Raw genomic sequence first — 72,089 nt, 5'->3', positions numbered from 1 at the left:
GTGTATAAGACTTAAAGAGGTTTAGCTCATATATACCCCATCCCTCTCCCTGTGATATATCTTTTTATAGAGAACATAGAATAGCTTGGTATGAATGTACTTTACACCTTCCTAATACAGTCCAACCTCTGTAAGTGACACATTTGATATGTCTTTTTATTCAATGTACAAAAAATGTATGTTGATATTCCACATAGCCAATAGGACCCTCTAACTGACTGATGAAGAGTTCCTGGTAGTTAATGGAATACCATATCAATTAAATTGATATAACTAGCATGTGTTAACATGACAAAAATATAGTTAAAAAGTTTGAATAAAATTTAAATACTATTAAACTTAATAAAAACATAAAAGTGTTAACTGTAACTGCCATCTAGTGCACCTTACAATAATTAAATCTTTTCAAGTTTTAATGAAATCATTCGATGTAAACATGCTGTGAATTACAAATAAACAATCATTATTGGAAAATAATTGCTTCATTTGCATTATCATCACATCTCCTCAATTTCATATTGTGAAAAATATAGATTTCACGCCACCTTTTATGCAAATATGGATTTAATAATTACGAAATGTCAATATTTCTCCTATGATTCAATAACGACACCTTATTTAACTTGCCCAAAAACTGTGATGATTTTGATCTTATCCCAATATGTCTGGTGCTGATTACTCAAAGAAAAATATTTATTTAAGAAGCGAATAAAGGGTTCATGTCTACACTGTTTTTTCTATACATGCAATGTTGGCAATTGTCCATAAATGCTAAGTTTAGATTAAATTGAATTGTGTATATTTTATTTACACGGGTGGATTAATATCTTGATTTTCAGGTAGATTGAATATGACAGTCTGAAGCTACTATGCTTCCGTCCATTGATTTTTCATGTTAACAAACAGTCTGGTAATTCACCAAAGTTACCATACCTTTCCGCACACTTCTGATTTTCAGACTTAATATTTTAATCTATAGTAAGATCAGTATATAAAATAGGTTCTACATGAACAGCCGTAATATAATGAATTGAAATATGCCTTAAATGAGTTTCCACATTTTGAAAGCTTTTAAAGAGATTGTGGACGTAATTTAAATACTGAACAAATATACCTATCTGGAATACTAAGGTGACTTGAACTAGTGTAAATGTCTTAAAAGTTTCAAACCAAGGTTTCGGAGAATAGTTTTTAAGATCCCATTATGTGTGGTTAAATGTACATAAAAGAAAACATTTACACTTTCACTCTGACAACCAAGTATAATTTATGTTTATTATTTACAATGTATAATGTTAAACATGTTGAAAATAAAAAAAATTCAGAAAACATTGTGTGATGAGCCTTAACAAAACTTTACAGTGACCTAATGCTGGAACATTTGTTCATCCTACTTTACAAAACTAGAGGATATAAGAAGCCAGAATTTGTCATAAATCAATCTGAATCACTCAGCCTCAATTTTACATATAACATGCAAATATTGTTAGGATAAGTTAAGTTTGGTTTCTAATGATAAATTATTTTAAAGAAGAAATTTCCTTGCAATTTTTCATGTGGATAATGCTATATTTGCAACCAATGATAACAGACTAAAAAATGCAACACTACAAATAGTATATGAAAAGATCTAAATATACTCATACAAGCTATTCAAGGCAATTCCAAGCACTCAAAGTCAAAATATGACTAAACTCATTTTGCGATCAAAATCAGTGATTTCCTTTATACCTATCAGTCTTCACGCTTAACCACAAGTCCTACGGCATTGGCTTGTAAAATTGCTTTTGGACTTGTAAAATTCTTCTCCACAAGCCAACAGAATCCAACTAAAATTTTCAAAAAATTGAGCTGTGGGCTTGTGGACTCAAAAGTTGATCGTGAAGGCTGCCTATAGCTGCTTAACATATAATTAATCTTGAAAAATATTGGAACTTATACTAGTTATATAAACTTAAAGAATTACAAATGTATATGTTTATAAAAAGGCCAAATATCCACTTAATATATCTAGACTGAAAGACAAGTGCCATAATTATGTAAACAAATGTCTACTGGGACAAATCATTTAGAGATGTTTAAAAAAAGTGGGGAGAAGGTATCAGTGCAGGCAATAAAAAACATTTTTTGTCAAAGAAAAACAAACAACACCTTTGAAAATAGCAAAATAACGAAAAAGACAAACAACAGTTTAAAGATTGACTAAAACAGGCACAGCCACATACTCTAATTGAAACTGAAATTCATGGATGACATTGTACAAGCATACCAAGCATCAATGGTTTACAGAATACAAGAGGAAGTGTTGAGAAGACACTGAATCTTAGCGCTCAACAGCAATGCTGTATTCTTTGTTACTGACCTAAATATAAGCCTGTAAGAGCTCCTATATTATGTTCCCCAATATTTTTTGATTGCTGCATCTTTATATCAACACTTAAATTCTCTAGAACTCACAAATACAAAAAACACTTAAAGAGAAAAAAAATTGCAGACTTCACTGTATCCAGCCTAACCAAGGGCCCTTTGTGGCCTATATAATTTTTACTAAACCAAGTAGGACTCGGAGACGGATTTAGAGGGTTTTCCAGGCCCCCCCCCCCCTTTTTGGGGAAAAATTTGGTTGATTATTTAGGGAATCACTGAAGCATGACTGGAGCGGGCCCCCTCATAGGCAGTCAGTGGGCCCCCCTTATGAAAATTTCTGGATCCGCCACTGGGACTATAGGAGGCAGCAAATCCAGGCTATTATCTATTTTATATATTTTTTAAAAATCAAAATCATTAATGAAGGATATAAACATTTTTGTATGTAACCTAATGTCTGTTTGAACGTTTATCACAAACCATGAATCAGCTGATAAAAAACTCATTGCTCTATGAATTATTGTTGCTTAGATCTGGACCTATCAAACTAAATGGACAATAAACAAAGCCATTCGTTTGTACAATAAAGGTCATGGTTATCTTATTTTACTGTGGACATTCCTCACTAAACATGATACATGTACAAAAATGTATCAACTAAAAAAAGTTTTTTCTCTATGACTTTTGCTTGCTTAGATCTGTTAACAAGGAAATATTTGAATCTGGAATAATTTTGAATTGATAAGAAGTGTATGAGGAAAACTAAGCCAACTAAAGAGGGTTACTTTCACTGATATTTCAGTATGAACTAACTAATCCCCTTATAACCCTCCTAAATTGGGTTAGTTTCCATCATATATTTCTTATCAATTTTCCAGAATTCAAAATTATTCCAGATTTAAATAAATTTGCTGAATAAACATTGTCTAATGAAATGAAAGTATTGCCTCGTTAATGGTTTAGGTATACTGCAGGAAAACAAATGTTATATATATTATGATAATATGCTACATGTTTGGCACCATTTAATCTCTAAAAATGCAATCAAACCCAGTTTAAAGTTTAAATCCATTCTGAAAAAAATTTGCATTCCTTAACCATGTTAAACGTCATTTTGTTACATGGTGTGTGATCTTTACTTTATTTATATATGTGTATCCATTTGTTTTATACAATCAAAATATACATGTACATTTGTATTATATAAAAGTATTGCCTTTAAATTCCTAAACCAGTAGTCAATTTTGATACATTTGAATTAGTGCAATAAAATGTAGTTTCCTATAAAAGCAATGATTTTTTTTACATTTTGTCCCATTAATGGGTGCACTGTTAGCAACTAGTCCCATACCCCAGATTAATAAAATTTAACAGGACAAGTAAGTATTTGCAAAAAACTTTGTTTAGCCACCTCAGACTAGCAGCTGGAGAAGATTTTGGTACAGACTGCCATTAATGCCTGCATAGACATTGGTTTGATATACTGACAGACATTAAAAACGCAACACTAGATTATTCTTCTTAATTCTCATTTTCATGTATAAACATAAATTTCGTTCATTACTTTATTGTCTAAAAAAGTTTGCAGTTTGAAAGTTGAACTGATGACGTCATGTTTAATGTTCAAATCATGTGGTATGCACTCAGAAACCCTGGTTTTCCCCTTATCAATGGATGTGTCACCATCGTAGGCAATGCCTGCCTGTAACCATCGCCTAAATGATTGACAGAAAGGTCAACCAGTTTTGTTGGGCATGTTTTGAGTTCTGTTTTGTACCTTCTGATTTGGCGTCTGTCCCACCCATTACAATGTGTTTTGGCAATTATGCCGTTCAAACTTTAGGGCTTTAAATGTTTTTCTGCAGTCGATTCTTTGGCATTTCAGTATATGGGAAACATTTATGGCGTAAATCTGTCTGCCATGGCATTCTACGACTTGATTAGCAGTTGATGTTGTGGCCGTTAACATGTCATGCATGTCTCGCAAATGACATTACATAATGAAATATTATTGAGGTGGCGTTGTCACAGGGCTGCCAACGTGTTTTTAGCGTGAGACTCACGCATTTTCATGCTTATTTGGCGGCATTTTCCTTTGAGCTATTGTTTTTTCTCTTTGATCTTTACAATTTTGTCCAAATCTCACGCATTTGCATTATTAAAAGTTGGCAGAACTGTTGTCACTACATATTGATTTGGTCATGGGTGGTTATCAACAAATCCTGTCTACCTGTAGCGTTGTTGTAAGGACAGTAAGAGGAGTTTATGACGTGAAATTGTCTTGTTAACAGCACGTTCAGGTATCCCTGCCTGCAATATTCTTCAGGTTATCAACAAATCCTGTCTACCTGTAGCTTTGTTGTAAGGACAGTAAGAGGAGTTTATGACATGAAATTGTCTGGTAACAGCACGTTCACGTATCCCTGTCTGCAATATTCTTCAGGCCTGATTCGGATTTTCATTGCTCAGTCTCGGCAATATTGAAAAGCAACATTTTTTACTGATTTAAGTGTGGGTATGGATTGAAAGAATTGTTTCAGGAAGAAAAAAATCTTAAAAAAATCATTTATGGGTTTCAAATTTCGCTTTAAGAAATTTGTGCGCCCTGAATAATCCAGTATGTTCAAATTCAATAACCTCAGGTAAGTCAGGTATTGGATTTTTCTAAACAGAAAGAAGTATGGTAGGCAAGCATAGTAGTTATATGAGGATCAATCATGATTTGGTAAAAATAAATCACCAGAATGTGTGTGGCGTTTTTAAAGTCCGTCAGTATATATAATTCTCAATTTTATCAATACTTCCAGGAATGTACATGTCTTGCTTTCTTTAGAATATATTAATAAATAATACTGTAATACTAACTTACTTTTGAAGCTATCACAAAGGTACATGTTATATACATTAATTTTGTAGGTTTAAATAGAGAATGAAATGATTTAGGAAGCTATATTTTAAAACGTGATTACTATGACTTATTTGCCAATAATCTAACCTTAAGGAATTTTTTACACCTGTACGGCTGTAGTATAAATATTGTTTGACACCTTTATGCTAGATCCAAGCTTTTTCATAAATCCTGATCATAAGACATTTCACAATTTAGTTCATAATATTGAATAATAAATATTTTAGAACAACTTATTTTTCTAATAAGGTGTTTGTCTTTTAATCTGAAACAGCAATATTTACATCATACATGTAAAATTGAGAATGGAAATGGGGAATGTGTCAAAGAGACAACAACCCAACCAAAGAGCAGAAAACAGCCCAAGGCCACCAATGGGTCTTCAACACAGCGAAAAAATCACGCACCCAGAGGCAGGCTTCAGCTGGCCCCTAAACAAAAATGTACCTTTTGGCCAGGTAACAAATGGACTAGTTTATCCATTTTTTTTTTAAATTTAACTTTCTTGTAAAATTTATCTTAATTTAGCTCTATACCAATGGATGATTTCAAGTAAAGTGATTCAATGTATGCATTTATTCAAAAAGAATTATGATTTTCAAGATATAAGACAATTTTTGTCCTTTAACCTTATCATCTCAACACTCTCCACCTAAATATTTTTGTGGTACTTGCATGAGCTCAATATTATCCACTTACAAAATATATGTATAATTTGTAAAAATATGTAAATTTTGTCATTTTTTGTTTTTTGCTACGTTGTATCATTCAACTGTAAAATCTCTGTAAATATTTATAGTATTTCAAAGATATAACCGTTTAAACTTAGCACATTCTACATGTTCAATTCTAAACAATTACATTTGTGAATTGAGCTAAAATCACCTGGATTTTATTTTTCAGTAATTATAAATTTATCACACTCAAATATATACATGTACATGATGTATAAATTACATTAGTACTAATTAGTTACTTTAATTTGAATATCATTGAAAGTGTGATAAATATGAAATCAATACATGCAGAACTGTGACATGATATATTAACATCTGTCTGTCAGATACATGTAAATCAATATTTTTTCTATCTACATTTTCTCACCATTATCATTAAGCTTCATTTACTAACATGACTAATGTTAGATGTATGTCAGGTATAAGCTCACTGCCTACTTGATAAGGCCAAGCATAAAATTCAATTATAGATGGCCATTGGGCACTTGAAAATATTTGATTTCATGCCTTTTTTCAAGGCTCACTACAATCATAAACGACTCTTACACATGTTACAAGAGGGTGCCTGATACAAAATGTATTTCTTGGTCTTGTACAATGTACATGTAATGATGTATGCTTGCAGTTTTATTTTCTTCCCCAACAGTTCAACATTTAAATGTAAAAAAAATGTTAAAAAAGTAGCTTAGGGAAAGTAGACATACATGTACATGATGTAACTAACATGTAAAATGTCCACTCTGTAAACCAGGAGGATGGTTAGGATAGTGGCTGGAATATTCCATGCTCATGAAGTTAAATCTGTATAGTGAAAAAATCCATTCAAATAATAAGTCTTAGATCTTCAGTCACAAAACTTTCAGACTTTAGAGTGTGTAAAGGTTTTAAATCAAGCAACAAGTATGTGTACGTAACAAATGTAAAATGTAGTTACTAATAGATACAATATACATGTATGTTATGTATACAAGTACACCTACACAAAAAGTCACCAGTGTCTATGCAAATGAGAAATTCAGTTATACATGAATGTATAATCGACTGACTGAATGAATTGAATTTTCATGGATAATGAAAAACATTGTTTTCATGTATAATACATTTTTGTAACCTTTAAAATAAATATGTAATTGTATATTTCTACAAACATTTATTTTTCTCCACTTCTTTCAAGTCTACTTTTGATATACAGATATAATTAATACAAAAATGACATACAATGAAAACATTTTTATTCCAACTATTTGTACTCTTGTAAATGTACATGATGTATGCACTGAAAAATGTTTGGTACAAACTGTAGGCGGTGTTGGTACACTTTTTGGCATAACTTGAGATATAGCATGATATGTCACTAATAACTTATTCTTTTGAATTATATCATAATGTCATGTCAGGGTTGTTTATAATAGCTAATTATCATTATGGGCTTTTCTCATTGTTAAAGGCATACATGTATTGCAGTGAAATTGAGTTGTTTTTAAAATTCCATGTTATTTGATCCCTGTTAGATAGTTGTCTCTTTGACAATCATTCCACATCTCCTTGTTTTATATTAACAAATGTTTTAACATGTTTAGCATGTGTATGAAATATTTAATAATTGTCTGTTTATACTGTTTCAACACTAACACTAAAATTTACCATATTTTCTTCTTCTATTTTTGTTTGTTGTTTTCTCCTGTTAACTGCTGAGGATGTCAGTCTATCAACTCTCGGAACTTGATGTTGAATTTTGGGTTGCTGTCGCTTTTGTTTTGGTCCTATTTGTTGCATTATTTGTCGTAAAAGTCTTTGGTTCTCCTTTTCAATGTCTGATATACGACTTTTATCAAATGAATAATGATTTTTCTGTCCTCCTTTAGAATTAGGAGGTTCAAACATTACTCTTCTGGTATTTGATTTCAGTCTCTCTTGTTTGTCTATTTCTGATACAGCATCCATTAACAATCTAAGATCAATTTTATCACTCTGTAGTTTTATTTCGCCATCCCCTGACTGTGTTTGTGATGAGGTATATTGCACATTGTTGAGTCCTTGTTTTTGTGACCTACTAGGTGTTGAACGTGGAGAATTTAATGGTGAAACATCTGTTATTTCACTGTCTGAATCAGATTTTGAATGTCTAGTCGACTCTTCTTTTGATCTATTCCTGAATTTTGCAGATTTCGGTCTTGTTTCATTATTGTTATTTGATGAACCATTAATTTCCCAAGCCTGCGTTTTTTGACTCTTACTTGATGAAACACTTTTCGTATTTTTCTTACGGGGACTGTCATCATCTTCAAAATCTTCATCTGATGAACCATACGAATATGCACTAGAACTTCCAGATTCTGAATATTTCTTTGACACAACTACTGGTTTATTTTTACTGTAACTTTTTTTCCCCTTGCTCCTTGCAGTCTCATCATCACTGCCACTTGAATCGGTCAAGCTGTCACTGGTGTAGGAGTCAGAGCCAGAGGAAGAAATGTGTCCATTTTTTGTTCCCCCTTTTTGAGGGGGACGATTCTTAACAATCACATGTGGAACATGATGAACCTGAACCTGTTCGTCGTCCCTAGGTGTGTCGAAGAAATTATAATCGACATCTGCATTACTTTTTGACATGATTTACAAACCTTTTTTCCCCTTCACTTCATGTCAACCATACTGTTGTTTGATAGCAACTACTTACGTCACGTTTATGTCTCGTCTGATCACGCACTTGTCCTTGACCTGAAAGAAAACTTTCAATGGCGGCAAATATGATCACAGTTAGGTCTTTGAAAACACCTAAACAGTACACATGATCCAAAATAATGGAAATGATTAAATAATTTTTTGTAAGTTATTCGAATACAAATGTTGCCCTTTTATTTTTCTACACTGGGAATACTATACTTTCTTCATATATAATAGGTTTCACTTGGTATGATTTTTTTCAACAAATGACAGCAAAAAATAAAAATAGCCTTTCAAGACGTCATAATTATTTGGACTAGTTGAAACTGAAAGGTGTTTTTGCTTTATATATTTAATATCCCTGCTAAAAGATGTAATTGTATAAAGACTTGTATGCAAATTCATCTGCCATTACTGAAAACCACACAAGCAAAATTTTGCTTCATAATTTAAAAAATTTGACGTCCTAATTAAAAAGTGATTGTTGTATGACATCAGAGGTTATTCAGAGACAAATCAGCTAAATACCCAAAAAGGTTAAATACGTCTATATGATAATGTAAAGAGCCTACTTTACTGAAAGTGGTCAGTATGCAGTGCTATGCACACCAAATCCAAGGCAAAATCGACAATATCAATGAAATATTAAATAATGTGAGGCGATAAAAGAAATTGTTTGACCTAGATCAGTGCACCAAGGATTAATAACAATTATAAATATATGTCCTTGGTTGCACAGATTCCAACTGCAAGAAAATAGAAGTACATACAACAACACAGCCTGATTTAAAATACAGATATTTTTATTGTCCCTGCAAAGAATAGATTATAATTCCTACCCATATCCAATACTCTGGAGCAGCCCAGGAATCTATTTGCCAATTCCCTAATTGATCCTGTAATTAGAGATTCATTTTTTTACTTGCTTCCCTTAGGGCAGACATAAAATTTCATTGGAAACGCAAAGCTTGTTGAATCCATTTAATCTTTTGTGAAGCTGATTACTTTTTTATCAAAAATTGGTTAGAACGCCTTTATTTTCAACTTATCAGGCTTTGCTTGGGCAACAGCCCATTTTGTCTGGTATAGTCTACAATTGACAAAGGGAAACAACCTGTGTCCAAAGTGGCAAATAGGCTATTACTCCTGATAGAAATAATGCATTTAAATGGTCAGAAATGAATACTTTCAAGTTTACAATAATAAGTTTGATGATTTCAATCCATTATGGTGGAAACATTAGAATTTTTTGTCAGTTTTTAGAGGAATCCAACAATTTACTTAGATGAACTGATGAAGTTCAAGATTGAAATTTGAAAGTATTAAAAATGAGGAACAATTCTTTTATCATACAAAAAAGGTAGAAATTTACCTTGTTTTATAGAATATTGAATCCGTAAATGGTTCTTTTTAAAACATATGACATCAATTAATCAACTGATTATACTATTTGCATTACTTTAATATGATTTCGAAACTTGTCTAGTGAAATACCATGTAAGTAGTAAATAATCAAGTACAAATGGACATTATCCTCTGAAAAGAGAATAGGTGTACTGAGTTAGTTTTTCACTGATTGCACAGGCATTCACCAGTCTAAACCATGTTCTAGTTTTATCAAAATATGTATGAATAAGTAATTAAGGCCCATACAACTATATGTTCAGAAGAAAGAAAAAAAATCACAGATTCACAAAGACTGAAAGTCCTGTCTTTTTTTTTATTTTTTATTAATCTTGTATTCTTAATTTCTAAATTTTTTTGTGGATTTAGCTTTTGAGATGTTGAATATTCGTATATCTGTTGATTATTAAGTCAGCATATTTTGCTATTAAAGGATGATAAGTATTGAAGACAATATCCTTTTTCAGCATGACAGATGGGAGCACACAACTGCAAAATATACTTAAAATTTTTTACATTTTTGTTAGAATCAAATATGAAATAGGATCATAAACATAACGCCAAAAATTATATGTCTGTTTAGTGTTACATTGGTTACAAAATATAATACCTTTTGATCACAGTGCCATTATGATTATAAATCTCTAAATGCTGCCAACACTCATGTTGTAAATTTGTTGAAATTTGAATCAAGTGTGATTCTATACTTACTTACTTAAATACTTTTTCATATTTCCAGATTTAAATAACATACTATTCAAAACCATGGCAATGAAGAGGCGATTGTCAGACTACCTCCAAGGTAACAACCTCCCTGTGTCAACAGATTCAGCTGCAGTTCCTTTGTACAGAACACAGAAAATTAGCTTTAAAATGTTTCAACAAAAAGAAACTGTTCATATGAAATCTTTGTATCCATTTTTAACAAAAGCTCAAATAAACTCAAAAGTTCGAGAACTGTGGAAAAATATGTCAAGAGATGAGAAACAGAATTTTAGTAAGACCATTTTGACTAAAACACCAACAAAGTCTTCCCCAGTCGCCAAACAGATCAGAAGAAGAGGAAGCAACTCTTCCAAAGACAGACGAACCAAATGTAACATTTGGAAGGACCTGAAAACAAAAGAGACATCTCCAGTATACAAGAGTGATTTTGATAGTCAGAACAGCACATCCTCTCCAAATTGGTTGACAGAAACTTCTGCAATCCCAGTAGCAAAGGATTACTCCAAAACAAGAAATCAACCAGATAATGTTATTCCTGAGATTATAGATGAAACTCCAAATAAACAGCTAGGAATATTGAAACAAACAGAAAATATAGGGTATTAATTTCATAATGTATATTATTAACAAAGGCTTACAAATGCTTATAGTTTGTTCTTATGTTGTACTGTTACACCACTGTCCCAGGTTAGGGGGAGGGTTGGGATCCCGCTAACATGTTTAACCCCGCCACATTCTGTATGTATGTGCCTGTCCCAAGTCAGGAGCCTGTAATTCAGTGGTTGTCGTTTGTTTATGTGTTACATATTTGTTTTTCATTCATTTTTATGTACATACATTAGGCTGTTAGTTTTCTCGTTTGAATTGTTTTACATTGTCATTTCGGGGCCTTTTATAGCTGACTGTGCGATATGGGCTTTGCTCATTGTTGAAGGCCGTCTGGTGACCTATAGTTTTTAATTTCTGTGTCATTTGGTCTCTTGTGGAGAGTTGTCTCATTTGCAATCATACCACATCTTCTTTTTTATATTTACATGTAGTTTTCTACTTTACTTTGTTACAACTACATGCATAATAGTTTTCTTTTTGTTTGTAATATTAAAGATAAGAGTGACAAGTATTAAGACTTTCTTATCCTAAAAATTATTAATTAACTTGTTTAAATTTTATAATTGATTTTACACTGTGTAAATATATATGTGTTTAGATAAGTTATTCTAATGGAGGTAGTCAGAGACATATATCTCTGAGGTAGTTAGTCAATATTGACACTGTAACCAGTTTTTGTTAAATTGTACATACATTTTGAATTATCTCCCTTTAATAAGATAAGTTTTGATAATAACAGTGCACTACAAACATATAAAATATGCAATAGAGAATGAGAAAATGAACACGCTTACTTCTTATTTTTCCTTAATTGTCACCTAGTACAAATTTTGTATAGCATTTAAAAAAAGTGTATAATAAAAGTACTAACTTTCAAATATAGACTCAACAGATTTTAAAAAACAGTTGAATTCATGACAGAAAAACATAAATTAATGTTGATTCAGCATGATAAAGGTATTATAAGTGACTGATAACAATTTATCTGTATATTTTTTTTTGTATTCACTGTTCTGCTTTCTATTTCTAGATATGAAGAGATCACACCACCATCAAAAAAGAAGACTAAAGTGAGTTTTTCTCCATCAAAACCCACAACAACAATGGTGTCTGAAGCAAATAGTTCTCCATTAAGCTCACAAGGATTCTCCTCTGAAGACGACAGCACACTTATAAGAAGAAGCAGATGTAACTTTGATGATATTGATAATTTTTCTATTTGCATTGAAAGTGACGATCAAATGTCACTTGCAACACAGTTGATTATTAAAGAAGAAGTGCAAGATACTGTAAAAGACAATGATCAAATCAAAGATGTTCTGGTCAAAAATGATTCAAAAGGCGATAGCAAAAAAGCTGATATTATAAATGAAATCAAATTTTCAAAAAAATTACCAAAAGACAAAAAGAGTATAAATCTTTCTGCGAAGAAATTAACACCTGAGATCATGACATCAAGAATAACAAGGTCAGCTCAATCAATATCAAAACCTGAAAACAATCAGTTCGCAACACCTATGACATTCAGATCAAACAAAAAATTAAATAGCACTAAATCAGACATGGGCAACTTCACAACACCTTTGATTTTGAAACCTAATTCTAACAGCCTTACTTCCAAATCTGATCTCCAGCAATATACAACACCAATGATGGATGATGCCACCATGAAACAACTTTTAGATGAAGCCAAGCAAGCTCCAAAGAAAAGACGCTCAAAGGGAGGAGGCAAGCATCAAATTAAAGAAGACATAGATAGTGATGGCACTACAGATTTGAAGAAACACAAAGCAAGAACATCACTACTATGTCCAGATGAAGTGGAAAATAACAGTATTATTGATGCTTCAGGAGATGCTAAGGTAAACATTGCAGACAATAGGTACCCAGACACCGATTCACAACTGAGCATTCCAAAGTTTTCATGTGAAAGAAATATGCCTGATGTTTTAGACTCTGACAATGACAAGACTAGACTTTCTGATTTTGAAGTTCCTTCTTTTCCTCTTACAGGATCATATTTTAGAATACCAGAAGAGGCTCAGGATGTAGAGTTGAGTGATTCAGACAATGACAATGCATTGGAGACTTGCAAGTCTAATAGTATTATTTCAGTTATGGAAACATTGAAAAGAATGAAAGAAGCCACATGGAAACAAATTTCTCCAATAAAATGCAGTCCAATTATGTCACCAAAGATCTTATCTCCAGCATTGTCTGGTATAAGCCAGGTAATATACAGTAGCAGTTAAAAAAAGAATGATTTCCAGTTTCAATTTCATTGACAAAAGTAATGAAAGAATTCTAAATTTCTAGTTTCATTTAAAAATGTCTCATCTTTTTCTCCAAACAAACCAACCACACAAAATACAGGGAAATATATTTAAAAAAAAGAATTAACCAAAATACCAAACTCCAAGGTTAATTTAAAAAGAGAAGTCCTTAAAAACTGACAAAATCAAAAGTTAATACTATAACAACCAACAAAAGGAATGGCAAACAGCTGTCTTATTCCTGACTTGGTACAGGCATTTCCTGGGAAAATGGTGGGTCAAATCTAGGAAAAATATTAAAATAAACTACAAGGAATCACAATGCTAAGGGCTGTTCCAGAAAATACTATGTCCCCCCCAGGGACGGATCTTTTTTTTAACCCCCACCACCCACAGAAATGAAAATAAATAAGAACAACACTCCCTTTGCATTTTGGTATTTCAAATACAACCACACACATAAAATTAAACTAATTGCCTTCCCTGGGGGGGAAATAGTATTTTCTGGAACAGCCCTAAATAGATTCCAAAAATATAAAAGCCGACACTTATGACTAATGTAAATGGAGACAGTATAACTAACAATACATTTCTAACATTTCATTATTATATCACTTTTAAAGCATTTTAAGTAAATTATATATCTATGGTAATATTCTTAGATAGTAAGAAATTAAGACACAAACCCTGAACATAAAGCAAAGAGTTTACAAAAATAAAGGGTCAGGGTTCAAATTTAAGGTTTATTGACTACCTGGCACAAGTGAAAGTCACATTTGTATTACATGTAGTTGTGTATTTCATCATGTTCATACTCTAATCAAGATTTTCTATTAAAAATTGTTGCATGAGTTTTACATCCATTCTGTTTTCAGTTATCTAGTGCATCCTCAGATTCTAAATGCAGCTTTGTTGAGCCAGGACATTCAAAAGAAACCGCAGATGATACCGCAAATGATACAGAACCAGAAAATAAAGAACCATTAGTCCAGATAGACATGAATCAAAATCAGAAAACAACAGACAAAACTGTCTCAAATCAGCATGAGGAAAAATTTACAACTTCACAAAATAGTCCTCCAAAGCAGGAAAATCCTTTTAACACTAACAAAGAAGATCAGAACAAACTAGAGAACATTTCCACTAGTCATGAGAAAAATAAAATTCCTTTGTCACATGATATGTCTTCAAAGCAAGAAACAACATCAAATGATGAAGTAAAAAAAGAAAACATGACCATAACAGACATGCTTTCAAACTGTTGTCCAATTGAAATCACAAAGGCAAATGAAGACAGAAATGAACTTGTCTTGGAAACAAAAGTAGTCAGGACTAAAAAGATAACAAGAGTTGCTAGAAGGAAGACACCAAATAAAAATAAAGAAATGGTAATGTCTAAGAAAATCAGTAGATCAAGAAATCCCTTTAAAAATCTTGTTTGGCATGTTTTCATTTTCCTGAGGTGTGATATCTTCACTGAGGTTTAAGGGCTCAAATAACATCTTAAATCAGCAAAATTCAACTTGTTTTACTAACCGCTAAACTTTAGAAAAAGAGTTTTTCTGAACAGCTTTTAACCTTGCTTAATTCATCACAATGATCTAGTAAGGATCTCTTCTTAGACTTGTGTGTATTATGTTTCATATTGGTTAGTCAAATGGTGTGGTCAAACCAACGACTTGAAAAATGGTATTTGCTGCTTCTACTCTTAAGAATAAGAGCATTGACTAGTCAGCATTGAGTCAGAATAATGTGTCTTGGTAGAGTGGCATGTCTTCCTGCAGACTGTTACCTTGTGAACTAAAATCTGGCTCAGCCTGAAGGTTTAGCACAAAGCAGGGTTTATGTTCATATCCCTTTATTATGTTCTCATCCTGAATATGCATTTAATTTTCCACTGGACGTTATATAGCCATCCAGCTATCCATTCATCAAAGAGACAGAAACTCAACAACACAAAAAAGGTTATCTTCAGTTTATAGTATGAAATTTTTTTTTTTTAAATAATTTATTGGTACAATGTATGATGATGATACTGATATTTAACAGGTTTTCATACTGCAGTTTAATGTTACTTAAAACTTAACTTTTTGATTATATTATTGACTTAATAATAACAATTTAAACAAAACCCAAAAGGATATAAGTTGGTCATATAGATTTTTTTAAAGAATTTAACTTAGGATAACACCTGTCCTTAAAGCTTGACAATCATTTTCATATGTTTCTACTTTTCAAGTTAAACTTAAAATGGGTTGTATTCTAGGAAATTGAGGGATAAAACCAATGCAATTTTTCGGGCTCACAACTCAGGTAAAGTTAAACAAATGTTATTGAAATTCATATGTTGATGTTTATTTTTCCAGACTAACAAGAACAAGCAACCATTATGTGAACTGTTTTATGATATGACTCCACCTGAACAAAAGCATACAAAACATTCTAACAGGAGGTAAGTATATTGAAAAATCATGGATTATCTCCCTTTATACATGTGACTGTCACTCTGACTGGAAGTAATTTGTTTTTTGTATTTATTATAAACTTGGTAGTAAAAAGAAGTAAATTTTTACTGTAATACTATTCATGACAATTGTCTGTATCATCTTTTTTTCATTTTAATATGTTGTTATCAAAATTGAGATGAAGTTCGATATTGACAATATTCACTATGGCCATTTAGGAGTTATGGTTCTTGTTTAATTGAAAAATGGCATTTTAAGTCATTTCTGTGCTATAAGTTGTGAACCATTCTTTTAAAATTTTAGTTTTTGGTTACTGATGACAAAACAGTGGTCAAGTTTGATATTAACAAATTTCACTTTTGCTGTTCAAGAGATATTGCCCTTAGTTGCTTCAACAATGCCACCAGCACCAAAGACGTTTACACCTACTATAGTCCAAAGCTAATTTTGAGAACAAATTTCTATATGTGTAACCAATTTTTTGGAAATGTTTACTAGCTTGAACCAATTTTCTGTAGTCAAGGGCTATGGGCTTGTCATTTTTGGCACTGACAGCAATGACACTAATAAATATTTTAAAAAGCTTCTTGTTTTTGTCTTGTTTAAAAAAGCTTTTTGCACATAGATTATTTTTATAGGGAACTGTACTAATTTATACCAGTCTAACTTCTGGAAATCTTTAATATTTTGTTCACACAAAAAATAGTCTTTTGTAACTTATCCTTAAATATTGAAACATTTAACATATGATCTTTTTTAAACCTTTTTTACAGATTAATAGCAAGTGCAGTTACACCAGGAAACAGCAACTTCGATTCACTGTTTGATACAAAGACAGAGTCCATCTTTGAGTACTGTTAAGGAAATGTGTTTGAACAATAATCATGTGAAGTTATTGTAATATTGGAAATTGATTACATTTGATTTGTATTTTTCTGTTATCAGTTTAGGGCTGTTCCATAAAAATATACATGTGACCCACTGAAGGCACTTAAAAATTTCAACTTTGGGTAAGTGTCAAATATTTTTTCTGTATTTATTTACTTACCCCATTTTCAAAGTTCCTACAATGGGTGCCATGCATGTTTTAGTGGAACAGTTTTTTAAAGATATTCAAGAAATGGGGTTGGCAGGTACATAAGGAAGACTCTCTACAATGTATTAAATTGTAATCTATTGATTCATAATTGTGTAATACCTCATATCAAAATACTGGTACTAAAATGAAGCCAATCAACCATATTTATATTATTTAAAATATAAATTATAAAAGTAGCTCCTGACTCCTATATTTTATCGATTTCTGATATAGAGATATAGATTAGAGAATCATTATTATAGGCAAATACTTGTCTTTTGTTAACAGTAGAATCATGAACTATAGTTGAGCCATTTTATACATTATATATATATACTTTTGTTGTTACTTAGAAAGAATGTTAAGAAAGACATTAGACTAAGTTTGTTATCATTTTTGTTTCTGTTACATTAACACATATGTTAACATTGAAATTACTTGTTCTTGTTAGATTTAATAAATTTATTGATTAAAAGATTTGATTTTTCATAAATTAACTCAGGACATGATGTAGAGTTTTCTTGCAATATGAAATTCTTTATGTGGATACATATCTGCAAATTTCCTTTATGTAACGAACAGGTTTAAACTACTTGAGCAACATGACTGGTGCTACAAGTAAAGCAGGAACTGCTTATCTTTCTGGTTTTGTATTGCTTTGTGTTTACAGGGATCCCACTCTACTTTGAATTCTGGAAAAAAAGCCTGTAATTTTATGTCATTGGTCCAAGGGCTGGAATGAAAATATCCTTGAAATTTGCAATAATGAAGAAAACCATTGAATTTTTAAGTTTAACAATCATGGTTTAAAATTCAAGTCACTTTTGCAGCTCCAGCACAAATCTCATGATCCTTTTACACTGAGTAAATATTTCTATACAGGGTAACCTGTCCAAATTTCATCATGTCAAAATTTACCAGTGGTTTCTTCTTATACCATTCTTCAAAATATGTGAACGTCATGGAGAAAGCTTTGAAAAATGAGGATTTTTTTGTCCCTAAGAGTGGGAACCCAGTGTTTAGTTTTTTAGTTTTCTGTCAAGTGTTATGTAGACTTATTTATATTGTCATCACTTCTTTAGTCATGGTATTATTATATATCTTTCTTCAACTTATAGAGGGGCCTTTGTGGCTGATTGGTCTAGGCAGTTAATATAGAGTGATCACTAGTCTCTGTCAACACTGAAATTTTGATTTAAAACCCTGTGCGTGGCAAAGTGCACTCTACTTTGATCTTAATTAACTAGATTGCCATTTTTCCTATCAAAGGTTGGTGGTTCTCTCTGGGTACACTTTGCTTCCTCCACCAATAAAAACTGGATGCTAAAAGTGCTTATAGTGGCATTAAGCACCAACAATTAATCAATCATTTTATGTTATTTAATTGCACCACTTAATGAAGTGCATTTGTAATCCTCTAACCTTTTTGGCAGAATAATCTCCCTTATCTGATATAATTCATGAAAAAGTTTAGTTATAAACTTAACCCTAGGGAAACAAATTAATAAAATTGTTTAGACTAAGTAATTGGTCAGTTAACATAAGGGAGCATTTTTTTAATTTTTAGAATTGGAAAAGAGGGCCACTAGAATATGATCTCATATGCTGTGTTTTATAATGTCATCTGAGACTTTTTTCTTGGTAAGTGCATCCTGGAGTATTATTTTTATTATTTTGAGTCTGTATTTAAACATTTTTGTTCCAAATTTTTAAAAAACTCAGCCTTATACTCACTCCCTCTCAAAAAAGTGTAAATATTCAACAGCAGATTCTGGGTTGGGGGTTAGTAACAGTAGAAAACCCCCATAAAATAGAATCATGTCTTAATTTTTTTAAGCTTTTAATTTATGAAACATATTTTAAAAGATACCTTGAAACAATCCTTAAACAGTTTGCAGGATCTGTTACTGATCAACATCATGTACTCTGTTAATTTGTTTTATATTTTGAATTTCCTGTCATCAAATTAAATGTGGGTGTTGAAGCTGATGAGATTACAGGAAAAAAATCTTTCTGCTTTTATATGATGTTCCATGTAAAATAAGATGAAATTGAGAATGGAAATGGGGAATGTGTCAAAGGGACAACAACCCGACCGAAGACCACCAATGGGTCTTCAACACAGCAAGAAAATTCCGCACCCGGAGGCGGGCTTCAGCTGGCCCCTAAACAAAAATGTGTATGAGACTATTCTTACGATAAAATAAAAAGGATTTAGCAAGTACAATCCATTAAAACTTTGTGATGGTGAAATATTAGTATAAAAACAAGAGGCACTAAAGAGCCTCTGTCGCTTCCCTTGCTCTATGTGCATATTCAACAAAGGACACTCTCCAACATTGAAGACGAGAATAGAATTCATGACAAGAATCTCTGTTTTGTTGATCTTGTATTACTATCATTTAGTCTGTTTACTTTCTCTTTATCTTCTTTAGTTTTTGCTCAAAACACAAAAGAGGGTAAAAAAAATCCTCATTTAAGTGCAATCACTCAAATAAAGAGTGACAGTCTACTAACTATATCGGCAAAATTTGACTTGTTAGTAGATCTTGCCTTGCTGATCATTATTGTGATTTTAAGTGTCTATTTATCTATTATAATTTTTATCATATAAGGCAAAACACAAAAAAAATGGTAAAAATCGTCATTAAAGGGCTATAACTCAAATAAAGAGTCGTTGGACGATTTCCACCATTTTGTCTTAATCATAGATCTTGTCTTGCTGATCAATTTTAATCATTTAAGATTCTATTTTTATTATAATTTTAAGGATATAAGGCAAAACGCCAAAAAAAATTGGTACAAATCATCACCAAAGGGCAATAACTCTAATAAGGAGTCAACTACAAGAACTTTTTTTCAACAATTAACAAAACCAATTTTATAGAAAGCTGTAAAAGGCCAGGAAACAACTCAAAAGAGAAAACCAATAGTCTGAGTTATACTACAACATTGAACAAAACAGAAATATGGCAGACAGCAACCAATGACAACCACTACATTACAGCAGTTCTTTTCAAATGTATTTGCATGTCATACACATTTTAGTATTCCTGGCTTTGGACAAAAAACATTTTCTTTGCCTCTGCTGCAGCGGAGGGGGCATTAAGTATAACCCTTGTCCGTTCATATGTACGTCCCAATATTGGTTTCTGTTCTCTAAACTTTAGTTTGCCTCAACCAAATGTTATGAAACTTATACACAATGCTGATTACCACAAAACACAGATCAAGTTCGAATTTGGGTGACATAACTTTTACCGATCTAGAGTTATGCCCCTTTATAACTTTATATGCAAGCAGGGGCATCATCTGTGTCCCATGAACACATTCTCCATTTTATTTTAATTTACATTGTCCACTGAAATTGCATGTAAACCATTGCAATAAGAAATATTGAAATAAAAGAAGGATGTGGCTGAGGACACGAATGCCCAGCTCAAGCTTGCTTATAATACATTAAAATACTTTTTGATTGTATTTGATGTAGCTGCTAGTTTTGAAAGAGTTCTATTGTTCTAGTCAGGTATTTTTGTGCTGTGTGCTATTTTGATATTTTCACTGTTTTGTGTTTATTTCTTATATAATAAGATTTATGATAAGTTCTGTTGTGTGCAGTGAATTTCTCAGTTCTTGAATAATGCTTTGGTTCTTTTACTTCTAATCTCTTTGTTAGCTTTACTTGTTTAGTTGATAAACAAAGGATGTATGACATAAATAGTGGTTAAGTGAAGATCACACTTTTTGTCCTGGTATATTTTTATTTTTTATGATATTATAATGGCTGTTATCTACCTAATACATAAAAGCTATTTCATTGAAACAAATATTCATAATATGATGGTCTCATTAAGAAGTCCATCTATCTTTGTTCCTGATATGGTTGTAGGTTTTGAAATAAACTGTTCATATTTCTAAACACTAAAATTTTGGCATAATTGATTGAATGTTGTGTTTATGTTATCTGGATCAATGTTAAAATCACCAGCAATACCCGACTTTCTCATTGATGATGGCAAAATCTCATGAATATTTTCTAGAAAGGTTTTCACATTATTTGAAGGTGATGTCTATATACTGTTTATGTTACTACTATGCCTGTCAGTTATATGAAGGCTTTCAGAAAAAATGTGTAAAACTTATTTCACTGAAACAAAATATGCACAATATGATGGTCTGAATAGTAAGTCCCAAATGAAGCATTGTCTTATGGTTGCTGTGATAAAGCAAGATCCAGCATTGTTCCTGATGTGGTTGTAGGTTTTGTAATCAACTGTTCATACCGTAGTTCTGAACGCTGAAATTTTGGAATAACTGATCGAATGTTGTGTTTATGTAATCTGGATCAATGTTAAAATCACCAGCAATAACTGACTTTCCAATTGATGATGGAAATATCTCATAAATATTTTCTAGAAAGGTTTTCACCTTTTTAATTTTTCAAAAAAAAATTGGCAATTTTCGAAGTTATAAAAGGGCATAACTCTAGAACAGTAAGTGACTCACTGCCCAAATTTGAACTCTGTATGCAAGTTTTGGTTCTCAGCATTGTTTATGAGCATAGCGGCAGGGACATAAAAAAGAAAGTGAACTATATAAAGTAATGAGATGTGGTATGGCTGCTAATGAGACAACTACCAAACAGAGTCCAAATAACATGGATTTCAGAAATTATAGGTCAAGTTTAATTGCTTTATTCTGTGTTAAGGACTCAATTTTGCTGGTCTAAAATTGATTTCATTTTCAGAATTGTGATGCATAATTGTTTAAATTTTTTGGTACTAGCAAGTACAATTCAAGCTATGCAGGAATTTTTTATAACAAAAAAATCATAATTTTGCAGGGTTACAATTAATGATTGACATAACAACCTTTTACTACACCCCTGAAAAAAGACTCCCTCAGCAAAGATATCATACCATACTTTAACTAAAGACACAAGACAAACATTTTTTTCTGATTTTGCTGTACTGTTTAAAACATAAAAACATTTTACAAACTTTTTATAATGGAATAGAAATTATACACACAATTAAAAACAAGAATTCATTTTGTTTTCATCAATCTCTTCATTTAAATGTTACATAATTCTGTAAGAAAATTATGCTTTGTTCAAACAATGACTATCTACTCGTACTCACATATGCCCCCTCCCCTAGTTCAACAATGAGTGGAATTTATGAATGTATTTTCAGATATGTCTCTTGTTTGCAAAACTTCATACACAAAAATCAGGCAACCACTTGCATGGGTAGTGAAAAATCTGACAAAATGTATTCCATTGATGACAAAATAAAAAGCCAGTAAAATGAAAAGTTTACAGTTAAAAAATTTAGGGTACAAGGACTCAGGCAGGCACACATTTTTAAATTTCATAAACATAAAACCTGCAATTTTGTGAAAAAAACAAAAAACTAAATCAAAATACAGCTAAAATTTATGTAGGAATATGTACAACTATCATGTAAAATAAAAAGATATTAGCAAACTTGAATCCTAAATCTTGATGGATAAATATTTAAATAATATTCCCCTTAGCTGATCCTTACAGAATATAAAAAAAATTGTTGATATAGATCATGAAAATACAAGTTCTTTATAAAATCAATCGTTAATATCATTTATTAGCAATTTCAACATTATTAAATACAAATGCTATATAAAGATGAGGATGACTTTTAACAGCAAAATATGTATGTGATAGTTTCAAATAATAATAAGAGGTAGGGAGTAAAGCAGCAGTACAGTTACTGCTTAACAGGAGCAAAACAAGTCATACATATTTTAAATACAGAGCAATCAAATCAGGTTCCACTAGAACATGATAATGTATAAACTATTGATTTATGTTTGATATTCTCGGTATGACTGTTCGTGTTGCCTTCGTTTTATACCACAAATGTTTCAATTCTCTCTGATCTCCAATTCAAACTACATGAACAAGCTTGCATCTAAATTGTTTCACAAAAATCTTTTAAACTCATTCATCCATCACACAAAAACATGTATAAAATGATAGTCTCACTATTCTTACACTCTCTTATCTTGCTGATTCGTTCAAACAGATTAAATCATTTTGATGAACCCCCAAACCCTGAGAATCCCATGACAGCAGCCATGTCTGGATCAATGTTTAAGTTCAATTCTCCTTCTGCCTTTCTTTTTCTGTCAGCTTTTTTCTCTTTTTTGTATGATTTCTGTCTTTCTTCCTAAAAACAATAGAAAATAGATTTAACACTTGAATTACTTTTGCAGCAAAATACTTTTCTTCCTTTTCCATTGTGTAATTAAAATTCACAAAAAGAATATTCTGTTTAAATCAGAGCTGTTTCAGAAAAAAGTACATAGGGGATCTTTAAAAGCACTTGTTCAGATGACTCCATCATCCACAGATTTTTACCATATATGTAATGCTTAAATATGTTTTGGAACCAATTATCAACATAAATTAATTTGTAAGTGCACTGCCCTCAGCATGCGATATGGTTAGCAAATATATATTTCTTAAATTCAGAAGGCACACAAAATTTAGAACATACATATCTGGGAATTCATATGTAAGGCGAGGTGTACTATGGACATATATTGGCAACACTGTGCACATGGGTTTTTAATGTGGCTTAATGTTGAAACTAAATTTGTTGTATGGGAAAAGTCAGTCAACTAGAACAATGCATGTTGATCAACGAATAAAATTCAATCTTAAATTACTGAAAAGTCAGTCAACTGGAATAAAACACAATTTTAAACTGTTGACTTTCTGAAGGTGGTTAAATCTTTGATACATGATCAGTTGTAACTTACCTCTTCTTGTAATTCTTTTATTCTCTCCTCAAAATCATATTCCTTTTTCTTTTCTTCTTTTTTCTTCATGTTACTTTCAAATCTTTTCTTCACTTGATCTAATGTTGACCTTTCTATTTTCATTGACATTCCCAAATTTCTTTGATCTTTGTATAAAAAAAGGAAAAAAACCATCATCTAGTACAAATTTCAGATATAAAATTATAAAAGGCGGCAAACAAATTGAATGTGCCACAATTCTGTATTGACATTTGCAATATGTTATTAACCTAAAAAATAAATTTTGATATCAATTTTATAAAAATACTTTATATTATTATACTTCATGTCAAAATGCCAGATTTTGATTGTTTTAGTGATGATTTACTATATCCAATGGCAAATATTCTATTACCTTTCATGGAGACACTTGATAGATTGTGCGCTTTATTAAATGTGGATGATTGTTATGTACAAGACGTTAATAGTTTATTACTTTGAATTTGAAATTTAATAGACAGTAATAACAGAACATTCAGTATAATAAATTAAATGACACATAGCTGAATAATTTTATTCTGGATGTAACACGTCTTTTGATTGGCTGAAAGTCTTTTGTCTATTAGCTCATTGACATAATGTTGCCATGTGACCGTGACGTCATCAACGTTTTTTCATAATTTACTTCTTAAAATTAGAATTTAGAATTAAATTACTAGTAAAAGGAATGACTTACATTTTTTCTGTCTATTCAAAATAACCTAAAAATGTGGTGCACACTTTTAAAAAACCTGCTACGTGGGTTATTCAGTGTGCACCACATTTTTGAGGTTATTTCTTTATAGACAGAATTTTTTTTACAGTCATTCCTTAAAAGGATGATAGAGCAGATTGCTACCCCAAAAAAACATGGTCAATACTGTTATGTTAAAATAAAAAAAAAGAAAATGTACTACTTTTTCTGATATTGTTTTTTTGTTAGTGATTGTTTGAAAAGAATCTGTAAAAGAGTATTGATTAAATTGCATTACTATCATAGGCAGGACATGTAAAGAAAATGGCATCCTGTCTTTTAATGTACTTTTATAGTTATTTGTTTCTGAAATGATATAAGAAATTTTAGACAGATAAGCCAAACTTAGTACAACTATACCAAAGAAAATATGTTGTATAGGACTTTACCACAACAGATTTTCTACATGAACAGTCAGTATAAGATTCAAGCAGAGGGGCTCTTTAGAAATTTCATGTTTAATGCAAAAACACTGATGGTCCTTGATGCAATGTTAGTTGCCAGCAGGGTGCTGTTCTTTTAAAGGTTTGATCTCGTGCTTTAAAAGACAGAAATGAACCCGGGCCACTCAAGTCTATGATGACCCAACTATAATTAGACTGTATTTAGCTTATTACACATTGTAATATATCACCAAATTGATATCATGATGAGTCTGAGTTATGAACCAAAAAATCTTTATCAATACTGTGGATTCATTATTATTCCTTGGATACCAATTTTTGTGGATTTTATGGGTACAGGCGAACCACAAATTTAAATACTCAACGAATTACAAATTTTCTATTTGCTTGTATGTAGACTTTGGCAAAACCAGAAAATCAAATATCAACGAAAATGGAAACTATAAACCTTAATCCACGAAAAATTGGTTCCCCTGGAAAAAAAAAGGAATCCACAGTATTCAACATTTGACGATAAATCAATATATAAGTTGGATAACTTTGCAAAGAATTCCATTTACTTGCAGAAAAAATGTCCAACACTACAATTATGTCTAACATCTTGAATATGATTAAAATACTAGCTGTTTATTTATCCACAACTGGCTCCTGAATATTTTTTGTTTGTGAGCAAGGGAGAAAAGCAGTGGATTAAGGTATATTACAGCAAAATTTATCTATAAAACTTACGCTTTTTTCCATTAATGTGATCAAGGAAGTTAATAGAATCTTTAACAACACAATCACAGACATTGCAATAATACCTGAAATAACAAAAATACTACAGTAAATCTAAGGTAATAAAGCATCAGAAGAAACTTAACAATCATGAGATAAACAAAGTGAAGGAGTTCTGTTGTGATAAATTGAATATCATGGGACACAGATGATGCCCCGCTTGCATATAACGTTATAAAGGGGCATAACCGAGTACAGTAAAAGTGATGCCACCCAAATTCGAACTTGACCTGTGCTTTGTGGTAATAAGCATTGTGTATAAGTTTCATAACATTTGGCTGAGGCAAACTAAAGTTAGAGAACTGAAACCAATTTTGGGACATACGTAAGGACAAGGGTTACACTAAATACCCCTCCGGTGACTGCAGGGAATAAGTAAAAAATAAATAACTTTCCTTGACATAATACATCACTGTTTTATTCTATGATTTTATTTTGGTTTATGACATTACACAGAGATGGATTTAGGCTTCCTCTGTACAAACCTATGGAACCAACGATGACTTGTTTTATGGTACTAGAATTAAATACAATGTATAAGTACTTTCTTTGTGTTGAGGATACACAGATTGATAAATATATTATTCTACACCTTTAATATAACACATTTTGTAGGTGATGTAGTATCATGTACATTTACCAAATAAAATCAGAGTTGTATTTTTTTTTACCGAATTCTAATTCACATAAACTATGAATAAAAAAATAATTATCAGTTCATCTGATCGTGTAGTTCTCAATTAGGTACCTGTCATGAGTTCAAGTCCCTAAAAATAGATTGATTGGTTGATTGTTGGCGTTGCACTCATGACTATGTCGTGGTGGCCAGTTTTTATTAGTCGAGGAAGCTGGAGTACCCGGAATAAAACCACTGACCTTCAGCAGGAAACTGGAGTACCCAGAGAAAACCACTGACCTTCAGCAGGAAACTGGCAATTCTTGTCAATTAAGATAGGAGTCAAAGGCACCTGCCCTAGGGGTGGTTCTAACTCACTACCTCAGTGTTGACAGGCTTGTGATTTCTGTAGATGAACTACTTTGACCACTAGGCCACCGAGGCCCCTCCTTACAATAAAAGTAATTAAACATCAAACTCTAAAATCTCAGACTAATATAGATAAATAAAACGTTATCTTACCCTCCCTGTCCTGACTGAGGTGTTTGCTTTGTGATAACCTGAGATTTTCCTAATTTAGAATCTAAATCTACCTAAAACAAGAACAGCAGATACAGTAATTAGAACAACTATAAAAACTTAAAATAAGATCTTATCAGTTTGTAAGTAGTTGTGTGCTAAATCACATATTAGTAATTGTAAATATATATAACCTGTTCTACACAAATGTTTAATAAAGATGCTGCTAAAATATTTATAAAAAGTATTCACTTCTATTTAGCAGCTTTTTTGACCTGACAAAAAGACTGATGTTAATATGTGGTTTTATAAACCATTATCCTGGGGATTTTGCTTAAAGTCCCTCTTCAGTATCAGCTCTTTCTTCCTCAAGTACATGGTAATGTCTTCTTCATGGCTGAAAACTGTATATTCCCTTTTGAAATATTTCCACAAAGATATTCATTCATATGATTATTTTTTTTTCTCTAATTCTGAAGATATTAATTTCAATCAAATGTATTAAGTTTGTTTAACATACTTTATATTCTCTAGGTTTTAATAGTTCTCTTTTGATAGGTGGTTCTTTTAACTCTTTTTCAAGAAGTTTCCTTTGTTCTTCTTCCAATCGAACTTTAGCAATTTTTTCAAACTCATCCTTGTCCCACTTTCGTCTGTGATCTCCGGGTGCTGGTTTCTGAAAATAAATATTCATTTTGTATAATGATCTTTCATGTGGATATTAATTCATTAATATAAAAGATGTAGAAAATAAGCTAAGAATGTATATTAAAGGATTAATTTATCATAAATATGTAGAAACTATATTTTAAGTACAATGAGAAAATCAGCAAGATATCTTAATACCTATACTGCCTGGATGTGTTAATACTTGAAGGTGGGGGTATACTAAATAATCTAATTTATAAATGTACATGTAGTTAAAATGAAGAAATCTAGAAAATTAATAAATGAAAGTCATAACAATAGTCATAAGAACATAGGACATTGTTTCCCTAAAAAACAGACACCTCTTACTCTTAGTACAAGCAGAAAATATCCTGAGCATTAAAGAAAAAACAAGCTCTACCACAAAGAGTTATAACAACTACATTGTATATAGTTCAAGATCAATATATATAGATTTCAAAGTAGCAGTCTCAATAAAATCAAATATTTTCATTCTTTTATATTCATGATATTTGTCTGCACTCAAGATTTTTAAAGAAAATTAATTTCAATAGAACCAAAAGACAAATCTTTGACCGAAAGGTGTTCTTATAAATGGCAATTAGTGTACAGGAGAATAAGTTGTTATGCCTCTTGAGAAAAATTACCAGATGTCTAATAAAAACAAATTAAGCAACATGAGATAGTAAAATCTTTATGAATAGTCAACTCTGTAAATGATATTTTCAAAAGAAACTTATCTAACTAATATTTAAGAGCCTAATTTTCAATATTACTTGTACAGCAGTATTGGTAATTTAGAAAAGTTCAGACTTGTGTCAGAGAACTTCAGCTTGGGTACTTTGTGTCTTAACTGTAAGTTTTTTTTTATGCTTTGTATCAATCTGACAAGTCAAGCCCTTTTCAACGATTTTTTTGAGCCTGTGACACTTATGTTCAGTTGCGAAAGCGAGACAAATCAATTCAAGATTCTGTCGTCTGCGTCCGTGTCATCAACATATAGGTTCATTCTGTGATATAATTTTTTTAAGACATCAACAACTTTGTCAAACCTGTAAGAAATTTTATGAAATTCAAACAGAAGCTTGTTTATGACAAGAAGACAGTATCCAGAGCAAAATCTTGAAAACATTTGTTTTTATTTTTAAGCATTTTATTGGTAAATGGACATAACTTTTTTTTTTACAGAACGTTTAAGAAGTAGATATAGTATAGGATTAAACTTTGTTACACATCAATTCCTTTGTCAAACCTTCATTGAATTTTATAAAACTATGGAAGTAGCTTTTTTTATGTTTAAGAAATTAAATGTCTGAAGCAAAATTTTGAAAATACTTTTATTTTTCATTTTCAGTGTTTAACTGATGGATGGACTTATACTTTGACATGATAAATTTGTAAATCTTTGTTGTGGATTGTTATGAAACTTGGACAGAAGCTATAATCCTCAAGATCAAGAAACAGCATCTAAAGAAAAATTTTGATTTTTTTTTAAAATGCTGATAAATTGACTCTTTTAACAGTCAACATTACACTTTTACACTGACAGCTGCAATCACAGGCTAGGCACACAGTTCCTTGAACCCTTTATAAATTTTTATAATTTGTTCTTAGTTGTGCTGTTACACCACTGTCCTAGGTTCTAGGGGAGGGTTGTGTGCCCAAAACATGTTTAACCCTTCCACATTTTGCATGTGCCTATCCTAAGTCAGGAGCTTGTAATTCAGAGTTTGTCATTTGCTGTTGTAGATCATATTTGTTTTTCGTTTGTTGTTTTGTACATAAATCTGACAGGCCATTGGTTTTCTCATTTGACTTGTTTTACATTTTGTCATGTGAGAGTCATATATAGTTTCCTGCGCCATGTTTGTGGTGTGAGTTTTGCTCATTGTTGAAGGCTGTAATGTGTCCTATAGTTTCTATCATCTATTTGCATGTTGTTTGGTTTCTGGTGGATAGTTGTCTCATTGGCAATCATACAACATCTCTTTATTTTATATTGTCTAGTCATAACCTGAGATTTGAAATTTTTTCAACTGGAGTAGTTGGCCTCACAACTTTAGTTTTTTTATTCAACATTATTATCGACATTTTTTGGTGTTCACCTTCAGAGTAAAACTAAATATTTCCCATTTTTTTTAACATAAGAATCATTACCATTTATGTACTCAGTACTCTATTATCGACAAGATAAATCTAGATCTTTTGCATTTGAAATATTAAATATATGATTTTATAGCACCTACATGTATTCATGGTATTGGAATTAAAACAAATTAGAAGAAACAATGAGTTTTCAAAATAACTTAGTATTCATGGTAAATAAGGAAGTTTTAAAAAGGTTTAATTAGTGAACAATATAATTCATACATGTGTACTGAATAATTTTCAGGGTTGATAGTCAACACAATGAAAACAGTTAATACATAGATTTTAATTGCATATTGGTTATAATTATTGCTGTAAGTAGCTTTGAAAAGATTAACTGGGTTGCCCGACACTACAGAAAGTTTTCATGGGACCATATAATGGATTTTCGTACTATTTACAATGCATTGTGACGTCACAATTTCCATTGAAAAAGCATGCATAGTACGATTTCATATCACGTACGAAAAACATATGATCTGACGATATATATGTATACACCAATCTCGAGTTGTTTTTCATGAATGAGTTACACAGGTTGACCCTACGTCAATTGGCGTAAACAACATCATCTAATAATCGTAATAACATAAGCATTGTGACATAGGCAATTTAGGGAATAGTGCACGAATTCGAAAGTTGTCTATCATCGAGATTCCAATTTTGAATGAACTGCCAGGATTGATGTGGTCATTCAGGGGAAAACGTGTCATGGGACATTTTGACATGAAGATATTTGCTTTGAGACATCCCATTTTTTAAGAAAAAAGCACCAGTTGGAGGATCATGAATACGGTTCCTTACTTTGAAAATAAAGAGAAAAGGGGGGTTTATTGTGTCTATGCGATTACAAAGAAGACAGACAGATATTCCATTGACTTAAAAGCAAAAGAGTTGGATTTATTCTTAATGGGTTGTATTCTTGTTAACCTCTGCCATTGTTCTTTAAAGTCTACTCAATAATATTAACTAATAAATTGTAAACAATCTAAACAGCATTCGCCCTCTGGTTTCTTCTTAGTTTCTATGAAAAACTCCGAAAACCCAAATGTAGCACTTTCATCTAAGTTTCTAGGGCGTTTGAAAATGATATTTGGCTCCTATTTATTTCAAGTTGCTCAATGACCCGAAAGCTTATAAAAATGCAAAACAAATCGACGTGGCTGGAGTGACGAAATTTATTATAGTTCGATATTCCATTTGCAGACGTTTGACAAGCAGAGTTTAGGTAAGTTTTGCATTATATGAGCTATTTGTCGACTAAGAAGGAGAAGTGTTTTGATTGTTGATAAACAACCCTCTTACTTGGAAAAATGCCAATTTTTGAGGGGTTGATTGCAGATTTGGATAATTTTGTATTTTAATCTACTTTTTCCTTTTTTCGTTTTATTTTTCTCAGTAGATCATATTTTATTTATTAATGTCTGTACTTAAAATTATAGACAGGAGTAAAACCTTTGTATTGTCACATATCTTTTGACTGTTTCTAGCCCTGTACATGCTGTAACAGCTGAACAGTGGTATACACACAGAAATGTAGACTTGACTTAGTGTACAAGCCATATCCGCACCTGGTCAATTTGTCACCTATAGAAAAAGTCTAATTGTAGATTCTTACTAAGAATTTTTCAGGTCAAGTCCAGGGACTCGTATATTTTTCCCATAGCAAGTCAACAGTAAAGAAGAAATTTTATTGCTGTATAGTTTATTATTTCAGTCTCTATGACAAAATAGAGCAAAGAAATGACATAGAATTTAGATTATTATTAAATTTTGCTATAAAATGCTGATACAAGTCTGGGACTTATACATTTATCTATTAGACAAAGTACATGTATGTGTGCTCAGTTGATAATTACATTTTACGGTCTTGATGCATCTTTGGACTCACTAGTTTTGAAAATGATGAGTCCATACAGATTTTCATGAGTCCAGGACTCGTGGACTTGCTAAAAATAGTGAGATTTGCAGCAATTTAAAGTCACGTCAGCATTTGGATACAGTTGTAGACACCTAATATTATCGTTTATTATGTTTTTTAAACATGATAAAACAAATTTAGTTTGATAAACCTTTTATGTATGAAACATGAAATTAAATAAATTAAATAAATTTAATATATGAATATTAATTGCCAGTCATGCTAGTTGATAATGAATTTGGAGAAATCCAGCACAAGTTATCCACATTCATTCTTTATTTATAATCAATTTATAATACTGGTATCTGGTCCGTTCACTCCCAATACACATTCGTGCCCATACACATTCGCACCCCACACATTCGCCCCCTGGGTCCGTTCGCACCCTAATCTTATTCAAATACCGATTGAATTATTAGATGTTTTTTAGATGTATAATTATATTTTCATTAATAAAAATTCGGGAATTTCAAAATGAAATATCCTTTTTTGGGGGGGATTTCATGAAGACTGTATGGATCATCAGACAAACCAGTTGACTATTTTCCGCCACAGTAGACTTTCATCTTTGATTAATGTTATTTGAATTAAAGACATTAATTCTTTAAAAATAAACTGTTTATATTAGTGCATATTAGATAGTATTGGTGTGTGAATGGCATATAATGTGATGTTTCAGTGGTTTTTTTTTAAAGATATTGTAGTGCTCTTTTAAATTTTATGATGTAGTTACTCTAAACATTTTAGTGCTTTTTTTAAATGAAATATTTCATAATTTGAATGATTGTGTACGGTTAAAGTGCATGAAGTAAGGAACCTGTTTACGTTTTTAGAATGTCACTTTATTTTGAATCAATAAAAAACTTATTTATAGCAATACACTAAGTAAAACACGATAAAAAAATAATGCAACATAAAACCAATAAAAAGGGTGCGAACGTGAAAGGGGGCGAACGTGAATGGGAGCGATCCAAATTTTTTATCGAATGGACCCGGATTCCCTGTACTCACATTTCTTGTCTTTCGAAAGGAAGAAGACTGATAATTTATGTTGTATCAGTGAGAATTGTTTAAAATCCGGTCTCTGTCATTTCCTGTATATCATGTATATACATTGTAATGAAAATTTTGCAACTGGACGTTAAGCAACCAACAATCAATCAATGTAATGAAAATTTCAAAATGATGTTGATCCTGTTTTTTTTCCTTCAAATTATATAAAGTAGTTACATTGTATTTCAAATGAATAGTACCACTCAACTAAAAAAGAAAGAAGTGGGTTCAATCAGAATTAAATTTATGGCATACAAAACCTCCATTAATTACATATTATAAGTTATTTAATGAAAGTTTAAAGAGTGAAATCTTATATTAAGTTAAGATAAATTGATTCTTAGCACTATCTGTTGAAGCATCAAATTTAACAGTAGATTAATATTTCTTATTTCCATTAACTGATTTACTTTTCGTTGAAGTCTATGAATGCTTCTGAATGTTCGTTTATACTGTTGTAGATAAAATGTCAGATTCAGATGATGATGCTGCATATGCCAGTGCTGATGAAGGAGAAGAAACAAAGCAAAATCCATCAAAGGGAGATAAATCTACAAAGTCTGATACAGATAAAGGGGATAAAGCAACAAAGTCTGTAGGAAAGGGAGACAACCAGAAACAAGCTTCAAAAACTAATCCTAAAGGTGAAAAGGATGCTACTGACAAAACAAAAAATCCTGAAGTACCACAACAGAAAGGAGCAACTGGGAAAGGAAAGAAAAAGGGAAAACAGGCCAAAAAAAATAATAAGAGCACGGAAAAACATGAAACAAAAGAAGCTGAAAGTAAAAAGTCTGAGAAAAGTGAAGCAACAGTGAAAGAGGAAGAGAAACCAGAAAGCAAAAAATCTGACATAGAAAACCAGGAAGAGAAAACAGCAGATACTACACAAGTTGAAGAAAAAAAAGAACCAGAAAAGAACGAAGAGTTGTCAACAGCCGGTGCAAATTTCCCTGAGAAAACAGAAAGCATTGTAAAGTCACCTTCTGGGCAGAACATACAGAGGGAAGGATCTGGAGAAGGATCAGAGAAGCCGGACATTAAATCTGTTCTGGATCAACTGGCAGATGATGATGATAATGATGAAGAAAAAGAGGAAGAAGATCAAAAGGTTATTTTTACTTTTAAAAACAGTATAAAAAATATCTCTTTCATCATTGTAATCATCAAGCAATTCCGTGCTCCTTGTGCATGCATATTTACAAATCCTTGCAATAACTCTTTGAAAAGTTCATACATGTAGGTGACCTGTTTCAAGGCAAATTTCAGCCCTTTTTAAATCCTTTTTCAGTTGCAGTCAAAATTCAGGTCCCTCACATAGTGTTCACCTACAGTTAATTATTGCAATACCAATCCAAGTCCAGCAGAACTTTGCAGAAATTAAACTACCTATTTGATTTATTTCTTATTTGTACTAGTCCTGAATATGCCTGAAATATTTGCCACTGGATATTCAACATCTATCAATCAATTAAAAGGACATCATGTAACTGCATTCAAAAGGTCATATTTAAATATAGGTCAATCTTTTTTAAAATAAATTTTTATATACATTCATAAATGTATGTTTAATCCTGTGTTGGATGGAAAGTTTACTCTGTAATTAATTTCAAAATATAATTCAAGCAAATGATTTGAAAAATGTGTTTTCTTTAAATGATCTACATCGTTGTACATACCAATCATTATATTACATACATAAATATATTTGTAAGTAAAGACATTCACTGTATTTCTTTTATGACAGTCTAGTAGTTGGAATATTGGAGGATGGGGTTCTAGCATCATGAATGTAGCACAGACATCAGTTTCAACATTTACAAATCAAGTTGGTTAGTATCATAGATAAGGGACTTATCATTTTTTACCTGGGATGGGGGCTGGTCATTTTGAAATCAAACATATAAAATTTTCTCGATCCCCCCATAATATTTCACTAATTTTATTTTATCTCCCCCCTTAATAACGTTAAAAAAAAATGTGATCCCCCCTCTATTAAACATGCCAAAATTTTAACATGCAAAACACTTACCTTTGACACACATGATATGTAGGATATACTTGAAGATTCAAAAGTTCACAAATGTTTCATTAGAGATAAAATTGATCCCCCCACTTTGAGTTGATAAAAAAGATTGGAACCCCCTTTTCCACTTACAGAAAAAAACTTGACCCCCCTACATTTTGACCAGCCCCCCCCCCCCCCCCCACCCCCTCCCTCCCAGGTAAAAAATTATAAGTCCCTAAATTAGTCAATTTGGTACAGTTACAAACTGTTTTTCAAAGGATCAGATGATCATCAGTCAAATATCACAGAAAATACACGTGTAGATGTTAATTCACTTTTAAATTGACTGGAAACATTAATAAACAATATTCATCTTCATTTCTAATCTTACAAACTCTGGAAGTTAAAGGTGAATATCAAGCATTGGTAAACAGCAAAATCAGAGGAGATAACTCACATAGTTACTGATTTACTTTAGAAAAGTTTTCTCAAAGTCAAATGTTCAGACTTATAGGGAAACAAATTCTCTAATTATCATTTTGCATGACACCTAAAAAAAACCATCTGATTTTTACAAAGAGGGTTGGTTACTAATATGAATATTCAGTACTGTCTATTTTATTAGGGCTAATGATATGGTGTGGGCACTTGTCTATCATTGTAGACTTGAATTGTCTGTTGTTCTACCATCGTTATTTTGTTTTGTTACTGTCACATTGACATTCACCACAAATTTCTTTTTCATATAATCATGATGATTATGAAATAAGATTTTAAATAGACATGTATGTATACTGGTAATATTTTGATTTAAATCATAGCTAAAAATGCAAAGATGTGTTGATCATAAATCTCTTTGTCAGGCCTAAAAATGTACATTGTATTCTCCCAAGTTTTCTTTAATCAAGTCGATTTAAAGGAACTGTCTTCATAAATCCTTAACTTTTCCTGTCTTACTTTTCCTTATAGGTAGCACTTCTGTAAATATAGACAATGCAATTTCCCTTAAGAACTCCTTTTACAACTAAAACTGTGCCACTTTTACTATGAAGTTTTCCATAAAAAAAATATATCCTGGAATGCAAGTTCACATGCACTACTTTTTTTGCAAAGGTCAAAACATAGGATTGTGCAGCATATTTTCAACATTTATATACCTTAAACTTCTAGGAGTTTAAACTTATACTAAAATTCTGTACTATCCCTCCCTTTACTTTGAGTCTTCCTGAGAATTCATTTTGACTACTATTAAACTAGTTTATACTGGTAAAATTCCCAAGTTGTTTCTCTATGAAATGAAACATGGAAATAATCATAATATCTGGGAACCAGTAGGTAAACAAAACAAAATATCTATGAATTTTAAATATCTCCCCAAAAGAGGCGTAATTTGTGAATAAGCTGTATTTACAAAGTGCAACCTTTAAGTCCTAAGGTTATTACAAGCATTTCCCAGTATTTGTGACATTATAAAAAGCTCATTGTATTTTTTCTAATTGTTGAATGAACTAATAAATTAAAGAAGTTATATTTCAGGAGAAGGTTTCAATACAATTATGGATACAATGGAGAATACATTGGGTGCTATACCACCTGAACAACTGGCTTACATGAAATCTGATAAAAAAGAAGATGAAGCTCTGGAATCTCATGATGTAGCTCATACTATGACATCTTCTGAATCATCTTCAAAGGAAATTACAGAGCAGCCAAAATCTGTAGAACCAGGTAATTGATCTGTTATAAAGACAATGTATAAATATTTGTATGTATACCTGTTGGTAACAAATCTAGGGGATGGAGCATATAGGAATCACTTTGTTTATTAGTCACTTAAATTGTGTAAGCCTAATTTCACACAGCATCTTCGCTAACCAAGGATTAAGATAGAAATTCGGATCCACAAGGTAATAAATTCTATTGGTTGCAGTTGTAAATGGCTGCATCCAATCAAAACGTGCCTTTGAGATGATCAAGTGTAAATGTAGAAAATGTAAACAAACAATTGCCACATGCTGATTGCCCAACAAGTCTTTACCCCAAAAAACATAGGACGATATTTAGTGACAATTTTAAAGTTCTTAATCAACTAATTGAAGTTCCTGGGTATGTTTCTCGCGAAAATGTTGGAATGTCAATGTATATTTTCGGTTCCTTCTTTGTAAACACTTAACACAACCATTTTTACATCTCCACACTGAAGAGAGTTCAAGTGCTGCCATTGGTCAAGAATGATGTAGTCGGAATGGGCGGGACTTTTATCTATCGGTAGATGGCGTAGCATTGTAATTTCAAATGTTGGCTTAATCTGCTTAGGGTGGAGAGGAGGGGACTGGATCGTAACCCTTGGCTAGCAAAGATGTTCACACAGAGGCAATATAGCATATTTAGATGTGCAAGAAGCAAAATAATTATGATTTGACATCTTAGATACAGAAATAATTCATTGTATATTATATTTTTTGTGAGCACTTAAATCCTTAACTATTTGAAGGATTTTAATAGAAAGGAGAAAGGAATAATCAAACTTCACACTAAGGTAGAATACATATGAATATATACATCTTCATAAAGCAATATAATTGAAAACAAATTAAAGGTCCTGAATTTGAGATCGTCACTACAAAACATTGGAAAAGCTTGGCCAACCTTTTCCTCTTTTCTAGCGCCTCAACAACATTTCCTGACAATTCACATGTATAATGTATTTTTTTTTTCACAAATCATAAAAATCGGAATCATATATAAAAAAAATGTATCTATTATCAAGTTTGTTATTTTATCTGAAGAGTCATTTTGAAAAAGTAAAAAGAAAATGTCAATAAAGAAATTTGACACATATTTTTAACCAGGAGAAGAGAAGAAAGCTGAGGTAGAGTGTGAAGATAAAAAGGCAGAGAAAGCTGAAGAGGCAAAAGAGGATACAGCTTCAGGAGGAGGAGGGGGATGGTTCTCATCATGGGGAATGTCAAGTTTAAAGGATGCTGTGGCAAAGACCTCTAACATTGTACAGAGTACAGTAAGTTGATTTATTATATATTATTATGTATAATGACAAATGTAAACTATTAATTGAAGTTTCTTCAATGTTTGATTTATTGATTGTTGGTGTTTAGAGCCATTTTCAGCACTATTTGCTATATTAAGGCGATCATCTTTATTGGTGAGGAAGCCAGTGTACCTAGAGAGAACCACTGATCTTTTGCAGAAAAACTGATGTTTCTTTAAAAAAGGGATTAATTTGTATACCGGTACATACAATCTATAGAGGCCATGGCAAGAGCTAGTGAGTTCATTTTTAAATAGTAAGATATAACACAACAATGGCTTTATTTTTAAGAAATGTATATGTTATAAATTCTAAACAATTTCAAAGGGACAACATAGTCACATACTCTCCACTTTGATCAGCGGCATGAAAATGTCCTATATATTTTTCAGAGCAAAAATCTAGTGACAGGAAGCATGGATGTGTTAGAAACAGTTGGCAAGAAGGCATTTGATTTTATTGAAGATCATGACCCAGGAATACACAGATCCAAAGTATTACTTGAAAGGGGAGATAAACCAAACCTGTCTTCGGTTTTAAAAGAGGCAAAAGAGGAGTCAGAATATAAAGCAGAAATGGAGAAAGAGTCAGAGGAGGCAAGAAAGTCTCACTTTGGGTATTTGTTTGATGAATTTCAAGGTAATTTGCCGTAACTCTTTTCAGCAATAAGGATTTTTGTTCTAATACACATTTTCCATTGGATATTCCAATAAAAGTTTGAAAAAAACTTACTTTTATGAAATAAGAAAGATTTAAAATATTCATGTTTTAAATGATATTGGTTGGCCGAAAAATTCATTTCATCAAGGAAATTTACAGATATATTCCAAAGTACATATTTTTCATACCGGATACAAATTGAAGATGTTTGATACAGATTTTTCAAAGACAAAATGATTTAACTGAGGTACCATATAGAGACTTCGTAAGCCATCAATATGGAGTAAGGGGGAAGTGTTATACAGTGGAAGTTGGTTGATAAAACCATGAAATTTGATTAAAGGAGATACATCCCTTTGCTTTATTGATGATACAAGTTTTAAAGATCGTTCATTTTATCCCAGTCAGTAACTTTCTGAAAAATTATAAAGTTCATTGTATATTTAGTATTAAAATTTTGTATCAACATATACATTTTTCTTGAAATAAACAATATAATGATGTTAATTTGGAATAATTGCAAATTTTTTCTTGCTTTGTAGGAATTTCTCATTTAGAAGCTCTAGAGATTTTATCCAACCAGTGTGAGAAAAAAGTTCAAATATTGTTAACATCACTGCCTGCAGAAACACTGTCGTCCATCAAATCACAACTCATTGAAATAAAACAGATCTTTGAACATGAAAATGAAGATGATGATGGTAATATTTAGTGTTTGTTAATTTATATCTTTCCTCTGGTAAAAGAAAATTTCACCATTGAGTCAGTTTCAAATGTCTGCTTGGTATTAAACATATATGGTTTGAAATTAGGGAATCATTTTAAACTTATGAACATATTTTATTGAGTTCAGAAATGCAATTTTAGTTCAAAAATGTTGTAATGCATTTTCTAAATATGTGAAAAGCTATACCTATGGACATAGTACATATCACAGATATCAAAACTAAACCATTCATCAATCAAAGTTTAACAGACAGGTGGAAATTTTGCCAGAAATTTAACAACAAAAACTTGTTGCAGAAATAATTTATTTTGATTTATTACAAGTCACAGCTGACTTCATTTTATCAATTTTTTTTCATCATTTTTAACAAATGTAATAAACAAACAAAATGTTTGCCTTGACGGTAGAAAATGACAAAACTTACTTCAACAATTCACAATAAGTAATAAAGAAAATTGAATTTTGAATTCATTTTCTAAGATGGTTTTCCTTTTGAATTTGATATTAACACATTTTTTTTAATCGTAACATGGTAGAATTTGATTTGAATGAAAAATGTTGTTTTAAAATCGTGCTCTTTTGTAGTTTATGAAAAAAAAACTTTAAACTTAAGAAGAAATATGCAGATAATAGATATATTTTATTTTAGATGATGAGGAGCAGGAACATGAATTTATAAAAGTGATGACAGAATTACTGACAGATCTCCATCTGGGGACAACACCTAATAAAATTAATAAGGTACCCTCAACCATTACAATTTTCTATCTAGTGCATATGTATTTTTGCATCAGCATCATTAAAGTACACATGTTTATTTTACATATTTCTGCTTTATTTGTGTGTTTTGTGAGCTGAATTTGAATGTTCCAATGAAGTGTTTGAAATGAAAACCAATTAAAGAGATAACAAATTAGTTCAGGGCAACCGTTAAGCTCATTTGAAGTCAACTCAATAAAGGTATTGAACTTAAAATTAATGTACTGTCTTTTGGTGTGTATAAAATGCAGTCATGCATAGTACACACCCTTTTTTTACCATCGAAACTTGAAATACACAATAAATAAATGAATGGTAATAATTATGTTGATAAGTTAGTGCTGAAATAAATATTAATCTCTCTTCTTATTTTATTAATTGTTTGTTGGTACTCATTGAATGATTTAATCCGTTTATCACACTCTTATTGAAAATCGATTAGGTTTTTAAAATGTCACTAAGTAAAAACGTGAATAAAATCATCACTTTATTCAACTTTATAACATTAAAAGTCACTGATAACCTGAGGGCATGATTCATTCAATTTTCATACAATTACCTTCTATATTCCCTGTGAGAACACATGTACAAAGTAAGTTATAAACTTGAGAAACACCTGCACTAATTTGGTCATTGACAGAATCCTTCATCTCTCATTTGGACATGACCAAATGTAACTTCCGGGAGGCAACGGAGAACACAAGAAAACGTAAAAAACAACCACTAAAGCATTTAAATGATTGTTATTTGCATATAACATTACAAACAGTAACAAACCAGATACAAGAAGGTACAAATAAACATGTAAAACATAACAACTATCAAATTTATGCAAAAATATTTTCCTCCTGACCACCTGGTTTCTTGGTCGGAATTCAGACCTGAAAAAAAAGTCTAAAGAATAGTGTAGCCATACATAATAAGCACCCCCTTTTCAGAAATCTATCCCAGGGTAAAAATCTGCGTACTATGCACACCAAAAGGCGGTATATAGAACAAAATTTGAGAAAAACAAATAGGTTCAACTAATTTGGGATTTTAAGTTATATTGAATTGGGGGCAATTATAAGTTGTAATCTGATTTGTTTAATTATATATAGTTGATCATGTTTTTCAGGTTCAAGAAAATATCAGAAGAGTAATAACAGATTTTTATGAAAAACAGGAGAAAGGTGAAAAAGTAGAGCCAAAAGTAAGATTTCTGCTATTCTTAAGTTATCAAATAATAGATGAAGAAAAAAAATGGATTTTGATTGGTTTACAGCCAATGTAATTTTCATGTTCATTTCCCCATTAAATGAATGAAAAACAAAAACAAAAACAATTCAAATGGTTCAGAATTGTTGAACTTTTGTTAATAGAATACTGTGAATACATTTTTATTTTTTGGATACCAATATTTGTTGGTACAGGTGAACCACACATTTAAATGTTCAAAGAATTACAAATGTATAGAGACATTGGTAAAACCACGAAATCAAGTATCCACGAAAATGCAAGTTTTCCACTATCCACAAATATTGGTACCCATGAAAATAAATGTATCCATAGTAATACTTTTCTGTCAAAGGTTAATTGCTTTTAGAAGATATAAATATATCTGTCATTTTGAGTAGAATATTGTCAACACTATGAATCAGTTATCCTTGGATGAACAGTTTATCATAGATTGTTGACCTCAAAGAATATATGTATTGAAATAATTATTTTTTAAACTTAGAAATAAATTAAAAACATATGGCAGATAGGATTAACATCAGAGTTTCATGGAATTAATATACATTTGTACTACCATAACATTGACAAGTCGCATCTCAGTCACTCCCTCAGGCAAATTTGACCATTATAGATGAATTTGGCCTTTCTTTTTCTGACCCTTTTGGATGTATAGCTCATCATGTATTCTCGTATTTAATTGTCCTCAACTTTCAAAGTTTTTGGTTTTAGCATTCCTGATAAAGGTTAATCCAGAAATGCACGTAAGACACATTAGAATTAAAAAGAGTGGTTTTTAGTCCCCTACCGACGAAGTCGAAGGGGACTTTAGGTTTGCACTCCGTCGGTCTGTCCATCCGTCAGTCCGGCATATCAGCTTTCCACACTTTTTTTCTTCGTTCTTGAAGATATTGATTTGATATTTGGTATATAGTTTTATCATGACAAGTTATAGATCAAGTTCGAATTTTGTTCCGGTCTGATGATTGAGTCCAGAGTTATGGACCATAACTCTGGACCATATCTAATGTTAGAGTACTATGTTAAACCATATTTCTGTACAAAGGGAGATAACTCATTTTTTAAAAGACATTCTTTGTTAAATTATTTGAAGAATTTTTTGGCAGGTTTGTTTGTTATTTAGTATAAACTAGTTTTCTTAATGCTATAGATATAAAAAAAATTATGAAGAGAAATCCTTTAATTAGATAATAATCTATTTTTATTAATGTATATTTTATAGATAAGTTACAAATCTATATTAGTTTGTGACAAATGAAAGTAAAAATATTTGGAACTATTAATTATATTTGATTATAATTTGAAAATAGATATACACTGTATCACATCATATCTAATTTTAGAGAACTATTAATCTTATCTAATGTTTTTTTCACTCATATAATCAGTTTTCCACACTGTTTTTAGTCAATCTTGAAGATATTGACATGATATTTACTTTTTGTTTACACCATGACAAGTTATAGAACAAGTTAGCATTTTGTTCCAGTAAAATGAATTTTTACCCGGTAGGGGACTATGTATTGCAATGCAATACTCTCAAAATGCTTGTTTTTTCTGAATTAATCAACCTTTCATTATAAATGGGAATTGTCAAAATTTGCATGTATTAAATTCTGAATTTACTGAACTTTAGACGGGTGAGATGCTATCCAAAGTCGGAAGTAACTAATATCTCAATAGATGGGTAGTTAAGGGTGAACCATAAGGTTGTAACTTGTGCAGTACTACTGAGGGGTTAGGGTGATTAAAGCTTGACATATGTTGCAGACACTTGTCTATTGTTGAAGGTTGTATGTTGACCTCTAGTTTTCTTGGTTTTTGTTGTTTTTTTTATACGCCCATTTACAGGACTTATTATGGTAAACCATTGTCCGTCTGTACGTCTGTCCATCATTGTCAAAATGTCGGACAATAACTCAAAAATGCTTTAACCGATTTGCATAAAACTTTGGTGAGTTGTTTATATATATTGAATTGAGCTCCCTTTTGATTTTTATAAATTTTGGATTTTACGTTTCCGAGTTATGGGGTTTTATTCATTAAAAAAGGGGGATTTTCCAGTTTTCGTGAAAATTTAGTGACTGGTTTATATCTATTTAAATAACATCCCTTTAGTCATGTATAATATGACATTGAGGAGTTATGGATTTTTATACGACCGCAAAAATTGAAAATTTTTTGGTCGTATATTGGTATGACGTTGGCGTCGTCGTCGTCGTCGTCGTCGTCGTCGTCCGGCGTCGTCCGAAGACACATTGGTTTTCGCACTCTAACTTTAGTTTAAGTGAATGGATCTCCATGAAATTTTACCATAAGGTTCAATACCACGAAAGGAAGGTGGGGATTGATTTTGGGGGTTATGGTACCAACAGTTAAGGAATTAGGGGCCAAAAAGGGGCCAAAAATAAGCATTTTTGTAACTTCCAGACAATAACTTGTGTGTAAGTGTATGGATCTCTCTGACATTGTACCACAAGGTTCCATATCACAAAGGGAAGGCTGTAATTGATTTTGGGGGTAATTGCCTCAAAATTTTAGGAATTAGGGGCAAAAAAAGGGGCAAAAAACAAGCATTTTTCTAGTTTCAGGACAATAACTTGTGTGTAAGTGTTTGGATATTTCTGAAATTGTACTACAAGGTTCCATATCACAAAGGGAAAGCTGGAATTGAGTTTGGGGGTAATTGCCCGAAACGTTTAGGAATTGGGGGCCAAAAAGGGGCCAAAAATAAGCATTTTTCTAGTTTCCAGACAATAACTTGTGTTCAAGTGTATGGATCTCTCTGAAATTGTACTGCAAGGTACCATACCACAAAGGGAAGGCTGGGATTGAGTTTGGGGGTGATGAATCATAAGGGGGTTCAAAAAATTTGGGGGGGGGGGATTTTTTTTTTCCTTTTTTTTTCTTTTTTTCCTTTTTTTTTTCTTTTAAAATTTTCCATTTTAAGTTGGTTATTTCTGATTAATATTTAAAAGCAAATAATAATGATATGGTAGGAGATACACATCAAACAGGATGTGTAAATTATTATATAATAAGAATGTGCAATAGCAAGAAATTTTCAATTGCACAGTATTGCACAATTGCAAGAAATCTTCAATTGCACAGTATTGCGCAATAGCAAGAAATCTTCTATTGCGCAATAGCAAGAAATATCCAATAGCACAATATTGCGCAATAGCAAGAAATTGTCAATTGTACAGTATTGCACAATAGCAAGAAATATTCAATTGCACAGTATTGTGCAAAAGAAGATACTTCGTATAAATTGCTTATTTCTTGATCAATTTCAATGGGGTTTTATTCTTGAATTCTTGGGTTTCTTTAATATGCTGAATCTAACCGTGTATTAAGTTTTTGGATTTTGGGCCCCGTTTTTAAATTGGTCCACATTGAGGTCTAAAGGGTCCAAAATTTAACTTTGTTTGATTTCATCAAAAATTGAATTATTGGGGTTCTTTGATATGCCGAATCTAACCGTGTATTTAGATTCTTAATTTTTGGTCCCGTTTTCAAATTGGTCTACATTAAGGTCAAAAGGGTCCAAAATTAAACTTAGTTTGATTTTAACAAAAATTGAATTTTTAGAGTACTTTGATATGCTGAATCTAAACATGTATTTAGATTTTTGATTATGGGCCCAGTTTTCAAGTTGGTCCAAATCGGGGTCCAAAATTAAACTTTGTTTGATTTCAACAAAAATTGAATATATGGGGTTCTTTGATATGCTGAATCTAACCATGTATTTAGATTTTTGATTTTTGGGCCCCGTTATCAACTTTGTCCACATTGAGGTCAAAAGGGTCCAAAATTAAACTTTGTTTGATTTCATCAAAAATTGAATTCTTGGGGTTCTTTGATATGCTGAATCTAACCATGTATTTAGATTTTTTATTTGTGGACCCGCTATCAAATTGGTTCATATTGAGGTCAAAAGGGTCCAAAATTAAACTTTGTTTGATTTCATCAAAAATTGAATTATTGGGGTTCTTTGATATGCCAAATCTAACTGTGTATTTAGATTTTTAATTTTGGGTCCCGTTTTTAAATTGGTCTACATTAAGGTCCAAAGGGTCCAAAACTAAACTTAGTTTGATTTTAACAAAAATTGAATTCTTGGGGTTCTTTGATATGCTGAATCTAAACATGTGTTTAGATTTTTGATTATGGGCCCAGTTTTCAAGTTGGTCCAAGTTGGGGTCCAAAATTAAACTTTGATTGATTTCAACAAAAATTGAATATATGGGGTTCTTTGATATGCTGAATCTAAACATGTATTTAGATTTTAGATTTTTGGCCCAGTTTTCAAGTTGGTCCAAATTGGGGTCCAAAATTAAACTTTGTTTGATTTCAACAAAAATTGAATATATGGGGTTCTTTGATATGCTGAATCTTACCATGTATTTAGATTTTTTATTTGTGGGCCCGCTATCAAATTGGTTCATATTAAGGTCAAAAGGGTCCAAAATTAAACTTTGTTTGATTTCATCAAAAATTTAATTATTGTGGTTCTTTGATATGCCAAATCTAACCGTGTATTTAGATTTTTAATTTTGGGTCCCGTTTTTTAAATTGGTCTACATTAAGGTCCAAAGGGTCCAAAACTAAACTTAGTTTGATTTTAACAAAAATTGAATTTTTGGGGTTCTTTGATATGCTGAATCTAAACATGTGTTTAGATTTTTGATTATGGGACCAGTTTTCAAGTTGGTCCAAGTTGGGGTCCAAAATTAAACTTTGTTTGATTTTAACAAAAATTGAATATATGGGGTTCTTTGATATGCTGAATCTAACCATGTATTTTGATTTTGGACATTGGACCAGAATAGGTAAATTAAAAAAATTGAAGTTCTTAGACCACATTCTTTCTGTGTCAGAAACCTATGCTGTGTCAAATATTTAATCACAATCCAAATTCGGAGCTGTATCAAGCTTGAATGTTGTGTCCATACTTGCCCCAACTGTTCAGGGTTCGACCTCTGCGGTCGTATCAAGCTGCGCCCAGCGAAGCATTTTATTTATGAATAAAGTCCCAATACACCAAAATATAAAATCAAAAATTTTTTTAAATTGAAAGGGAACTTATGTCGATACATATATAAACAATTCCCCAAAGTTTCATGAAAAATGTTGAAAGCATTTTTGAGTTATAGTCAGAAAACTGGAAAAAACCCATTTTTATACGACCGCAAAAAAATTTTTGTGGTCGTATATTGGTATGACGTTGGCGTCGTCGTCGTCCGGCGTCGTCGTCCGAAGACGCATTAGTTTTCGCACTCTAACTTTAGTTTAAGTGAATGGATCTCTATGAAATTTTACCATAAGGTTCAATACAACAAAAGGAAGGTGGGGATTGATTTTGAGGGTTATGGTACCAACAGTTAAGGAATTAGGGGCCAAAAAGGGGCTAAAAATAAGCATTTTCTAGTTTCCAGACAATAACTGTGGAACGGTGTATGGATCTCTCTGAAATTATACTACAAGTTTCCATACGACAAAGGGATGGTTAGGATTTGCTTTGAGGGGTTATGGCTCAAACCGTTTAAGAATAAGGGGCAAAAAAAAAGGGAAAAACAAGGTTGTCCTGGTTAATGGACAAATACTTTAGTACAAAACATAATTTAAAGCAGTGTAAGGGAGATAAATCAAATACATCATTGAAATTATCTCCCTTACACTGCTTTTAAATTATGTATAAAGTAATGGTTAATGAACAATTAAGATAATTTAAAACAGTGTAAGGGAGGTAATCCAAATACAACGTTTTGGTTACTTCCCTTACACTGCTTTTAAATTATGTTTAAAGAAATGCATATTTATAAAGGAAGACCAGTAAAAATATCTGCAAATGTTGCATCTTTTTTTTTTACCAAAAAATCCATATGAAAGATTTGACACTATATTTTAAATTCTATTATAAAATAGATTAAGTTAGCACTATGGTCAATTTAAATGGGTAATTATGGTTTGGGGGAAAAAAAGGGGGGGGGGGGGTAAAAAGAAATTGTGGGGGGTCAATTTTTTCTCATTTCAGATTTTAGAAATTAAAAAGAATTATTCTTCAAATATTATTTTTTTTTCAAAATTCAAATATTGAAAAATTTCAAGAAGTAATCTTTAATTGCACAGTATGGCGCATTAGATTTGTAAAATCTTTGACCACATTTATTTATTTGTTATGCCGATTCTAACCGTGTATTTAGATTTTTAATTTTGGATCCAGTTTTCAAATTGGTCTACATTAAGGTCCAAAGGGTCCGAAATTAAAATTTGTTTGATTTTAACAAAAATTGAATATATGGGGTTCTTTGATATGCTGAATCTTAACATGTATTTAGATTTTTGATTTTTGGCCCAGTTTTCAAGTTGGTCCAAATTGGGGTCCAAAATTAAACTTTGTTTGATTTCAACAAAAATTGAATATATGGGGTTCTTTGATCTGCTGAATCTAACCATGTATTTAGATTTTTTATTTGTGAACCCCGCTATCAAATTGGTTCATATTGAGGTCAAAAGGGTCCAAAATTAAACTTTGTTTGATTTCATCAAAAATTAAATTATTGGGGTTCTTTGATATGCCAAATCTAACCGTGTATTTAGATTTTTAATTTTGGGTCCCGTTTTTTAAATTGGTCTACATTAAGGTCCAAAGGGTCCAAAATTAAACTTAGTTTGATTTTAACAAAAATTGAATTCTTGGGGTTCTTTGATATGCTGAATCTAAACATGTGTTTAGATTTTTGATTATGGGCCCAGTTTTCAAGTTGGTCCAAGTTGGGGTCCAAAATTAAACTTTGTTTGATTTCAACAAAAATTGAATATATGGGGTTCTTTGATATGCTGAATCTAAACATGTATTTAGATTTTAGATTTTTGGCCCAGTTTTCAAGTTGGTCCAAACTGGGGTCCAAAATAAAACTTTGTTTGATTTCAACAAAAATTGAATATATGGGGTTCTTTGATATGCTGAATCTTACCATGTATTTAGATTTTTTATTTGAGGGCCCGCTATCAAATTGGTTCATATTGAGGTCAAAAGGGTCCAAAATTAAACTTTGTTTGATTTCATCAAAAATTGAATTATTGGGGTTCTTTGATATGCCAAATCTAACCGTGTATTTAGATTTTTAATTTTGGGTCCCGTTTTTTAAATTGGTCTACATTAAGGTCCAAAGGGTCCAAAATTAAACTTAGTTTGATTTTAACAAAAGTTGAATTTTTGGGGTTCTTTGATATGCTGAATCTAAACATGTGTTTAGATTTTTGATTATGGGACCAGTTTTCAAGTTTGTCCAAGTTGGGGTCCAAAATTAAACTTTGTTTGATTTCAACAAAAATTGAATATATGGGGTTCTTTGATATGCTGAATCTTAACATGTATTTAGATTTTAGATTTTTGGCCAAGTTTTCAAGTTGGTCCAAATTGGGGTCCAAAATTAAACTTTGTTTGATTTCAACAAAAATTGAATATATGGGGTTCTTTGATATGCTGAATCTTACCTTGTATTTAGATTTTTTATTTTTAGGCCTGCAATCAAATTGGTTCATATAGAGGTCAAAAGGGTCCAAAATTAAACTTTGTTTGATTTCATCAAAAATTGAATTATTGGGGTTCTTTGATATGCCAAATCTAACCGTGTTTTTAGATTTCTAATTTTGGGTCCCGTTTTTTAAATTGGTCTACATTAAGGTCCAAAGGGTCCAAAATTAAACTTAGTTTGATTTTAACAAAAATTGAATTCTTGGGGTACTTTGATATGCTGAATCTAAACATGTGTTTAGATTTTTGATTATGGGACCAGTTTTCAAGTTTGTCCAAGTTGGGGTCCAAAATTAAACTTTGTTTGATTTCAACAAAAATTGAATATATGGGGTTCTTTGATATGCTGAATCTAACCATGTATTTTGATTTTGGACATTGGACCATAATAGGTAAATTAAATCAAAGCATCGTTGATGTTGTGATCCAGCCATATTCATGGCTAGTCTCATATTCTTTCTGACCATAATTTTTTCTAAATTTTTTTATCTTTTCATTTCCAATCTTACTGTAAAATTTCTATGTTATTGTCCAAAGGTAGGGAATTTCGCAATATTGATGCAAATATAGATATATATACTGATCTTTCAATTTTAGACTCTGTCAGATTTTATTTTTGACAAGAATGGAAAGGAAATCGTCAAACAAGTAATATATTTTTTATATGCCATTAATAATGACAGGTTTAACAATTTCCAGAAAGAGGCCTTATAAATGCACTTTCTAAACAACAAAAATTAAAAAAAAAAATAATAACTATTTTTTATCTAAATTGGTGTTCATTCTTCATTAAGAAAAATTCATTTCCTGTATTCAAATCTGAATGTTCAAATACCTTACGCTGAGATATTTCCAATTACTGTTAATTAGCAATATAATGGGATATAAATGTAAAACAAACAAAACATAAGTGTTTCTCGTTTCTCGTATTTTATATAGACTAGACCGTTGGTTTTCCAGTTTGAATGGTTTTACACTAGTAATTTTTGGGGCCCTTTATAGCTTGCTGTTCGGTGTGAGCCAATGCTCCGTGTGGATAACTATAATGGTTTAATTTTATAAATTTTGACTTGGATGGAGAGTTGTCTCATTGGCACTCATACCACATCTTCACATATCTGAATAAATTTTATTGCAGAAAATGCTCAGGTAAGAGTTATGCAATTTTGTTTAATATTTCAGATTAATCATTCAGCTAGCTAGCAAAATTAACAGAATATTTTAATGTAGTGTAGATCAAAATAAATAATACATTTGTAGGTTTACTATTGAGGTCAAGAATGTGTGTATTCAGTTAGGTGTGTAAGACATTGTGTCTATTCAATTATGTAACAGGTCATGAGATATTAACTGTTTTGAATTAAGCCTGGGGTTATTTCTAATTAATACTTATTTGAAAATCATGACAGTTAATAATCATTCTGACTCTTACTTGCGCCTATGGAAAGAATTGGAGTAATATCATTTCAAAAAAGTGTGGGAATCAACTTAGATATATTAATACACATGTTGACCTACATTTCATTGAACAATAATTTACACAAGCACAAGATACTAATATAATACTTTCAAAATTCTTATCAACTGATTCAATTGATGTACAAATACTTTTTCAAATTAATTCATAAATAGTAAATCATCATAAATTTTGATTTAGAAAGGAACTATATGCAAGTGTATATCTAAAATAAAGTCACTATTCGACGAATCTTTTCTTAATTTAAGGGCAAATAACATGTCAAAAGTTTGCAGTTGATGATTAAAATGGTGTAGAAAGTTTCTGCAAGTCATAAAAACACATAATTAGTTTCATGATATGTCTTCAACTAAGTATTCTGCACCATCTCCAAAACCAGAGTGATCGCATAGATCCAGCATGGCTGAATCAAAAAATTGAAGTTCTTAGACCACATTCTTTCTGTGTCAGAAACCTATGCTGTGTCAAATATTTAATCACAATCCAAATTCAGAGCTGTATCAAGCTTGAATGTTGTGTCCATACTTGCCCCAACTGTTCAGGGTTCGACCTCTGCGGTCGTATCAAGCTGCGCCCAGCGAAGCATTTTATTATTCTTTAAAAAAGTGACGGGCGTATCATGCGCTCATGGCACAGCTCTTTATTTGCACTGCTGTCACATTGACATATACCACACATTTTCTATACGCTTTCTTAGTTACCGTGTCATCCATGAAAAACAATTTGTCACAAATGGCCTTTATTTTTTGAAAGCTGCTAATTGGGTTTGAAAATTGATTTTACCAATAAAATAAGGTCAGACAGAAGGTATATTTATTTTTTATTTTGCAGTTAATGCACCAGAAATCTATACAGTCATTAGCAGAGTTAACTTCAAAAGCCATGGAACAGTTTCATAAAGCAGGGGAACTCATTCTTATCCAGAAGGACTCTGACAAAAACTTCATTGAAAGAGCGAAATGTTTACTTAGGTAATATTGATGCTTAGTGTGACACTTTGATATGTTGAATCATCTTAAAAAAATTTGTCCCAAGTACAAATAACAGAATGACTTTATACTCAGTCATCAGCTTGACACCAATGATTTGTAACATGTGAGCAAACTTAAAATCTGTCATACACCACCTTTTTGTTTGCTGATAAATTGAATTTTTAAACGGATTTTATAAAAAAAAATCAGTTATTAATTTGGTGATGTACGGCGGGTGGGCAGGGGGCTGCCAAACAGTGTCCGTGCATTTACTCATGAACCGTTCAACCAAAGCTTTTCAAATTTTAATATGTTGTTTCTGACAGGTTTTAAGCTAGGATTTTGAGGGCTTTAGTCACTTTTGCGCAAGATGAAAATCAACCTTATTTGGGGTAACAGCAAGGAACCAAGGATGTATATTACTAGCTATACATCTTTGTCAGACTTTGAAGGACTAAGGCAATTTACTAGGCAGTTATTGCATGATTTGACTGATGTAGCACTTAGATATAAGATTAGGATATAAGATCTGGAAATCTAGTTCACAATTCCACCTCAGTTAGTTTCAGGGGACATTCCTGATCAACAAAAGTTGGGTTCCATTTTTTTTTTAAACCAGGAATCCCAGCATAAATGAACTTGTAGTTGTAAGACTATTTCACTGCATAATCATTATCCTTATAAAAACGTTTAAATCGATATTTGGCATTCATTTCTATAAAGCTGGAACCAAAGATTTGTACAAATCCTTATTGGAACTATTCTAATAACTGTAAATTGTAAATTAATCAAGAATTGATCACGTTTACTTTCGATTTTCAAAGGAAATGAAAATGGGAAGTGACAAGTAGATAATAAATTCAGAATGTATCTGGATACATCTACGGATTGGTTCGTGTTTAATAAAGGCAGGAAATTATAATTTTTTTAATTAAATTTGCTTAGTAAGAACTATATTTGTCTCTCTCATTTAATTTGATATTAAATTATTTCATATTTTACGTTTTAGTGTCTATAAATTCATTGGAATACTTTCACGCATGCGCAGTATATCGTATAAGAAGCACCTGTTTGACTTGTGAAAACATTTCTGAACGTTTTGAATAAAGTTCTATCTTTTTAATTGAAATTGTCGAAAGTTTTTGATGAAAAGTTATATCAAATATGACGAAAATACGTTCATTTGATGAAATTACAACAAACGAACTGCAAATTGTGATCGTTTGAGAAATATTGAAATTAAAAAGCGAACTGTCCAGGGGAAAACTATTTTGTTCAAAATACCAAACTACGACAAACGAACTGCATATTGTGGTCGTTTGCCTTGAGAAATTTTGAAATTGAAATGCTAACTGACTGATGATGGTCAATTATGAGGTTTTTTAATAATTAACGGATTAGTGACCCATCAGATGGCGATAAGCTGATTACCTGTTATCACAACTTATAACACCTGTTGTAAATGTTAATTAGCTGAGGGTCATAAACTTGTCAGAAACATGAAGACAGGTAGAATTATAGTATTTTCATGCGAGAATATGTTTACACTTTTCAAATTTAAGTGACGAAATTGATTTGAAATACTTTCGTCATTTTGAAAACCGTTTCGTAAATGACGAAATTGACGAGCGCTATCAAAATCACTGTTTCTGATGACAAAATGGAGGCCAAGTTCAATATTGACGATTTTCACTTTCACCGTTCAGGAGTTATGGTTCTTGAAAGATTGAAAAATGGTGTTTCCAGTCATGTCAGTGCTTTAACTCATGAACGGTTCAACCAAAGCTTTTCAAATTTTTATATGTTGTTACTGATGACAAAATGGAGGTCAATTTTGATAGTGACGATTTTCACTTTCAATTTTCAGGAGTTATGGTTCTTGAAAGATTAAAAAATGGTGTTTCCAGTCGTGTCCGTGCTTTAACTCATGAACTGTTCAACCAAAGCTTTTCAAATTTTAATATGTTGTGACTGATGACAAAATGGAGGTCAAGATTGATATTGATGATTTTCACTTTTACTGTCCATATTAAGGTTCAAAGGGTCCAAAATTAAACTTTGTTTGATTTCTTCAAAAATTGAATTATTGGTGTTCTTTGATATGCTGAATCTAATCATGTATTTATATTTTAAATTTTGGGGCCTGTTTTCAAATTGGTCCACATTAAGGTCCAAAGGGTCCAAAATTAAACTATGTTTGAATTTAAAAAAAAAAATGAATGGTTTGGGTTCTTTGATGTGCTGAATCTAAGCAGATATTTAATTGATTATAATTTGAAAGTAGATATAATATCATATCTAATTTTAGAGAACTATTTTTTAGTGGTTAAATCATATAATAGGTAAATGTCCAATTTCAAATTTTTCAGTTTTTTTACCACATTCATTTTGTGTCACAAACTATGCTGTGTCAAATATTCAATCACAATCCCAATTCAGAGCTGTTTTAAGATTAAATGTAGTGTCTATACTTGCTCAACTGTTCAGGGTTCGACCTCTGCAGGAAATCCGGTTTGTTGTTACTCTGACAGCCTCTTGTTTAATATGTTGAATCAACTTAAATTTTCATCACAATTTTCTCTAGTACTACTGAATAGAATGACTTAAAATTTGGTCAGCCACTCATCAATGATGACTTGTAATGTATGTATACCTTTTGGGTCTGTCAGACAACTACTTCCTGTTTTCCTATACTTTGAATTACGAGTGGGAATATTTTTAGAAGGACAACATGTGCATTCTTGTTTCATATGAATTTTGTTTTTCATTTCAGTATCAACAAACTGCTGAGCACAGAAGTGTCTATCTTGTCAACAAAATTCTCACACTGCCTTAACAAATTAGGGGTAAGTGGTATTACAATGGAAACAAGAATTCTTACATAATACTGTGAATTCAATTATTTTCATTGGCACCAATTTTCGTGAATTAAAGAAACATTGTTTTTTTGCAGATATTTGACTTCATGGTTTTGCCAAAGTCTGCATACTAGCCTATAGAAAATTCGTACTTCAGCGAACTTTTAAATTCTTTATTCACCTTTACTCACAAAATTTAATGAAAATTGCTTGCCAACAAATAACAATGAACTACAGTTGTTACTTCTAGTTAAACCATTCCTTTCCATAGATATGTGGTTGACCTTACGTGGGATCAAATCTATGACCTCCCATAGCTGAGATAATCCTGCCACTGTTACAGGATTAAATATAACGCATGGACAATGCTTCTTAAAATTTAGTTAAAGTAATTATAATTAACTATTTCAATTTAAAGGATGTTGATGACACACTTATTAAATAGAATAATTTAAGTCTAACAGCAGCAAAAAAAAAAAAAAAATCATTTTGTGCATTTACATGTATCACTAACTGTGACTTGAATTTTTAACAATAGAATAGATGCAATGTATTATTGGAGTTTCTTCATTCAGTAACAAAACAGATTTGTAATACAATTTATTATTGGGTATGTTTACCAGATTTATATTGAATGCATTGTATATTTATAAATTTCAGGAAGATATGGAAAACGATATTAGTATTAACCAGATGGTCACAAATGTCTATTTAGAGGTAATATTATTACATTGCAATCAATTCATTTGATATATGCAAATAGATTGTTGTTTGTACTGAAGAAATATAAATATATATACAAATAGAAATATTTTTTCCACCCAATTGATAGAGGTATGCTAACACTGCCACTCATCCAATTTATAGATATGTGACAGGATTGCTTTCCTTAGTACATGTAGTAGATACTTAGCCTAGGGTAAGTGGTTGCGTTAAGGAAGCACTTCTTCAGCTCTGATGGTTAGAACACTGGCTTGTAACATAGATGGCCTGGGTTTAAGTCCTGGAGGAGACAATGTGATTTTCTCAAAAGAATCATGCTTTCCAGTTACATTTGGCTCCCAATTAAAACACCCTGTGATTAGATAGGATTTCTATCCATGGTATGTGTTGTGAGAGTCATAATGGTATGATGACTCTTGAGGTGGGGAAAGTGTGATGGGATTGCTTCCCTTTGTACATGTAGTAGATACTTGGCCAGCCCTAAGAGATTGAGTTAAGAAAGTTCTTCTTTAGCTCAGTTGGTTAGAGCGCTGCCTTGTATTAAACACAGAGGCCCTGTTTTGAGTCCCGGAGGAGACAATGTGGTTTTCTCATAAGAATCATGCTCTCCTGTTACAGATATATAATTATCACCTCTACACATTATTCACCACACATTTCTGTCACATGCAACTTATACATAACTGTACATTAACCATGGACCTTTTGAGTTCTTTCAAGTTATGTTTGAAGCATAATTTTTTTTAAATTTACATAGTTACACAATTGTCATATATATGTTTCTCTATGGTTATTATATCTTGGTTATGAGTGAGTTGCAGGCTTTGAATTGACATAATATGTCTAACAAGTACATGTAGAAGTAAATTTTCTTCATGGTCAAGCACTTATATTTTATGTTATGTTAGTTATGTCAATTTTAGGAATATATTTATTTGATATTCAACTTTGAAAAAGTCATATATATTTTAAAATATTGTTTCATGTTCTTTCAGGCATCAAACAGCAGCACATATATCCATGATGGCTTCCAACTCTTATTGCCTTGTTTACAACAGGCAGCTATTGAAAATACTCCAGGCATTGCAGAATGAGGGACAACACTTCCTAAAATCTAAAAATATTCAAGGGAAATTCCAGATGTTGAATGCATCAGCATTTTGGATTTGACCCATGTGCAATATGATTTAAAATCATGGAATTCTGCAGTTCAAGAAAAAGATCTCAAAGAACTTTAAAAAATTGCTGTGTTGTAAAATATATCTGTGATAATGACCAAAATAAAGCAATAAAATGACAAAGACAGAAGAAAAATATAAAAGAAGAAAATATTATATTAATTGAAGCTTTGGTTATCAGTAGAGTATTTTGATATTATACAATTAACAAGGTTATCTCTATCCTGTAGAGGTAATACAGTTGAAAATACAAGATGTAAAAACAATTTTATGATGGCAAGACTACGAATTTGTTTAAATGGGTTTTAAATAGTGTCATTATCTACAATAATCATGTATACTTTAAATTCAGAAAATGGTGGGATGGTTTTATATTGTGAAAGTTTTGACAGAATTCAAATTGTATAATTCAAAATTCAGGTTTTTCTTTATAAAAAATCATATCTAAGTCACATTAATTAATTTAACATTTACATTAATATCTAAATTTATGTTCCGGTACATTATTGAACTTGAAAAATAAAACAAAGGAAAAAAAATCTAATCTTTAGCTGATTTGAATAACAATTTTTGATTGATGGTCAATAAATATTCATTATTAATTTTATAAAAATGTGAAGAAGTAATTATTACAAAAATATACAGGAAATATCAGAGTAATCCTTGAGTTAACTTTAATGAAATTGCATTTAAATATTTTCCATTACTGCACCACCTACTTAATATACCACATCATGTAAATCATTTGCTGAAATCATATTGAAACTTATTATATTGTTATGTATTTTAAATGATATATTTTGTTGAAGGTTTTCCCTACCCCAGTATATTAAGTTCCATGTATTTATATGGGTATTAGGTTATTTAATTATTTGTTAAGAATTTGAATTTATTAACTGTTTCAATTGAACTGTGCTTGGAACCAGGAAATATTTGAAGTGCCTCAGTGGCTCAGTGGTGTCAGCAGTTCATCAGTGATCACTTGCCTGTTAACTCCTTAGGTTGTGAGTTCAAACCCTGTTCATCGATTGCTTGTTACCTGTTAAATGTCAGTGGTTCTCTCTGAGTACTCCAGCATCCTCCACTGATAAAAGCTGGTCCCCATTATATAACCATGGTTGCTGAAAGGGGTATTTAACACCAATAAACTGACAAACAGGAAACATTTTAGTTCTGAAATGATTTGAACATGCAGTGTTCCATCAAAAATATATATTTTGTAACATTTTGAAAATAAGTTCCTGTTTTGAAATTCAAAACAAAATCCACATGAGGTAAGGAGAAAAAGTGAAATCCACTCTCCAGTATCTTTTATTTTCAGTCGACCTTTTGAAAGTGAACTTTTACAATATGGCTATTATGAAGTTTAATAGAAATAATTGTGTATACTATCCAATATATGCTTAAACTTAAATGTTGTAGCAGTTTCTCCTGCACTTGTATGACATCTTTATTTTAATTTGTGCTGATATCATATCCCCCCCCCCCCCCCCCCCCCCCCTTAAAAAAAAGAAGGAAAAAAAACACGGATAAGTACAGATAAACATTCATGATTTGTTAAAAAGAATGACATCATAAGAATTTTTACTCCATTTATTGTTAGTACAACATTTTCCCCAAAACTTTGAAACACATTGAAAAAAAGTTGCAGCACATTACAGTTAACTTAATAAAATATTTGTTATTTTGATATTTACTGCATGCTATGTTGGAAAAAAATGGTATAAATGTGTCAATGCTCATAGAAAATTGTTTCCAAAAAATTTGAAAATACTGTTCTAATAAGCATTTTTAGAAGGTTGTGTTATTGATTGATTGATTGATTGTTGGTTGCTTAACTTCCAGTGGCAAATATTTAATGCATGTTCAGAACGAGAACAAATTAACAATTAATACAATAGATAGGTCCTGTAATAGAGGACGTTGGGAATGAAGGTTGGGGTAAATTTGGACTGCCAATGGAAAATGAGGGTATAATGGATAGGGGCAGAAATTTACCCTTGCAACAGGCCACCTTTAACGTGCAGAGAGCATGGCACTCTCTCTACATGAGGCATCGGATTTAACGTCCCCATTCAGACCGTGTGGCTGCGTACTTGATACATCCCACACAGCCAAATGGACGCCCCACTTTGGCAAGGGTTTTACTGCCGTTCAGAAAAAAGACCTGTAGTGAACATATTTCTATTCCCCAGTCACCCTTTGGGAGTTGTGTTATTGAAATAATCTGTTAATTTCTACCTCATATTAATATTATTCAGAACAAAACTAAACTACTATGATACCAGTTTCTGTAAAAAGTCTTTATATTTTAGTATTCTCAAACTGGCAAGATACAGTATACTTAGAAAAACTAAATTTGCAAAAGAAAACATATTTCCTGCTCATTAATCAGGTTGTTTTCTCTTTGATTCATTCCCCATTTCCATTATCAATTTTATATTACCAGTATAGTATAAAAGAGCAAACATGATGTGACCAGCCAAATTGGTTGCTATTGAAATTAGTATGTTGACAATAATCAAACCTGAATACAAAATAAATAGCTGAATCATTTTGGTTAAATTATGTATATATTAGTTTGAATACAATTAGTGCTTCATATTAGACTTTATTTTTTTGTCATTCTTGAGCTGCTCCGACTGATGTTATATTTGTTTTATAAGAACTTTTGTTTGCTCTCTTCTCATCTCTGTAGTTTGTATTAAACCTAGTCATTTATTTAAATAAAAATATTCTGTTAAAAGTATGCAATAAATGTTATATGTATTATGAATTAGAACATTGGAAAATGATAAAATTGCTACTTGGGTGTTTGGATATGTAACTCAATCTCTTTCACTTTATGAAGAGAATAGATTTTGGACATCATAGAATTTAATGGTAAATTAATGGAAATTTGTATGTCACAGTGCTATTTAAATGTTTTACTTACGTATACACATTGCAAAATAAAATATGAAATGTACATTGTTTATTCATTCTTTTCTGTTCTTGTTTGCCGTTTTTTCAGTACAGATTCCTCTCTATATCAGTTCTAAGAATTTTTATATGTGCCTCATTCTGAAAAAAGGGTATGAAGCAAATGTCTTGTGACAGCAACCAATCAACATGAGGGAGATCACTGGAGCAATAAGGCTGTTCCAAAAAATCATTGTATTAGCATTGAATAAATCAACTGATATTTGAAGAAATAGGGGTAGAACGTGTAGAATTTGAGTTATAATTTGTACTAGCCTGCAGAATGTAGATTTTATTCACAATCAAATAAGACAATCTGTCATTCCTGATGTCCAACAAAATGGAATTTATTTACCATCACGTTTGAGTCCATTTTCATTTTTCATCAGCAAAAGTATTTACTGTAATATCATCTTTGCTAATTATTTGGCAAATTCTTACATTTTTTGTATGCCCCTGCTGTAGAGGAAGGGGGAATTAAGGTTTACCCTTGTCCGTCTGTTGGTCCTTATGTCCGTCCGTCCGTATGACATTCCGAAATTGGTTTCTGTTCTCTAACTTTAGTTTGCCTCAACCAAATATTATGAAACTTATACACAATGCTTATTACCACAAAACTCAGACCTATTTCGAATTTGGGTGACGTCAGTTTCAGTGTTCTGGAGTTATCCCCAGACGTTATATGCAAGTGGGGGCATCATCTGTGTCCCATGGACACATTTTCCATTTATTTAATGTATACAATAAGCTGACAAAACACGTTAGAACAAAGGTGTACAGAATGACAGATCACAAGAAAAGCATAAATATTCAAACATAACAACAGAATATATTAACTTATTGTATCAGATGTATTTGCTTTGGAACCAAATTTAAGGAGAACATTGTTTGTCTTGCCTGTTGAAGTCATAGGGAAGGTGTTTGCAACTGTGGTATCAACAATTTGTGAAAGTTTGGGGTTGGGTAAGTTTAGGGGGAAACACCTCATTAATGACTGAATCCTTGGGTATAGTGTAAATGTTAAAGTTTGTAATTAGGTAAGTTTAATGGAGCCACTAGTGGTAAGTCAATGATATTTGGTATGCATTTGTATTAGCATAAACACATCTTATTTCCATGGCAGTTATTTGACCTGCCTCCTCTGTCATGTTTCTATTGACTTTGAATCTTTTGTATATAAAATTAAGAATATGTGGTATAATTGGCAATGAGACAAATGTCCACTAGATACCAAATGATGTAGATATATGCAGTTATAGGTATTGTAAATCCAGAAATTATTGCGTGCATTTATTATTACGATTTTTTGAAGAATGAACAAAAATAACAGTTAAATGATTTCGATTTTTAGAAAAGCTACATACAGAGGGGTCGCCTTTAAAGCAGAGTAAGGGAGGTAATTCAAACACATATTGTCAAATTACCTCCCTTACACTGCTTGTAAATTATTTATAAAGAAATGTATTGTCTTTAGGTGATTAGCTGTCAATTTATTTTTAGAAGTTACTATTTTAAAAATGTTTAATAAAGGTAATTTAATTATAGCCATGATTATGTATGTGAAGGAATTTTATTTTTAGATATTACTATTTAATGTTGCTGATGAAAGTGTTTTAATTTTAGGCATGATTATGATGTCATTTTCTATTTTAATACTTTTGTGATGTATTTAAATGGGTTGTTATGGTTGCAAAGTCCTGGCTGTCAATTTATTTTTAGAAGTTACTTTTAAATGCTGTCAGATGAAGGAATTTTATTTTTAGATATTACTATTAAAAGTTGCTGATGAAGGTTTTTTTAATTTTAGCCATGACTATGATGTCATTTTCTATTTTAATACTTTTATGATGTATTTAAATGGGCTTTCATGGTTAGAAAAAAAAGCATTTTTCTAGTTTCCAGACAGTAACTTGTGATTAAGTGTATGGATCTCTCTAAAATTGTACTACAAGGTTCCATACTACAAAGGAAAGACTGCAATTGAGTTTGATGGTTAATGCTAAAAGGGTGATTCAAAAAGTTTGGGGGGAAGGGGGGGATTTCCAAATTTTTTTAAAGGGTTCATATTTTCTTTTCAAAATTTTCAAAATTTCAAATTTTTGAAAAGTTTAAATAAGAAATCTTCAAATGCACAGTATTGCACATTAGATTTGTAAGATCTTTGACCACATTTATTTTGTGTCAGAAACCTATATTATGTCAAAAATTTGATCACAATCCAAATTCAGATACTAAAGTAGTATCAAGCTTGAATATTGTGTCCAAATTTGCCCCAACTGTTCAGGGTTCGACCACTGCGGTCGTATCAGGCTGCGCTCAGCGAAGCATTTTATTTTTATTGCTGGAGAAAGCTGGAATACCTGGAGAGAACCACCAACCTTCAGTAGGAAAACTGGCATTTCTAGTCAATTAAGATAGGAGTCAAACGCACCTGCCACAAGTGGGATTCGACTCAACCTAAGTGTTGACAGGCTAGACTAAGTGCGGATAGTCTATGCCAAATTATTCAAGATTCTATCAAAGTGAACATCCCTTGTTAGGTTGTGGAACTTTATAATATCAAAAGGTAAATGATCAAAGATGCTTATCTGAAGAATGCAGAATGGCAAGTTGAATTAACAACGTTTCATTAATGTGACCGAACAACCTGACTAGCAAATTGACATGATTGAATGTCATATATGATATTATTTAGGTGAGAACATCACAAACTGAATGTTTTGTAAAAAAATAACACAAACTGGTTAATGGCACTTCAAAATATAACTTGTACTTTGTAGCAAATAATAATTATGCTAATTGTATACGTAGATTGACTGATTGATTGGTGTTCGCTTTACACCGCAACAGCACAAAAAGGCAAGAGCTTATTCAAAGATTTTTACAATAGGTACTGTTTTAAATAAGAAAAAAAACTCCTTTAATATACTACGAATTTAAGTTTAAAGCAGAATCAGAGGCGGATTTAGGGCCACCCCTTATAAAAATTTCTGGATCCGCCACTGAGAATGTTTATAAAGCTTATCATTTTTGTGACTTTTATATTGGGTCAGTGAAGTGCTTAATATGAACACATTTGGCAATGTTTGGAAAAAAACTCAAATTAGACTTGCCATTCATATTAGATTTAATTTTAATACAATAGATAAAATGGATTTCATTCAGAAGTAAAGGGGACTTTTTAACAAATAAAATTCTACACTAACATCATCAGACTAAGACTATGTTTATTAAGTTATTATTTAAAATGACATAATAGTTTCAATATATCATTACTTTAGTCTAATATTATAAACTTGCTAAACATACTAAATGCCCAGTTATGTCTTCATAAATGGAGTATAAGAGATTAGTATACTTCACGTTAAAATGCCAGATTTTGATTGTTTAATACGAAGGAGATAATTTACTCTATCCCATGGCTCAGCGGGAGACAATTTTTTGAATGTCACCCTCTCGTGCAGACCAATCAAAAATTGATAGTTTAAAGGTCAATGAATTGAATTTAAATCAATAAAGGCAATGCTCAAGTTCTACTATACGTTTTGGCCTCAGAGCTCTTTCATATACTGTCAAAATAAACTTTGAAAAATACGTCTTGCTTCACTTTTGTTGTTTTTCTAATAACTGTAACGTTGTTATGTTCATGACGTAGTAAAGTACTTTCAATTTAAAATTTAAAAGACAATAAAGACAGAACATTCAGTATAATAAATTAAATAAGACATAGATGAGAGGATGATAGAGCAGATTGTAACCCCTTAAAAACATTGTCAACCTTGGCTTGTTTTCTCGGGGAAACAAACTACTCTATCAACCTCCCAGCTATCTGTTATTTATTTAATACGATCACAGGTTATCTAATCGTACTGTAATTTACAAGTGTTACTTGGGCATATGCTGTGTTTATAAAGCTTATCATTTTTGTGACTTTTATATTGGGTCAGTGAAGTGCTTAATATGAACACATTTGGCAATGTTTGGAAAAAAACTCAAATTAGACTTGCCATTCATATTAGATTTAATTTTAATACAATAGATAAAATGGATTTCATTCAGAAGTAAAGGGTAAAATTTTATCATATACTGTGCATACTCTCTATCAATAATAATAGTACATACTTTATAAGCAATAATATCATTTTCACAAAACCTGACCAAGTTGAGAAAAAACTGTTACATTTGATGTATGTTCAAATATTTTATATAATAAACAGATTTTAATATGAAAACTGTTGAGTGAACAAATTATGAACTATAATATATTTGTGAAATTTAATAAACGTTGACTGTAAACAAACTGGAATTCTGTACATGTAAAAAAAAATTAAAAAAATTAAAAAAAAACAACATTAAACTGATTATCTATGCACCTTTGGTGAAATGCCTTTAAAAAAGGGCTCAAGCATGAAAAAGATGGTGAGATTAGTTTGGAAAATAAACTATTGCCTATTATGAATAGGTTTAGTAATTTTAAAATGCAGTTTGTAAACTAAAGCTCTTTAACCCACATAAAGGAGACTGATTTTTTAAATATATTGCTTTACCCAGAATTGGTGAAGCTGTAATTATTTTTTATAAATTTCAACAAAATAACTTGTGCTTCAAATCAAATATTCTTATTGCCATGATTATGATTGGGAAAAAATAATATGCCAGATTTTGATTGGTTAATACGAAGGAGATAATTTACTCTATCCCATGGCTCACGGGAAACAATTTTTTGAGTGTCACCCTCTCGTGCAGACCAATCAAAAATTGATAGTTTAAAGGTCAAAGAATTGAATTTAAATCAATAATTTAAAGGCAATGCTCAAGTTCTACTATACGTTTTGGCCTCAGAGCTCTTTCATATACTGTCAAAAGAAACTTTGAAAAATACGTCTTGCTTCACTTTTGTTGTTTTTCTAATAACTGTAACGTTGTTATGTTCATGACGTAGTAAAGTAGTTTCGATTTGAAATTTAAAAGACAATAATGCCAGAACATTCAGTATAATGAATTAAATAAGACGTAGCTGAGAGGATGATAGAGCAGATTGTAACGCCGTGGTTGACAATGTTTTCTCGGGAAACAATCTACTCTATCACCCTCCCAACTATCTGTTATTTATATAATACGATCACAGGTTATCGAATCGTACTGTATTTTACAAGTGTTACTTGGGCATATGCTGTGTTTATAAAGCTTATTATCTTTGTGACTTTTATATTGGGTCAGTGATTTATGGAGAAGTGCTTAATATGAACACATTTGGCAATGTTAATTTGGAAAAAAACTCAAATTAGATTTGCCATTCATATTAAATCAATTCTAATACAATAGATAAAATGGATTTCATTCAAAAGTAAAGTGTAAAATTTTATCATATACCGGTACTGTGCATACTCTCTATCAATAATAATAGTACATACTTTATAAGCAATAATATCACTTTCACAACTTTATTGACACGATCCTTTTCCTATATAGAAATGGAAAGTTCACAATTGGGAAGCTGAAATCATCTCTTTTGTCACACAGAATTAGATTTTGCTTGGCAAGAAAAATTCGCCTCAGTTCATTATTGTACATATGATGATCGTGAAATCACTTTCCCTAATGTTTCTTGGTCATATGTAATTTGTTTGGAATGTGAAAATTTATTTTTAGTTTGTGAAATGTCTCGTTTTTATGTGTCTCGGACAGGTGAATGTTCCTTATTCCTTGCATTTTTCTTCTTTTTTCCTCCTCCAAGCCACATCATGTGGCCATGTGGATGTGTCTGCATACTGTGACGTGGATGGAGAATTGGTTCCATTCCATAGGAGTCAAAGAAATTGCTAATAAAACTCCCACTAGGTTTTCCTTTATGAGCAACGAATTCTAACAAGAAATAATGTACTTTTACAGACTCAAAAAACTTGTTAGTACCTTGTAAAACATTTGCTTCGTGTGTTTCAACGTCCATCTTTACCATTACCTCTAGTAGTTTAAAAAAAGTGGTACTAAATCATCCAGCAAAATGCTACTTATAAGGCTATCTCCACTGGCTGGTTCCTTTATATATGTTCCTCCAGCATTGCCATGGTAAATTCCTAGAGAAAAATTCTTCCTTTCATTGGAAAGGGCATTATAAACGATAGTCATATGCTTATCAAAACCAGCAGATTTAATTGAATTACAGAACCGTTCAACGTTTCCTTTTAAACAATCTATGCTGATAACATTTCTCCCTTTACTTGCTACTGCCAATGAAAATACTCCAATATTAGATCCTATATCTATGAAGACAGCATTCGGAAAGTTATCCATTTGTACTAAAATTTTATTGACAAGATCCTTTTCCCAAATTCCACCTTGAATTATTTTCCCAGAAACCCACTGGTCTTCCTTCATAGTATAAACAAACATGAGCACATTATATGGGTGTCCTAATTTGGTGGCAACAAATTTACTTGTATCAGTAGACAAAAATTTTCATCTGACGTCCATTGGTTTCCCGAGTATGATATGACTTTTCCTAAAGCTTCATTTTTTGAAGTGATTCTAATCTTATTTTTATTTTCAGAAACAACTGTAGGCAGAGGTGTAGTTACAGTAGCAACACCTTTACTTTTACGTAAAAATAAAACTTCATTGCCCCATTTTTTATAATTATTTTTAGCGCTATCTGCTACATTTGGCTCCAACCCATGAGATAGCAAGAAATCAGCAAATAATTTACAACTTTCTTTTTCTCTATGTGCAAAAAATTCCATTAACAATGCTTCCACTTTTACTAGTTCAAAATATGTGTTGCCTCCTTTCAAAACATTAACTTCAAAAGTTTCTACGTCCATTTTTATGACTGCTTGATCAAAAGTATAAATTTCTAAGAGATCATCAAGGATAATTGAATTAACCGATTCTGTTCCCGTCTGATGACTATGTTTCCCATGCTTAACATAAGTTTCTCCTACGTTGCCATGGTACTTGCCTAATGAACCTTTTTCATGTGTGTGTGATAATGCATTATACACGACAGTCATTTTGTTGGTCAATTTTGCCGCCTCCATTGAAGCACAAAGACGCATGACATTTCCTTCTAGGCAATCGATTGCTATTACTCTATATCCATGAGCAGCAATAGAGACTGAAAACATTCCAATATTAGCACCAATATCAAGAAACACTGCTTGTGGAAACTTTTTCATGTATATATGAATTATACCAACATGACCTTCTTCCCAAGAGCCATGAGCTATTATACTTCCAGACACCCATTTATCTTCCTCAGTAGTATAAACAAAAATAGGTGTGTGAGGAGGGTCTTTTATATGTGCAAGAACAAAATCGTAATTTTTATGACATATTTTATGGTCAACTGTCCATCCTTTTTCATTTCGTGTGATTACTTTTCCCACAGTGTTTTCAGCAGTTAACAATCCAGTTTCAGATGAAGTTTGTGTTTTTCCTTTAAGATTGTCAGTCAAAGATTTAAGAAATGTTGGTTTATCAAAGTAAAATGTATAGAAAACAACCACTAAAACCACAATGAAGAAAATACTTGATACCGTCTGCTTCCTTCTTAAAATCCTCATTTTACATCAGTCTGTTACCTGCAAAACAAAACATAATCTTCAAAATAGGTAAAAATAAGAATTAATACACTAAAAAATGTCTTAAGATAGGTTGCCCACTGCAATGTTCGAGTTACAAAATTTACGTATATAAACTCTTAAACTGAGGTCAAAATCAAGTGAAGCCTGCAAGATTCACATGTTCTTATTATATTCATCTTGCATAAAAAATATTATAAACCTACCATAATAGCTTAAATATAGACATCATCCATAACTTAAAACTAACCAGTGAAAAATTGAAAATGAAGTAAAATAAAAGGCTAAAAGACTTAATGGCTTTCGGGCGAGGTGAGCGGAAAAAAATGTGAAAAAATTGTCATTTGATTACTATAACTCCAATAAGAAGTCAGTTGACAATTTCAGATATGTCAGATCTTGTCTTACTGATCATTTTTTATTATTAGTGTATCTCTATCTTTCATATTTCAATAATTTAATTTTGGATGTAACACGTCTTCTGATTGGCTGAAAGTGTTTTGTCCATCAGCTCATAGACATAATTTTGTCGTCATGTGACCGTGACGTCATCAACGTTTTTATCATGATTTACTCCTTTTCAGAATTAAATTATAAGGAATGACTGTGATATTTTTTCTGTCTATTCGAAAATCCCTAAAAAATGTGGTGCACACTTTTAAATAACCCGCTACGCGAGTTATTCAGTGTGCACCACATTTTTTATGTTATATCTTCATAGACAGAAAAAATATTACAGTCGTTCCTTAAAGACACTAGCAAAAACATAAATGTAACGGGATCACTCCAATAAGGAGTTAATATGGCAAGCCGTTTTACTATTTATTCTAACTTCAAGATATCTCAATTAATATAAATGATATCTCATATAGTATATTAGATATCTCATAGAATCTAGTTTTTATAAGATATCTTATAAACTTAATAAGATATATTATATACTTTAGAAGATATCCTATATACGTTAGAAGATATCTTATTAACTTTATAAGGTATCTTATTTACTTTATAACATATCTTATAAAAGAAATTATATGAGATATCTTATAATTTATATAAGATATCTCATATACTATATACGATATATTATATGAGATATCATATATAATCTATAAGGTATCTCATATAATTTTCTTTATAAGCTATCTTATAAAGTATATAAGATTACTTTATAAGATATCTTTTAAACTTTATAGAATATCTTATAAACTTATAAACTTTATAAGATATCTTATAAACTTTTAAACTTTATAGAATATCTTATAAACTTATAAACTTTATAAGATATCTTATAAACTTATAAACTTAATGTGATATCTTATAAACTTGAGAGGGTATCTTATAAAGTATATAAGATATCTTATGAAGTTTTAAATTATAAGATATCTTATAAAAACTAGATTATATAAGATATCTTATATATTATATGAGATATTGTCTCAAGTTTTCTCTGACATCAGTCTATTCTAACAGTAGTTTATTTTTCAAGAATCCATTGTAAACAGAAATTGACGTTTTTTTTTTTCTAACTTTTAACTTTCAACTTACAAACTGTTTACCTCTCAAAAATGTTGAACACAATTCAGGTTTGAAATTGCGATCGTTTTATTAAGTATATGAGAGATAATGATAATTCCTTTCTTCATGGTCAAGTACGAGCGTTAGCGAGTACTTATCATGAAGAAAGGGATTATCATTCTCTTACAAACTTAGAATTTTGTAGTGCTCAAGGCTCAAATGATCTCTTGATTGGTTGTATTCAAGAATTTATTTCATTATCAGTGCAATGTTTATAATTAATGCATGACTTCCTTTTAAGGCATTTCATTTATGGATTAGTTTTAGTGATATTAGGACTTTCTTATAATTTTGGAAACTATAATAAATTGTAATTCAGACATTGGACGACACAGCAGTACAATGAAATGGTAGGAATTGTATAAGGTTGTGAGTATGAATGTAAATCATGTAATATTTTAGTAAGGAATTGTCTTTTTGTTTATTTACAGTTCAAATCAGTAAATTCAAAATTTGAGCTACAACTTGATTCTATTTCACAGCCAATCGTGTAGTCCAGCTTTTTACATCATATACTGCTTCATTATCTGGGATAATTAACTAGAACTAAATGTTAAAAAAAAGCATGTTATATATATATCCCAAAGCCAGGGGCGTAGCTACCCGGAGTCACGACAGAACGTACATCCACGTCGTTTTCACCTAGAAAAAAAAATTATGGGACGTGATATTTGTTTAACGTTCGGAGACTGTTTGTGTCTTCTCCGTCCATCTACAGTATAATAACAAGTGTTGATGAAGCTGTTAGCGTCGTGCAGAAAAGGATATTTTCTTATTTCGAACCGGAACCAGGCTCATCTGCTTCGCGTTCTGAAAGAAGAGGCTCAGATGATCACAACTCCACAAAGTTCAATATCAAATGCAATAGAGACGCCCCCATACTAACCGACTCGTCGACTCCGTCTTCATCGAACCACCCTCCTTATCCAGATATTGGCAATATCTCCATAGAATGTTTACAATAAGACAGAGTGAAACTAGATTTGCTGACAAAAACATTATGGGAAAATGTTGCAAAATACAATGCATACAGAAAGACTTTCTAGTCGGTCCATCCTTCACGCATAGAAACATTGAATTTTTTTAGTGTCTTTTTGTTGTGGTGATGTGTAAGTACCCTGCGATGTCCACTCTGTGTTTTTGTTAGATGTATATCTATTTGTATCCATCTGATGAGTTAAGCCTTTTTCAACGGATTTTTATAGTTTGTTCTTATGTTGTACTGTTACACCACTGTCCCAGGTTATGGGAGGGTTGGCGCCTTCAAAGTAGTTTAACCCCACAACATTCTATATGTTCCTGTCCCAAGTCAGGAGACTGTAATTGAGTGGTTGTCAGATTTTGCTGTTTCTCATAATTGTTTTTCGTTTATTGTTTTGCATAGTTTGTTCTTATGTTGTGCCGTTACACCACTGTCCCATGTTAAGGGGAGGGTTTGGCGCCAACAAACTAGTTTAACCCCGCGACGTTCTGTATGTGCCTGTGCCAAGTCAGGAGCCTGTAATTCAGTGGTTGTCGTTTGTTGCTGAGTAACATATTTGTTTTTCGTTCATTATTTTGTACATAAGTAGGCCGTTAGTTTTCTCGTTTGAATTGTTTTACATTTGTCATTTCAGGGCCTTTTATAGCGGACTATGCGGTATGAGCTTTACTAAATGTTGACGGCCATACGGTGACCTATAGTTGTTAATTTGTGTGTCATTTGGTCTCTTGTGGAATGCTCCGCATATATAGCGTTTCAAAACAATCACAACCGTAATAAAACTTACATTTTTGTTGTGTTTTTTTTTTGTCAACTATTTTTTTAACTTCGAGTCGAATAAAGACTAAACATTGTCGTTTGCGTTTTTTTTTTTTTTTTTTGTACACGGTGAGAGCTTTTAAAATCACAAAGATTTGTTCAATATGCTAGTATTTGTACTGCGCAAAGTAGATGTATAAAAAACAAATAATAAACATGAACACAATACTATATGTGGAGTTTCTGTTAGCATAGTCATATTAAAACATTCAATCTTTTGAATTTCAAACTTGAAGAATATCAGTTCTGGTCAGAAAAAAGGAACCCAAAACGACGTTTCTTTCTATCAGCAAATGCGTCAATAACTTTCTCAATATCAATTCCCCAATATTAAAATAAGAAGATGTGGTATGATTGCCAAATGAGACAACTCTCCACAAGAGACCAAATGACACACAAATTAACAAGTGAGTATCACAGGACAGAAAGTCACAAATTTGATAGGACAAAAAGTCACAGGACAAAAAGTCACAATTAATTTGTTTAAAATAGTTTGAATATATAAGAGAAAGTTCTTGAAATAATTTCTTTTCATTACAAATATTCATTTTACAGTTAAGGAAAGTTCATAAGCCTTGATAAATGAAGATTCATCAAATTTTAAACATTCAAAGGATATATTTCTTGACATTATGAAGCCATTTCAGCACCAAGCCACTTTGACAAATTGTTTTCTTAACAATTATATGATCGTTTTTGGTTTTTTCAGAATTAATTTTGTTTACAAAGTTGTTCTATATATAATAATTCAATCAATTCATGTTTTTAAAAATAAGTATTTTCTTATTCTCAATCTTGAGAAAAATAATCTCAAAACTGAATTGTGACTTTTTGTCCTGTGACTTTTTGTCCGTGACTTTTTGTCTGTGACTTTTTGTCCTGTGACTTTCTGTCCTACATTCTAAAATTTTACTAGTCATGGGAACCAAATTTGAATTTAGTTTTGTGTGTAAATGCTTGACAGTTCTGAAACATCTTACAACATATGTTAAGCAATGTATGTTTTTGTTTCTTGTTGAATTCATTATTGCATGAAATATTTGCAATTGGACTTTCAGTAAACAATGAATCAAAATTTTTGTCAAATGTAGCAATAAACCTCAATTACAGATGCAGATTACAACCGTTTTTTTTTCTTAACACAAGGAATTTGTTGTTATCCAAGCTAATATTAGAATAAGGAGATATGATATGATTGCCCATGCCCTATTTCATTATTCCAAAATATGATATTTTTGGATAAAGCCCTTTTTAGGATTTTCAAACCTAGCATGTATGTAACAGTTATGCATTACTATTTAAATTGGCTAACTAAAACTGAAATGTTCATGGTTTGCGAGTATTTTTACTCTGTAGTTTTTTTGTGAAAACAGTCGCGGTGTTTTTGTCAAGCCTGCGACTTTTGTCGCAGAAAGCTCGACATAGGGATAGTGATCCGGCGGCGGCGGCTACGGCGGCGGCGGCGGCTACGGCGGCGGCGTTAGCTAACTTCTTAAAAGCTTTATATTTTAGAAGGTGGAAGATCTGGATGCTTCATACTTTGTATATGGATGCCCCATGTTACGAAGTTTCCGTCAGTCACATGTCCAATGTCCTTGACCTCATTTTCATGGTTCAGTGACTACTGGAAAAAAAGTTAACATTTTTTGTAATGTTAAATTCTCTCTTATTATAAGTAATAGGATAACTATATTTGGTATGTGCGTACCTTGCAAGGTCCTCATGCCCGTCAGACAGTTTTCACTTGACCTCGACCTCATTTTATGAATCATTGAACAAGGTTAAGTTTTGATGGTCAAGTCCATATCTCAGATACTATAAGCAATAGGTCTAGTATATTCGGTGTATGGAAGGACTGTAAGGTGTACATGTCCAACTGGCAGGTGTCATCTGATCTTGACCTCATTTTCATGGTTCAGTGGTTATAGTTAAGTTTTTGTGTTTTGGTCTGTTTTTCCTATACTGTATGCAATAGGTCTACTATATTTGGTGTATGGAATGATTGTAAGGTGTACATGTCTAGCTGGCAGGTGTCATCTGACCTTGACCTCATTTTCATGGTT

General features: G+C 31.5%; 4 protein-coding genes across 5 annotated transcripts in view; 2 read left to right on the top strand and 2 right to left on the bottom strand.

Annotated features, from left to right (window-relative positions):
• LOC127714135 (cilia- and flagella-associated protein 97-like) overlaps window positions 1-8,702 on the bottom strand; it is an 11,080-nt gene extending 2,378 nt beyond the window's left edge. Inside the window, exon 1 of the mRNA XM_052220133.1 lies at window positions 7,657-8,702. Within this exon, the coding sequence (XP_052076093.1) occupies window positions 7,657-8,625 (969 nt within the window). The 5' untranslated portion in view covers window positions 8,626-8,702. The remainder of the gene's footprint in view (window positions 1-7,656) is intronic.
• Window positions 8,703-12,462: 3,760 nt separating this feature from the next.
• LOC127714491 (uncharacterized) lies at window positions 12,463-17,585 on the top strand. The gene is made up of 4 exons (XM_052220548.1): window positions 12,463-13,649; window positions 14,567-15,079; window positions 16,058-16,143; window positions 16,930-17,585. The coding sequence occupies exons 1-4, from the start codon at window positions 12,522-12,524 to the stop codon at window positions 17,015-17,017; spliced, it is 1,815 nt and encodes a 604-aa protein (XP_052076508.1). The 5' UTR covers window positions 12,463-12,521; the 3' UTR covers window positions 17,018-17,585.
• Window positions 17,586-22,035: 4,450 nt separating this feature from the next.
• On the bottom strand, window positions 22,036-30,972 carry LOC127714351 (zinc finger matrin-type protein 2-like). Of its 2 annotated transcripts, XM_052220417.1 has the most exons (6): window positions 30,874-30,972; window positions 27,647-27,802; window positions 27,130-27,200; window positions 25,944-26,017; window positions 24,039-24,184; window positions 22,036-23,443 (listed from the first exon to the last, which is right to left on the bottom strand). In XM_052220417.1, the coding sequence occupies exons 1-6, from the start codon at window positions 30,880-30,882 to the stop codon at window positions 23,306-23,308; spliced, it is 594 nt and encodes a 197-aa protein (XP_052076377.1). In that variant the 5' UTR covers window positions 30,883-30,972; the 3' UTR covers window positions 22,036-23,305. The 2 variants fall into 2 exon arrangements, with proteins under 2 accessions (XP_052076377.1, XP_052076376.1); XM_052220416.1 differs by lacking the exon at window positions 30,874-30,972 and having other exon boundaries at window positions 27,647-27,835.
• Window positions 30,973-31,009: 37 nt separating this feature from the next.
• On the top strand, window positions 31,010-57,594 carry LOC127714350 (protein FAM114A2-like). The gene is made up of 13 exons (XM_052220415.1): window positions 31,010-31,171; window positions 33,379-34,028; window positions 34,665-34,749; window positions 36,462-36,653; window positions 37,778-37,944; window positions 38,367-38,613; window positions 39,177-39,335; window positions 40,011-40,102; window positions 41,238-41,312; window positions 51,208-51,347; window positions 54,121-54,193; window positions 54,866-54,922; window positions 55,924-57,594. Exons 2-13 carry the CDS (start codon window positions 33,384-33,386, stop codon window positions 56,020-56,022), a joined length of 2,031 nt encoding a protein of 676 aa, XP_052076375.1. The 5' UTR covers window positions 31,010-31,171; window positions 33,379-33,383; the 3' UTR covers window positions 56,023-57,594.
• The last annotated feature ends 14,495 nt before the right edge of the window (window positions 57,595-72,089 follow it).

The sequence above is a fragment of the Mytilus californianus genome, unplaced genomic scaffold, assembly GCF_021869535.1.
Source record: "Mytilus californianus isolate M0D057914Y unplaced genomic scaffold, xbMytCali1.0.p SCAF_9, whole genome shotgun sequence".
Classification (NCBI taxonomy): domain Eukaryota; kingdom Metazoa; phylum Mollusca; class Bivalvia; order Mytilida; family Mytilidae; genus Mytilus; species Mytilus californianus.
The sequence above is the reverse complement of the archived record's forward strand: the minus strand, read 5'-3'. Positions and strand labels throughout refer to the sequence as shown.

What these genes read in the sequence shown, in the direction of transcription:
- LOC127714351 (XM_052220416.1), bottom strand. Translation starts at nt 27,820, where the DNA reads ATGAATATTTATTTTCAGAAACCAGCACCCGGAGATCACAGACGAAAG. An exon ending in TCACATTAATGGAAAAAAGC is followed by an intron (nt 24,185 to 25,943) that starts GTAAGTTTTATA and finishes TTTTATACAAAG; the next exon opens with ATCAAAGAAATTTGGGAATG. An exon ending in TAAAAGAATTACAAGAAGAG is followed by an intron (nt 23,444 to 24,038) that starts GTAAGTTACAAC and finishes TATTGTTTTTAG; the next exon opens with GAAGAAAGACAGAAATCATA.
- LOC127714491 (XM_052220548.1), top strand. Translation starts at nt 12,522, where the DNA reads ATGGTGTCTGAAGCAAATAGTTCTCCATTAAGCTCACAAGGATTCTCC. An exon ending in CATTGTCTGGTATAAGCCAG is followed by an intron (nt 13,650 to 14,566) that starts GTAATATACAGT and finishes TTCTGTTTTCAG; the next exon opens with TTATCTAGTGCATCCTCAGA. An exon ending in CAAATAAAAATAAAGAAATG is followed by an intron (nt 15,080 to 16,057) that starts GTAATGTCTAAG and finishes TTATTTTTCCAG; the next exon opens with ACTAACAAGAACAAGCAACC.
- LOC127714350 (XM_052220415.1), top strand. Translation starts at nt 33,384, where the DNA reads ATGTCAGATTCAGATGATGATGCTGCATATGCCAGTGCTGATGAAGGA. An exon ending in CACCTAATAAAATTAATAAG is followed by an intron (nt 40,103 to 41,237) that starts GTACCCTCAACC and finishes CATGTTTTTCAG; the next exon opens with GTTCAAGAAAATATCAGAAG. An exon ending in AGAGCGAAATGTTTACTTAG is followed by an intron (nt 51,348 to 54,120) that starts GTAATATTGATG and finishes TTTTCATTTCAG; the next exon opens with TATCAACAAACTGCTGAGCA.